This window comes from Grammomys surdaster, unplaced genomic scaffold (assembly GCF_004785775.1).
Source record: "Grammomys surdaster isolate TR1022 unplaced genomic scaffold, NIH_TR_1.0 125925, whole genome shotgun sequence".
In the NCBI taxonomy this organism is placed as follows: domain Eukaryota; kingdom Metazoa; phylum Chordata; class Mammalia; order Rodentia; family Muridae; genus Grammomys; species Grammomys surdaster.
Window position 1 is genome coordinate 32,259 of NW_021620749.1, and position 71,289 is coordinate 103,547.

At 42.3% G+C, this 71,289-nt stretch overlaps 1 protein-coding gene across 6 annotated transcripts; it reads left to right on the plus strand.

Annotated features, from left to right (window-relative positions):
* Nucleotides 1–33,312: 33,312 nt before the first annotated feature.
* On the plus strand, nucleotides 33,313–47,901 carry Zbtb21 (zinc finger and BTB domain containing 21). Of its 6 annotated transcripts, none has more exons than XM_028752515.1 (4): nucleotides 33,313–33,522; nucleotides 38,905–39,047; nucleotides 42,737–44,336; nucleotides 44,937–47,901. In XM_028752515.1, exons 2-4 carry the CDS (start codon nucleotides 38,979–38,981, stop codon nucleotides 45,923–45,925), a joined length of 2,658 nt encoding a protein of 885 aa, XP_028608348.1. In that variant the 5' UTR covers nucleotides 33,313–33,522; nucleotides 38,905–38,978; the 3' UTR covers nucleotides 45,926–47,901. The 6 variants fall into 6 exon arrangements, with proteins under 6 accessions (XP_028608348.1, XP_028608346.1, XP_028608344.1 ...); XM_028752516.1 differs by having other exon boundaries at nucleotides 33,391–33,522; nucleotides 42,737–42,902; XM_028752513.1 differs by having other exon boundaries at nucleotides 33,371–33,423; nucleotides 42,737–47,901.
* The last annotated feature ends 23,388 nt before the right edge of the window (nucleotides 47,902–71,289 follow it).

Sequence of the window (71,289 nt, forward strand, 5' to 3'; positions counted from 1 at the left end):
GCCCAGACTACTATACCCAGCAAAACTCTCAATTACCATAGATAGGAAAACCAAGATAAAACCAAATTTACACAATATTGTTCCATGAATCCAGCCCTACAAAGGATAAAAGATAGAAAACTCCAACACAAGGAGGAAAACTACACCTTAGAAAAAGCAAGAAAGTAATCTTTCAATAAACCCAAAAGAAGATAGCCACAAAAATAAATTCCACCTCTAACAACAAAAATTACGAAGGCAACAATCACTTTCCTTTAATATCTCTTAACATCAGAGAACTCAACTTCCCAATAAAACGATAGACTAACTGACTAGAGACATAAACAGGACCCAGCATTTTGTTGCATACAGGAAATGCACCTTAGTGACAAAGACAGACACTATCTCAGAGTAAAGGCCTGGAAAACAAATTTCCAAGCAAATGGTCCCAAGAAACAAGCTGGAGTAGCCATTCTTTTTTTTTTTTTTTTTTTTTGGTTTGGTTTTTCGAGACAGAGTTTTTCTGTGTAGTCCTGACTGTCCTGGAACTCACTCTGTAGACCAGGCTAGCCTCAAACTCTCAAACTCAGAAATCCGCCTGCCTCTGCCTCCCAAGTGCTGGGATTAAAGGCATGCACCACCACCACCGAGCTGGAATAGCCATTCTAATATCGAATAAAATCAACTTTCAACCAAAAGTTATCAAAAATGATAAGGAAGGACACTTCATACTCATCAAAGGAAAAAAATATACAAAGAAGAACTCTCAGTTCTGAACATCTCTACTCCAAATGCAAGGGAACCCACATTCATAAAAGAAACTTTACTAAAGCTCAAAGCACACATTGCACCTCACACAGTAATAGTGGGAAACTTCAACACCCCACTCTCATCAATGGACAGGTCATGGAAACAGAAACTAAACAGAGACACAGTGAAACTAACAGAAGTTATGGACCAAATGAATTTAACAGATATCTACAAAACATGTCATCATAAAACAAAATAATATACATTCTTCTCAGCACCTCATGGTAACTTCTGTGGTCTTTTAGGGTATGTTTAAGAAATGTTCTTAACCAAAGCAAAAACTGGGGGGTCTGAAAGTCATATTTTTTATATGTTAAAAATTAGATTTTCATTGCTATACATGAATCTCCAATTTATTTTTATTGCTATATAATTAAAAAATAAATATAGAGGGTAAACATATTTATACCAGAATTATAAAAGTTTGTTTATAGTTTTTGTTTCATTGTCTACTCCTAAAATCTGAACCTGAGATCTGAGTTGCCTGCTTTTCTTTATTTTTCTTCATTGGATATTTTATTTATTTACATTTCAGATGTCATCCTCTTCTCCTGTTTCCTTTCCCTAGAACCCCCTATCCCATCCCCCTCCTCCTTTTTGGTTTTGTACCATTTTAATTACATGCATGTATTAAGGTCAGTTCTAGGTTGAGGGTCTAGCAATATAATAGACTGACTATATAATCAGTCACAAAACAGGCCTCAACAGATACAAGAAGACCGAAATAATCTCATGCATCCTATCAGATCACTATGGACTAAGGCTAGTTTTCAATAACAACAAAAACAACAGAAAGCCCACATACACATGGAAGCTGAACAATGCTCTACTCAATGATGACTTGGTCAAGGAAGAAATAAAGGAAGAAATTAAAGACTTTTTAGAATTTAATGAAAATGAAGACACAACATACCCAAACTTATGGGACACAATGAAAGCAGTGCTAAGAGGAAAACTCATAGCTCTGAGTGCCTCTGAGAAGAAAATGAAGACACCATACACTAGCAGCTTAACAGAACACCTGAAAGCTGTAGAACAAAAAGAAGCAAATACGCCCAAGAGGAAATAAACGGTAGGAAATAATCAAACTCAGGGCTGAAATCAACCAACTAAAAACAAAAAGAACTATACAAAGAATCAACAAGACCAGGAGCTGGTTCTTTGAAAAAATCAACAAGATAGATAATCACTTAGTTAGACTAACCAGAGGGCACAGAGACAATATCCAAATTAACAAAATCAGAAATGAGAGCCAGGCAGTGGTGGCGCACGCCTTTAATCCCAGCACTTGGGAGGCAGAGGCAGGTGGATTTCTGAGTTCAAGGTCTACAGAGTAAGTTCCAGGACAGCCAGGGCTACACAGAGAAACCCTGTCTTGAAGAAACAAACAAACAAACAAACAACCCAGAAATGAAAAGACAGATATAATAACAGAAACTGAGGAAATTCAAAAAATCATCTGATCATACTACAAAAGCCTATACTCAACAAAACTGAAAAATCTGGATGAAATGAACAATTTTCTAGACAGATATCAGGTACCAACATTAAGTCAGGAGCAGATAAACCATCTTAACAGTCCCATAACCCCTAAATAAATAGAAGGAGCATTAAAAGTATCCCAACCAAAAAAAAAAAAAAAAAAAAAAGCCCAGGACCAGATGGGTTTAGTACAGAATTCTATCAGACCTTCAAGGAAGACCTAATACCAATTCTCTTCAAGCTATTCCACAAGACAGAAACAGAAGGAACACTACCCAATTCGTTCTATGAAGCCATAGTTTAGGCTGATACCAAAACCACAAAAAGACCCAATAAAAAAAGAGAACTTCAGACCAATTATCCTTATGAATATCGATGCAAAAATACTCAATAAAGTTATCTCAAACGGAATGCAAGAACACATCAAAACTATCATTCACCACGATTAAGTAGGCTTCATCCCAGGGATGCAGGGCTGGTTCAATATACGGAAAGCCATCAACATAATCTACTACATAAACAAACTCAAAGCAAATAACTACATGATTATTTCATTAGGTGCTGAAAAAGCATTTGACAAAATTCAACATCCATTCATCTTAAAAGTCTTCGAAAGAGCAAGAATTCAAGGCCCATATCTAAATATAATAAAAGCAATATACGGCAAACAGTAGCCAACATCAAATTGAATGGAAAGAAACCTGCAGCAATCTCACTAAAATCAGGGACTAGACAAGGCTGCCCACTCTCCCTATCTATTCAATATAGTACTTGAAGTTCTAGCTAGAGCAATTGGACAACAAAAAGAGGTCAAAGGGATACAAATTGGAAAGGAAGAAGTCAAAATATCACTATTTGCAGATGATATGATAGTATACTTAAGTGACGCCAAAAAATCAACCAGAGAACTCCTACAGCTTATAAACAACTTCAGCAAAGAGGCTGACTATAAAATTAACTCAAACAAATCAGTAGCCTTCCTATACTCACAAGATAAATGGGCTGAGAAAGAAATTAGGGAAACAAAACCCTCTCTATGATAGTCACAAATAATATAAAATATCTTGGTGTGACTCTAACCAACAAGTGAAAGATCTGTATGACAAGAACTTCATGTCTCTGAAGAAAGAAATCTAAGAAGACCTCAGAAGATGGAAAGATCCCCCATGCACATGGATTGGCAGGATTAATATGGTAAAAATGTCATTTTGCCAAAAACAATCTACAGATTTAATCCAATTCCCATAAAAATTCCAACTTGATTCTTCATAGAGTTAGAAAGAGCAATTCTCATTTCTTTTCTCTCTCTCTCTCTCTCTCTCTCTTTTATTTTTTTTTTTTTTTTTTTTTTTGAGACAGGGTTTCTCTGTATAGCCCTGGCTGTCCTGGAACTCACTCTGTAGACCAGGCTGGCCTTGAACTCAGAAATCCGCCTGCCTCTGCCTCCCAAGTGCTGGGATTAAAGGTGTGTGCCACCACTGCCTGGCTGAAAGAACAATTCTCAAATTCATTTGGAATAACAAAAAACCCAGGATAGCAAAAACTATTGTCATCAATAAAAGAGCTTTTGGGGGAATCACCATCCCTTACCTCAAGCTGTGTTACACAGCAATAGTGATAAAACAAAACAAAACAAAACAAAATAAAAGCCAACTGCATGGTATTGGTACAGAGATAGGCAGGAAGATCAATGGAATAGAACTGAAGACCCAGAAATGAACCCACACTCCTATGGCCACTTGATCTTTGACAAAGATCAGAGGAAAAAAAACACCATTTTCAACAAATGGTGCTGCTTCAACTAGCAGTCAACATATAAAAGAATGCAAATTCATCCATTCCTCTTTCTCTGTACAAAGCTCAAGTCCAAGTGGATCAAGAACTGCCACATAAAACCAGATATACTGAATCTAATAAAAGAAAAAGTGGGGAAAAGCACTGAACTCATAGGCACAGGGGTGGGGGGAATCTCTTGAATAGAACACCAATGGCTTGTGCTCCAAGATCAAGAATCGACAAATGGGACCTCATAATAGTGAAGATCTTCTGTAAGGCAAAGGATACTGTCAATAGGACAAAACGGCAACCGACAGACCAATCCCACATCTGATAGAGGGCTAATGTTCAATCTATATAAAGAACTCAAGAAGTTAGACTCCAGAGAACCAAGTAACCCTATTAAAAAAAATGAGGTACAGATCTAAACAGAGAATCCTCAGCTGAGGAAACCTGAATGGCTGAGAAGCACCTAAAGAAATGTTCAGCATCCTTAATCATCAGGAAAATGCAAATCAAAACGACCCTGAGATTCCACTTCACACCAGTCAGAATGGATAAGATAAAAAACTCAGGTGATGGCAGATGCTGGTGAGGATGTGAAGAGGAACATTCCTCCATTGTTGGTAGGATTGCAAGCTGGTACAACCACTCTGGAACTAATTCTGGCAGTTCCTCAAAAAATTGGACATAGTGCTACCTGAGGACCCAGCTATACCACTCCTAGGCATATACCCAGAAAATGCTCAAACAAAAGGACACATGCTCCACTATGTTCATAGCAGCCATATTTACAATTACCATAAGCTGGAAACAACCCAGATGTCTGTCCCTCAACAGAGGAATGTATACAAAAAATGTGGTTCATTTACACAATGGAGTACTACTCAGCTAGTATAAACAATGACTATAAAATTCGCAGGCAAATGGATGATCTAGAAAATATCTTGAGTGAGGTAACCCAGTCACAAAAGAACAAACATAGTATGTACTCACTGACAGGTGGATATTAGGCAAAGAGCATGGAATACCCACGATACAACTCATGGACCACATGAAGCTCAGGAGGAAGGATGACCAAAGAGTAGACGATTCAGTCCTACTTAAAAGGGGGGACAAAATAATCAAGGGAAGTAGAGGGTAGAAGGGACTTAGGAGGAAGGGAAGAGGGGTGGACGAGGGGAAGAATCAAGTATAGGAGGAGATGAACAGAGGGTCAGGAAATTGAACAGAGGTGAGGAGCAATAGCAGCTGGGGAGTTGGGGTTAGCAACCAGAAAGTTCCAGATGCTAGGAAAGCAAGAGCCTCCCAGGACCCCACAGGGATAACATTAGCTGAGAACCTGTCGAGACCATAGCCAAAGGTTAGGCATTGCCACCTGTTGAGGAATGGGGCCACCCACCCATCTCCAAAATTTTAACCCAGAATTGCTCCTGTCTAAAGGAAATACAGGGACAAAGGGTGGAGAAGACTAAAGGAAAGGCCATCCAGAGACTGCCCTACCTGGGGATCCATCCCACATGCAGACACCAAACCCAGGCACTATTGCAGATGCTAAGAAGTGCTTGCTGACAGGATCCTGATACAGTTGTCTCCTGAGAGGCTCTGCCAGATCCTGACCAACAGACATGCAGATGCCCCCCAGCCAACCACTGGACTGAGCACAGGGACCCCAATGGAGGAGTTAGGTGAAGTACGAAAGGAGCTGAAGGGGCCTCGTCTGGCATCAATGGAAGGGGAGACCCATGGTCCTGTGAAGATTTGATGCCCCAGTATAGAGAAATGCTAGGGCAATGAGGCAGGAGTGGGTGGGTGAATGGGGAAGCACCCTCATAGAAGCAGGGTAAGGGGGAATGGGATAGGGCTTCTGCAGAGGGAAAGCCAGGAAAGGAGATAACATTTGAAATGTAAATAAAGAAAACATCCTTTTTTTTTTTTTTTAAAAAAAAGAAGACAACATGAAAGTTTTTCAAAAAAAGACATCATTTGCTAAATGTATTCAGTAAGCTTTGCTTTGGAACTGCTTTATTTTTATAGAACACAGTCTGTCATTACCTTCCTGTACTTTCACAGAAATATTTCATAGAACACAGGAAAATTCGTTATAGCTGAAAGAAAATAATTTTTAAAAAGACATTACACAAAAGACAGTAAAACATGCATACCTGTGTGTTACTCTCTGTATTATCTGATAATTACCAGAGAGTATTTTCTTTAGTGTTCCCAGATACAGTTAGCTTTAAATAGGCATTAAATGTATGTTTTTAAAAAGACAACAGGAATGTTTCCCCAAAAAGATGTCATTTTTCTAAACACATTAAGTAAGCTCTGCTTTGAAATTGCTTTGTTTCTCTAGAACACAATACGACATTACCTTCCAGTATTTTCACAGAAACATTTCCCAGAACATAGGAAAATTTATTTTAGCTGAAAGAAAATAACTTTTAAAAAGACACTACAGAAAAGACAGTAAAACGTGAATGCCTGTGTGTTACTTTCTGTGATAATTACCAGAAGCGAGTTCTCTTTAGTAATCTCAGATACAGCTAGCTTATAATGGGCATTAAACATATGTTTTTAAGAAGAGAACAAAGTCCAAGCCCTAACACAAACCCTAAACCTAGCCCTAGTTTTAGCCATAGCCCTAGCCCTGAAACTACACTGAACCTATCCCTATACCTAGCCCTAGCTCTAACCTAAAACCTAACCCAAACCTATCCCTCTCTCCGACCATAACTTAAGCCCTAACCTAACACCATTTATAACCATAACCCCTGACACTGACTCTAGCCTTATCTGTAGCCCAGGACCTAACCTATCCCAAGCCATAGCCTTAACCCTAGCCAGTCCTAGTCCTATCCCTATTCCTAGGTCTAAACCTAACCTTAATCCAAAACCCTAAACCTAGGCCGAGCCATAGTCCTAGCCTTGGTTCTAGCCCTAACCCTAGCCCTAACCCTAATCTTAACCCTAAATCCCCTAACCCTAACCCTAGCCATAGACCTATGCCTAGCCATAGCACTACCCCAAAACCTAACCCTGGTGTTGTCCCTGGAAATAGCCCAAAGCCTAACCCTATCCCTACCCCTTTCCTTAGCCCTAGCCCTAACCTAAAACCCAACCCTAACTGTAACCCTAATCTTAACCCTAACAATAACCGGAAACCTAAACCAAACTCCTAACACTAGCCCAAGCCCAAGCCCTAGCCCTAACACTAGCCATAATCCTAATGTGGAACTGGAACCCAAATCCTTACCCCTCCCTTATTCCCTATCACAGCCCTATCCCTAGACCTAACCATAGCCTTAGCCAGTATAGTGTGAATGCTTGGGTATTATTCTCTGTGCAAATATCCAGAAGAGTGTTGTGTTTAGTGATCCCTTTAAACATGGTAGGCAGAAAATATGTGTGTTTAAGAAGACAACAAGAATGTTTCTCACAACAGACATCATTTTCAAAACACATTCAGCACACTCTGCTTTGGAATTGCTTTATTTAGGGAACGGGAATCCAGTATGTTTTACTTTCCTGTATTTTCAAAGAAACATTTCACAGAACACAATACATTAATTATAGCTGAAAGAATAGTACTTTAACACAGATGCTACACAAAAGACAGTGCAATGTGCATGCCTGTGTCTTAGTGTTCCCAAGTACAGTTAGCTTTAAACATGTTAGGCAGTAAGCACGTTTTTAAGAAAACAACGAGAAAGTGTCTCACAATAGAGGTCCTCCTCAAAATTCATTCAGTACTCTACTTTGGAATTGCTTCATTTTCTTATGAAAATACAGTACGGACTTTCCATTCCATCTCGATCATAAGACACAAACCATAACTACACCATCTTGTTGTGGTAAATATTATTTGGATGTTTCTTATCCGACTTAAATCATAGAGGTACCAAATAAGAGACACAGAGACTTTGTATTTATAATAAGCATTAATGCACCAGAATTGGACAAATATCAATCCTCTATGCTATTTTGTCTACTTCCCTTGTTAATAATTGTGAGATATCACTTGCCATGTTCTGACTTGGCTGCTCATACTCCCAGGACAGCCCTCCTGGCCACGAACTTACAATCCACCTACCCCATGGCACATTCTTCCTTCTTCCTCTTCTGTCTCCTTCATGGTCTCTTCCCCAAACACCAAGCCTGGGAACTGAAGCACCAACTACCTTTCTTCTCCTCAGCTTCAGGCTTTAGGCATCTTTATTAAGCAATCATGGAAGGCAGAAAAGAAATGGTATAAATGATGTAATTGTAATCCCCAAAATTACTGTTAAAAGGTAAACCAGGCTTTATGGCCATGTGTCCAGAGTCTAGGATCTTGTATTAGAGCACATCAAATATTACTTATACTTTTTCTCTCTGGATGAACATTTTGAACCTAGAAAATAATAGTCCTTTTAGACAGGGCCATATCATGATACCCAGATTTCCTATTTTGGTTGAACTAGTATAACTACAGCAATTTGGTTTGATATGAGTTCAGGATTTTATCCAGATTCTTGATTGCCTAGTGTGCAGACTCAAGAAATATCTAGTCAGGACTCTTATTGATCATCTAAAACTGATTACCTCACAACGCCTTGCTAATATCAATCATTGTCAAAGCAGAGACGCTTCCACCCTTTTTTCCATCCCTTTTTGTACTGAGAGTAATCCTGCTTCAATGGTGGTCATAGAACATGATTCTTGCATAGGCCCCTCTTCATTTTAAGACCCAAGAAAAGCCAGAGAGGTTGGAGGAAACTGATTCAGTGTTTTATTTGTGCATTCCACTGACCAGTCAACGACCAGTCTGGAAATTTTGTAAGGCACTCTTTCTAGCACTGAGCAGCAAAGAAAGGATTGGGTGCTCAAAGCAATTCTCAATTACATACAAAGAGGCAAGCCTCAGCTACAGGTGACATTCCTGTGAACTGAAATAATCAACAGGACTTGAAAAAAATGGAAAGAAATTCTTAATGACCTGGAATTGTAGGGGAATAAAAACCAACAAGAGATTAAAGCAGTGAAGCATTTGAAATCAATAATTGATTTTTTAAAAAATAAAGATAGAATGAATTAGGTAGTGTTCCTTCTGTCTCTATTTTGTGGAATAGTTCAAGTACTGCTACTAGCTCTTCTTTGAAAGTGTGGTAGAATTCTGCACTAAAATTACCAAGCCCTTGCCTTTTTTTGGTTGGGAGGTTTTTAATGACTGCTTTGATTCCTTAGGGGTGACAGGACAGTTTAGAAAATTCACCTGATTTTGATTTAACTTTAGTTTGTGGTATCTATCTAGACAATTATCCATTTCATCTAGACTTTCCAGTTTATAGAAAGATCTGATTTTGTAAATTTCCTCAGTTTCTGTTGTTGTGTCTCCCTTTTCATGGCTGATTTTTGTTAATTTGGGTACTGTCTCTGTGTCCTTTCGTTAGTTTTGCAGTTTATCTATCTTGTTGATTTTCTCAAAGAACCAGCTCCTGGTTTTGTTGATTCTCTGTATCATTCTCTGTTTCTAATTGGTTGACTTCTGCTCTGAGTTTGATTATTTCATGATGTCTACTTCTTTTAGGTGTGTTTGTTTCCTTTTGTTCTAAAGTTTTCATATATGCTGTTAAGTTGTTAAAGTGGAACCTCTCCAGTATCTTTATGAGGGCATTTAATGATATGAATTTTCGTCTTACCTCTGCTTTCATTGTGTCTCATAAGTTTGGGTATGCTGTGCCTTCATTTTCATTGAATTCTAGGAAGTTTTTCATTCCTTTACTTCTTCCCTGAACAAGTTATCATTGAGTAGAGAGTTGTCCAGTATGTGGCTTTCTGATGTTTTTGTTATGATTGAAGTCTAGCCATAGTCTGTAGTGATTTGATAGGATGCATGAAATGATTTCCATCTTCTTGTATCTGTTGATGCCTGTTTTGTGACAGATTATATGGTCATTTTTGGAGAAGATACCATGAGGTGCTAAGAAGATTATATATATTTATAATCTGTTCTCACAACAACAACAATAACAACAAAAAAACAGGGGTAGGGTTAGGGGTTAGGTTTAGGATTAGGGGTTAAGTTTAGGGGTTAAGGGTTAGGTTTAGGATTAAGAGATTAGGCGTTAGGATTAGGGTGAGGCCAGAGAGGGTTAGGTTTTCAGTGTTTTCAGATGTGTGTGTGAGATGTCGAGGGCCATTCATCCAAGGCCTTTTATGGTAGAAACCAAGACTGGCCAGGGGTTCATCTATTTTTGCAAAAAAAAAAAAAAATGCCAGCTTTTGGTTTTGTTGATTTTGGCTCTGAGTTTGACTTTTTCCTACCATCTAGTCCTTTTAGGTGTATTAGCTTCTATTAGCTTCTTTTGGTTCTAAGACTTTCAAGTGTCAAGTTGCTAGTGTAGAGCATGGATTTTCCTCTTAGCACACTGTGTCCCATAAGTTTGGGTATGCTGTGTCATCATTTTCATTGAATTCCAGGAAGTCTTTAATTTCTTTATTTCTTCCATTACCAAGTTATCATAGAGAGTTGTTCAGTTTCCATGGGTATGTGAGTTTTCTTTTTGTTTTTTTGTTGATATCAAAGTCTAGCCTTAGTCCATCTTGACCTGATAGGATGCATGGGATTATTTCAATCTTCTTGTATCTGTTGAGGCTTGTTTTGTGACTGGTTATGCGGTCAATTTTGCAGAAGGTACCATGAAGTGCTGAAAAGAAGGTTTATTCTTTTGTTTTAGGGTGAAATGTTCTGTAGGCATCTGTTAAATGCATTAGTCTCATAAGTTCTGTTAGTTTCACTGTGTCTCTGTTTAGTTTCTGTTTCCATGATCTATACATTGGTGAGAGTAAAGTGTTGAAGTCTCTATTATTTTTTGAGATTCAATATGTGCTCTGAACGTTAATAAAGTTTCTTCTGTGAATGAGGGTGCCATTGCATTTGTGGCATAGATGTTCAGAATTAAGACTTTCTCTTGGTGGATTTTTCCTTTGATGAATATGAAGTATCCTTTCCCACCTTGCTTGATAACTTTGGATGAAAGTTTATTTTATTGGATATTAGAACACAATTCCCATTTATTTCTTGGAACCATTTGCTAGGAAGCCTTTTTCCAGCCTTTCACTCTGAGGTAGTGGTTATGTTTCTCATTGAGGTGTGTTTCTTGTATGCAGCAAAATGCTGGATCCTGCTTGAGTATCCAGTCTGTTAGCTGATGTCTTTTTACTGAGGGATTAAGTCCGTTGATGTTGAGAGATATTAAAGAGAGATGATTGTTGGTTCCTCTTATGTTCTATGCTATAGGTGACATTATTTGTATGTGATTGTCTCCTTTCGATTTTGTTGTGAGATGATTAATTTTTTGTTTTCTTTTTGGTGTGGATACCCTCCTTACATTGGAGCATTCCTTCTAGAATCTTCTGTAGTGCTGGATTTGTAGATAGATACCGTTTAAATTTGGTTTTGCCATGAATATTTTGATTTCTCCAAAATATTCTATAATTGAGAGTTTTATAAGGTATAGTAGCCTGAGCTGGCATTTGTGTTCTCTTAGGGTCTGCATGACATCTGCCCTGGCACTTCTGGCATTTAGGGTCTCTACTGAGACATTAGTGTAATTCTGATAGGTCTTCCTTTATATGTTACTTGGCCCTTTTCCCTTACAGCTTTCAATATTCTTTGTTCAAATGCATTTAGCATTTTGATTATTTTTGACAAGAGATTTTTTTTTGGTTGAATCTATTTGGGGATCTATAGGTTTCTTTTATATTTATGGCTATCACTTTTCTTAGGTTGGGGAAGTTTTCTTCTATGATTTTGTTGAAGATATTTTCTGGTCCTTTGAGCTAGGGGTTGGAGGATTGAGGCATACTGGTGGAGATAGGGGGAGGAGGATTTGAATGAGGAATTCTGGGAGGGTGAACCGGGAAGGGGGGGTGGTAACAACTGGACTGTAAAGAAATAAAAGTAATAAAGTCTCAAGTCTGTGTGGTAAAAAGATAAACCTCAACACAAAACCAGATACATTGAACCTGATAGAATTAAAAGTGGAGAACAACCTTCAACTTACTGGCACAGGAGACCACTTTCTGAACAGAACACCAAGAGTGCAGGCACTAAGAACACAAGTAAGTTAGTCTTCCTATTCCGGTCTAAAGGCAGAAGCCATGCTCCACATGCAAATCCTTCTCTTATGACCAAAATGGAAAGTTGGCTATGTGACTCAATAGGCAAATGAGTGCTGATACAGTTATCTAACAAGAATTTAGTTTCATTAATAGGACAGCAAGGTCATTGACCTAGGAAGCAAAATTCTGGGATCAAGGCCACCTGAGCCAGCCAAACATAGGACAGTTTGTGTCAGATTCATTTTTCTAAAAGGCTGAAGGTACAGCTGCTCTAGAATTAATATCCCTTCCCAAGTAGAAATCACTCCATACACTTAAGCAGCTAATTAAAAAAAAATCACTTTAATGATAGCATGCATTCAGCTCTGGCTAACAGTCAAAGAAGACCCAGCCTAGAAGAGAATTTGCTCTCCACATATGCTGTCAATTAAGTCTCTTTTAGGTTCAGCCCCTATGATAAACATTAGACAATTTGAATAGGGACAGGAGATTGCAAGTCTACCCACTAAGGCAGATAGAGATTTACAAAGGAAACTTAACTTCTAGATCAGAATGCATGATCTAAAATGTAGATTGAAAACATATATCAACGCCCCAGGGGGTGGGAATTTTGAGGGTGGGGAGGTGGGAGTGGGGGGGTAGATAGAGGTTACATCCACAGAGAAGAAGGAGGAGGGGTGAGGGGATAGGGGGTTCCTGGGTGGGTGGGGGATGGGGTAAAGGGACAACATATGAATGTAAATAAAACATCCAATAAAAAAAAAAGAAAAAAGAGAAAAGAAAAGAAAAAAAAGAAAACATATATCAAAGCACAGTTCTCACACATATGAAGACAGAGATACAGAAGACACAAATACAGAAAACATCAAGGAAAAGTGATCTAAACAGCACTGTGATTGGAGATCTCAGATGAACAGCTATGCTTTGCTATTCTATCCTCCTTTTGCCTCTGAGGAGGCTGGCTACAAGGAAGGCCAGAGCTGTGCCTAAACCCAGACCAGAAGGAGTTCATTTTAACTAGCCATGACTGTTCTGTGTCTCAGGGCTAAGTTAGCACTATAGAGAATTCCTTTTTACATTCATTTTTATTTTATGTGCATAGATGTGTTGCTTGCATATATCTGTGTGCAGTACCTATAAGGCCAGAAGGAGCAACAAATCCCTTGGGAATGAAATTACAGGATCAAGTGGTTTCTGGGAATGAAACTTTTCTTCTCTCTAACAAACCCCAGTCCTATTGACTAGTATTCTGCCTCTCTTGCTATATTTTTACTGAAAATTGTTTGACCTTTTAATTAAAGTATATTTTGTTAATTCTTGTCCTCTCTCAATGCCTTCCCTACTTCCTTCCTTCTAAGTCATTCATTTTCAGTATGTTTTAGAAAGTATGTACAAATACATGAATAAAAGATGCTGAGTGCATTTCTTTTGGTTGTGTGTATATGGTAGAGGGATGAACACTCTGCATTGAATAAGCAATGGGAAAGCTCTCTCAGTCTCAGCACTGAGCGATTCTCCCACTTGCAAGACACTTGCTGTGTTTCCACTTTCATGGTGACCATATTCCTCTGGAACCAAAACCAAAGTAACCCTTTCAGAAGTTGCCTTAGACATTGTATTTTATCATAACAACATAAAAGGCACTAATACACAGCAATAGAGTTTTACACCTGCAAAATCTGTTTCATGTAACTTAAGAGAAGTGTGAAATCTAAAAAAGCTTCCCTTACTGTTGATTTCATGTGGCTTTTGTCCATGTGAGTTTGTAAGTGCAAACAAAATACAGGGACAATGTAAAATTTGAATTGATTGTTGACCCATGTCACTTTTTTTTTTTTACAAAAATAATCTTGAGTAACACAATGTAAGTGTGTTGATTAAGACCTTACCAAATTCTTTGCAGTCACAGATTACTTTTGGTATTCTTGAAGGTCTTTAAGGACTACTGTGATATGTAAAGGCTTTCATAAATTGAATACATACTAAAAGAGTTTACTCATGCTTAAAGATACCACAGTGTGTAAAACATTAACACATCATCTATGTTTATGGGGTTTCTCTGCATTATAACATATTTTCATGACTTTTCCAAAGTTTTTTTTCTAAGATTACTGTTACATGCAAAGGCTTTGCCACATTGTTTATTCATAGCATTTCTTTCCAGGATGTGTTGTTCTTTTATGTATTCAAAGATAACTGTGTTGTGAAAAGGTTTTATCACACTGATTACATTTGTAAGATTTCTCTTCAATATCTGTTTTGCTATGTATTTGAAGATGACTATGATATACAAATGTTGGAAACAATCAAAAGAAACTTGCCCTAAGAACTGCCTTTTTGTTACCAACCTCCATTTAATCATAAGATGAAACTAAGTTTAAGTCCCAGTCATAGGGTACCTGTGTACAACAATATCTGGCCAGCTTTCATTAATCAAGTTTTGTTCCCCAAAACATAAGATCTGTTCCTAACCATAATTTCTGTTACTCATGGTTTTTTTTCTTTTTTCTTTTTTCGAGACAGGGTTTCTCTGTGTAGCCCTGGCTGTCCTGGAACTCACTCTGTAGACCAGGCTGGCCTCGAACTCAGAAATCCACCTGCCTCTGCCTCCCAAGTGCTGGGATTAAAGGCGTGCGCCACCACTGCCCAGCTCGTTACTCATGTTTTATTCCTCAAAATATAATGCCTATTCCTAATCACAAAAGAACAAATGGCTATGATAGGCTAGGCCATAAAACCTACATTCTGTATCAGTTGACATAGAGTAACAACAGAAAAAAAAATCATGATTTGGGGGAAAATGTAGCTGTAACTTGGCACAGGACTTTGTGATTTTGACTTTTGGAAGCTATATAACTTCCAGGCTCAGGGTGGGGGAGGGGTTTGGTATTGCAGCTAAGCTTCTGAGTTTATTTTTGTGGCCCTGATTGATGATTAGTAACTTGATTACAATAAAGTATTATCATTTGAGTTGTCCTGGTGTTTCACCTGTGTTGGACCTCAGTGGATCCCATATAAAGGCTTTACCCCAATGTTAACATTCATAGAATTTCTCTCCAGTATGAATATTTTTATAATGATGGAGATAATAGAGGTGTGCAAAGGCTTCATTATACTAAACACATTCATAAGGTTTCTCTCTACAACATTTTCTTTCATGATAATGAAGACTACAGAATTGCACAAAGCCTTGACCATATTAAATACACTCACAGAGTTTCTGTCTTAGCGTTTCCGTTGCTATGAAGAGACTTCATGAACAAGGCAACTCAAAAATAAAAGCAACCATTTAATTGGGGCTGGCTTACAGTTTCATAGGTTTAGTCCATTTTCATCACAGCAGGAAGCATGGCAGGAATGCAGGAAGACATGATGCTAGAGAAGAAGCTGACAGTTCTGCATCCTGATCCAAAGGTAGCCAGGAAGAGACTGTCTTCCAGGGAGCTAGTAGCAGGGCCCATTCTGCACTGGGTGGAACTTCAAAGCCCACCCCCACAGTGATGCACTTCCTCCAACAAGGCCACACCTCCTAATGGTGCCACTCCCTGAGCCAAGCATATTTAAACTACAACATTCCACTGCCTGGCCCCCTTATGCTTGTTCAAACACATGAGTGTATGAGGATCACACTTAAACATGGTATAATGTAAAATACATGAGGTTCAAATTAAAAAGTCCCCATCATCTATATCAGTCTCAAAATGTTAAAAGTCCAAAGTTCAAAGTCTCTTCTGAGATTCCTCCAATCATGTAACTGTAACCCCCTATATTTTCAAAAACAAATAGCACATCATATACAGTCAAATTCATAGGATATACTTTACCATTCCTAAATGCCACTGTGAGGCAATACTGGGCCAAAAGAAGACCAATAGCCAGCAGGGCAATCTCCAAACTCTGCATCTCCATGTCTGATGTCAAAGTATTCTTCAGACCTCAAACTACTCTCTGCTTTGTTCACTGCAGCAGAATTCTTCCTCTTTGGCTGGTTTTATTCCCTGAAAGCAGTTTTCCTCAACAGATACCCCATAGCTCTAACAGATACCCCATAGCTCTGGCATCTCTAAATCTTAGGATCTCCAAGGTAACATCAATATTACAGCTAATTGTTCCAGTATATGAGATCCACACATGATCTTCTGTACTCTTCAAAAAAGATTGGGTCACTTCTCCAGCTCTTCCCTATATAGCACTCTAGGTCCTGGTTTACTCTACTCTACTGCTGCTGCTGTTCTTTCAGTTCATCCCATGGAACTTACATTTACAATATGCTGTGTTCTCCTGCTACAACTAGGCTTCACTACTTTCCACTCATAAACTCCCTTCACAGTGCCAACCCTTAGCTGCTCTCCATGACACATTCATGCCTTAAAACCAGTGCCACACGGGTGATATTTACACAGGACAAAGTCCAGCTGTACCACAAGGTACAACCTTGGCTTTCTCTGGAACATAGCTTTTTGTCCTCTCAAAAAAAACACTCTCCAGAAGTTTTCACCTCAGTGATAGTAGTTTCTTCATCATCACCGTTAATTTTTTAACTACAGCTAACTAGTATCAATTGTGTCAGTATTCTATTCTTGTCTCTAAAGCCTGAGCCACATGGACAAAGTTGCTGAGTTCTGCTGCTTGCTGGGGATGGAACATGGCCCCTTCTATTAGATTATCACCAGCTTTCTATTTTTCAACAACTTCATTGCCTAAGCTTGGCTGTCCTGAAACTTACTCAGTAGTTTAACCTCGAACTCAGAGATCTGCATGGCTCTATCGCCTGAATGCTGGAATAAAAGGTGTGTAATACTTTGTCTGTACATAAGCTTTTCTTTACCTAAAACTTGTTCTGTACCAGGATGACTTGAACCAGAAATCTACTTGACTCTCGTTTCCTGTGATTTAAGGAATGTACTACCATGCTTGGCTAAGCATTTCCTTTTAGATCTTAAATTGAAAATCAGAATACTAAAGACAATCCATTGCTTGTCAATCCAACACATACTTGTATCTCCTTATGTCCATGTGAAAACAGCAGCAAGGAAATAATAATGCCTAACATGATACAATTCCCCTTCATACAACTGCAAATCCATAAGTTTAGCCGGATGGATCCTATCCATCTTAAATCTTGCCCTAACGTCACCATTCCTTTAATTCCATTTAATAGCCTTGATCACAGGATTTAGCTTCATTCAACTTCCTGGTGAGCCTTTTCTCTTTGAACCTTGCATTTTATATTTTTCCTTTCTAAGATTATTATGCTTGATCAAAACAATTATCATGAGAGTAAAAACAAGTCAAAGGCTATTCTGGCTTTTTTGAGATTTCCTTTGTCAATGCAATTAATATATACCTCTTTACTTAGCCTCAAGGACACACTTTAGACAATGGCAAAAAGCAGTAACATTCTTCAGGAAAACATAAAAACTATATACAGAGTTTAAACCACCCTCATATGTAGGTGTTCCATATTTCTTCTAGGATAGCCCATTAAGTTCCACTTGATTGATGCATGTCCAAATCCAAAGTCTAAAATTCCACATTGCTCCAAACAAAAACATGGTCAGGCCTATCATAGCAATGACTTCTATCTTAGAATTTCCATTCCTAAGAAGAGACACTATGACCAGGCAACTCCAATAATGGTAATTATTTAATTGGTCCAGGCTTACAGTTTCAAACATTAAGTCCGTTACCATCTTAGCAGGCAGGCATAATGCTGGAGAAGGAGCTGAGAGTTCTGCGTCTTCATGAGAAGGCAGCCAGGAAGAGACTGTCTTTCGGCCAAGGAGTAGGAGGGGCTGTTTTGTACTGGCCAGAACTCCAAAGACCACCACCACAGTAATTCACTTTCTTTAAAACAGTAACATCTACGCCAACAAAGGCAAACATCCTAATATTGTCATTTCTTAGGGCCAAGCATCACCACAGTTTATTTCTATTATGAATTGTTTCATGAATTTAAATATGATTAGGACATGCAGAGGCTTTAACACATTGATTACTTTCAGGTTTCTCTCTAGTATGAATTCATTTAAGTATTAAAAGACTACTGTGGCATGTAAAGAATTTTCCAACTTGAGTACATTCACAAGATTTTTGTCCAGTTTGTGTGCTTTTATGTCTTTGAAGACTATAGTGATATGCACAGGCTTTTCCACATTCATTACAGTCATGAGGGTTCTCTAAAGTGTGTGTTCCTTTAAGTAGTTGTAGAGTACAGTGGCATGCAAAGGCTTTACCACATTCATTACAATCATAGGGCTTCTCTCCACTATGTGCTCATATTTGTATTTGGAGATGACCATGATACGCAAAGGCTTTATCACATTGGTTACATTCATAACCTGCATTAATTCATAATGCAGGTTTCTGTCCTGCATGTTTTCTTTTGTGGATTTGAAGATGACTGTCCTTGAAAGGGTTTACCTCATTCATGACATTCATGCAGTTTCTCTACAGTATGTGTTCTTTTATGTATGTGGAGATCATTGTGAAATGCCAGGGCTTAATACACTGATTACATTCATAGGGTTACTCTCTTGAATGTGTTCTATTATGTAGTTGCAGATGACAGTAAATTGCAAAGGTTTTACCACAGTGATTACATTAATAGGGGTTTGTCCTGGTCAGCAGGGTATTAAACAGGGGTCTGGGGAGGTCACCTGAAAGAGAGTGGGGGTGTGGGACAGGCAGACAGAATGACGATTTATCTCTAGTCTGATCAAATTATAATTTTTACTTTTTTTCCACACAGGGGTTATATACACAAAAAGGCAGGATGTGGGGAAGGGGATGATGCTGGAGCGTAGGTGTTCAGGGGGAGAACAGATATCTTCCAGAACAGAGTGTCAGCTGGGTAAAGGTTCAGGGGACACATCACTATGACTCCACCTATGATTCACTTGTCCTTATCTAAGTTGGTACCATCCACCAAGGCTACCTATCTACAAGGTCTATGACTACTCAGGGTGGCAATTTTCCACTAAAGCTGCTTGTTTACAATAGCTTATAGCCATCTGTTTCAGTGTTTTTCCACAGAGACCCAAGACTTTGTTTTAGCAGGCATATATGTCAGGTCTATGGCTAATTTTAGGCCTTCAGTGTATAAGCAGGGCTGACCCTGACAGGGGTTCTCTCCATTGTGATTTTTTTTGTGTATCTGTAAAGAACTATGACATGCGAAGGCTTTACCACATTGATAACATTCATGCGGCTTCTCTCTTGTATGTGATCTCTTATGTCCTTTCACAGAACTGTGACTTCCAAATGCGTTACAACATTGATTACATTCATAAGGGTTCTCTCAAGTATGTGTTTTTTATATCTTAGGAGATGAATGGATATTGCAAAGGATATACCACATAGATTACATTCATAAAGTTTCTCTCCAGTATGTGATCTTTTATGTCATTGCAGATGACTGTGACTTGCAAATGTTTTACTACACTGAATCCATTCATAAGGTTTCTCTACTTTTATAATAATGAAGACTATAAAGTTGTGAAAAGTCTGTACCACACTAACTACATTCATGAGGTTTCTTTCCAGTATGGGATCTTTTAAGTTTTGGAGACTAGTGGACATGCAAAGGGTTTAGCACATTGATTACATTCATAAGGTTTCTCTCCAGTATGTATTCTTTAGTGTGTTTGGAGATTACTGGGTCTTGAAATAGCTTTATCACATTGATTACATTCATAGGGTTTCTCTCCACTATGACTTCTTACATACCTGCAATGATAATTGGCACATGTAATAGCTTCACCACATTCATTACCCTGATGAATTGTTTTATCAATATGAATTAATTTTACAGTTCAATCTAAAATAAAGAAGAATCACATCTTAAGCTCTTATCACTTTGTATGTTCATGGTGTTCTCCCTCACTAGGAGTTGTTTTACATCTTTGAAAATACCTGCCATGGTAATAGCACTTATTACATGGCTTATATTTATAACATCCTTTTTCAATATGAGATTTCTATATGATATACTTCACTAATCTGAAGAAAAATGGAACAATTCAGATCTTTAAAACACTGATTGCATTCATAAGTTTTCCTGTAGTGTGAATCATACTACATTAGCACCGTGAACCAGGAAAAACAGAAGAATTTCCAAACTTCTAGTACCTATAGGGATTTTCTGAAGTGTGACTTTTGGGATGTTCCCAGTAAAGTCAGAAAACCAGTTAATTGGGCTGGAGAGATGGCTCAGCAGTTAAGAGCACTGACTGCTCTGCCAGAGGTTCTGAGTTCAAGTCCCAGCAACCACATGGTGGCTCACAACCATTTATAATGGGATCTGATGCACTGTTCTAATGTGTTTCTGAAGAAAGCTGCAGTGTACTCAGATAAATAAAAAAGAAAGAAAGAAAGAAAGAAAGGAAGGAAGGAAGGAAGGAAAGAAAGAAAGAAAGAAAGAAAGAAAGAAAGAAAGAAAGAAAGAAAGAAAACCAATGAATTGCAACCTTCTATCATATTCAAAAAGTCTACCATGGGCAGAATACTAGATATCTTCTAATTGTTCTGGAATAGAAAGAGATACATTGCTCCTTTCTGTATCCCTATACTCACATGGTTTAATCCATTCTGACACTTGATATACCCATTAAAAGAAGAAAAAATAAAAGGTTTCCACATTGCACTCATACCATTTGACTTTTTTTTTCCTTGTAGACATTCTGTATATGCATTAAGGTTTCTCCATGACAACATTCTCATCTCTCTTAAACTGACCTCTCAATAAATTTTACAATAGCACTAAAAGAATATGAGTATCACCAACTTAACCCTGGACTATTTGCTTATTAGAAGGTTTTAGATACATATTTATTACTACTCAATGTGCAACATCTAAATATTACAAGACTATAAAGATGGGTAGTTCAACAGCATAGCTCTAATGGAGCTACAAATCAAATAAAGGTATCTGTTAAGGTATTGTTTCGTTGTCGTATTTCTTAGAGTAATGACTTGCAAACATAACTCAAATAACAGACACTGAGGTACACGGTTTTGTGAGAATATTATCATCATAGCTACACTTAAAGGACTGATATTTTATACTGTTGCTTTTATTTAGAGCTTCCAGAACATATTAAAATTTCCTCAGAGCCATATTTGTATCAGCTTGCACATGAAAATTACCTTTCATGACTTCTAGAGAGTGTTGACATTGTTCTTCAATGTGCTGCTGGTCATCCCAACTGTAGCCTAAAACACAGTATCAGAAAATGAATGATATAGTATTGGATATTAGGCAAAATTCAAGTTACTGTGAATTTTGACAGCACTGAACCTGATTTCTTCAGCTCAATCTTCCTTGTTCTCAACTGAAATAACAGATGATCATCAATAACCAAGAAGCATTTGTCCCCTTATTTTGAAAAGCAGAAGAAAATACACAGTCTTACCTATAGCAGTGAGGTTCCAGTAGATCTCCAGCATCACATTTTTGTAGAGATTCTTCTGGGAAGGATCCAGCAAATTCCACTCTTCTGCAGTGAAGTCCACATGCACATCATCATAAGTCACTGCATCCTAAAATATCCCATCCATGTGTACAACACAAAGCATGATCCTGACATCACTCTAAAGTAAATGTATGCTTCCTAGACAATATAATCATATAATTCTGGTGTTTCCTCCACTTATTTCCCGACACAGAAGTTATAATTTAATCATCCTGTCATTTTAGAAAGAAATTGAATTATAAAGTTCACCTGTGTTGACTCTGAACCTTTTGAATAGGATATAGTCTTGCAACAGAAAAGCCAATTGAGAGGGAGAAGCAGGAGAAACAGATCAACAGTACTGAGCACACATTTGAAAAATTGTACGAACAATTACTAACTAAAAAAAATGATGAGCCAGCTGGGTGTATTTGCTCCTGTCTTTAATCACAGTGGTACAGGCAGTTATATTTCATTGAGCTGGATGACAGCATGGTCTATGTAATGTGTTCCAGGACAATGAAAGCTATATTTTAAGACTCTCACTCTGCTGCAAAAATAAACAAGGAAAAAAATGATAGAGAATTCACAATTCTTTACTAAAGTTCCTACAAAGAATTATACATTCACTGCAGTTCTGTATTCATCTTGCAGAAACATGAAGTGAACCAGTTTAAAAAGTAACATTAATAAAATTTTACTAAAAGGGAATGCATGTTTAAAGTTACAAATGGACAGATGAAAATACTAGTAATTTATATATATTGATCATAAATAAGTAACATAGGGCAGGAGAGATAGCTCAGCAGTGGAAAGATCATGCTGGTCTTCCACACATGGTGGTCAATTTCTAGCATGCACATGGGGACCCACAACTACCCATTACTTCATGATCGAGAGTTCTGAGGCTATCTTCTGACAACAGTAAAGATGAGGCACACATGATATTCATATTCATGCACACAGGCAAAATATTCCTATTTATTCAAAAATTTTAGGACAAACACAAGAGTTAGGGAGAAGATCATACACCTGGAATCCAATAACTCTCAAGCCTCAGATAGTATTGCTATCACGAACATATGCCATCCTGAAAAATAGAATATAACCTACATATTTGGCCAAATTTCAAAATTAAAGATGTGGCTAAAGAGCTGCACAAAAGAATATGCTTATTGTATAAAAATGTCAGGTGGCTTGTGTAGTTTCTATACCTACTATCAGCACAGGAAGGGCTTCACAGAAAAATTTTGTCTTGAAAAACAAAAAGAATAAAGTTAAAATTATAAAACCACCAGGCTTGCAAAATAGCTTAGCATTGAATAGCAAATATTTATACTGTATCTTATGTGATTTAGGGACAGAGACCAAATGGTGAACGTATGGGAGCATGAGAAGAAAGCTGAAAGATCAGTTTCAACCACAACACAGTAGACACACAGAACAAAATTTATCCTGTCTAAAAGAAATGGAGGTGTAAACATGGAGCAGAGACCAAGGGAATTGCCAATGAAAACCCGACCAACTCAAGAACCATCTCATGGGCAACCACCAATCCATAACATTATTAGGGATACTCTGTTATGCTCCCACACAGAGTATAATTGTCCATTGAGAAACTCAACCCAGCAGCTGACTGAAACAGATGCAGAGAACCACAGTCAAACATTGAATGTTCCTTGGAGATTCTAATGAAGAGTTGTGGGAAGAACTGAAGGCCCTGAAGAGGATAGGAAGTCCTTCACAGGAAGACCAACAGACTCAACTAACCTGGACCCTTGGGGACACACAGAAACTGAGCCACCAACCAAATAGCATACAAAGGCTAGTCTAAGCCTCCTGGCACGTAAGGAGCAGATGTGCAGCTCAGTTTTCATGAGGGTCCTCCAATAACTGCAGCAGGGGCTGTCCTTAAAGTTGCTGCCTATCTTTGGAATCTGTTCCCTTAACTGGGCTGCCATGTCTGGCCTCAGTGAGAGAGGGTGTACTTAACCTAGCCGAGACTTGATGCACCATGGTGTGGGAATACCTAGGGGGCTCATACACTCTCAAAGGATAAACAGAAGAGATTGGGAGGAGGGACTCTGTGAGGGCAGGGGACCTAGAGTAGGGACAGTGATCAAGGTGATAATGAATATATAAATAATTAGAGAATCAAAAAGAAAGAAAGAAAGAAAGGAAGGAAAGAAGGAAGGAAGGAAGGAAGGAAGGAAGGAAGGAAGGAAGGAAGGAAAGAAGGAAGAAAATTTATTGAGTCTATATATACTATCATCTCTCCCAAAAGGAATCTGGAAAGGCTCCTCCTACAAGAGCTTCCGCAAGCTACACAAAGAAAGCCAGACAGGACAGACAAGTGTTCAAAGACATCATCCTATGTAGAAGCTTTTTGTTTCAATCAACTGCATTCTGACCCTGGGCTCTACAAGCTCATGTTCATTCTGTGAAAATGCATTTAGTCTAACTTCAGTGATCCTAATAGTCTGTAGAAGCTCCCACGCTGTTCAAATGTCTAAAGTCTCTTCTGACACTCAAGGCAATATCTTGAAAGCCACATCTTGTAAAACCAGAAAGCAAGTTATATCTTTTTAATATACAGTGGCACAGAATATCCCTTCCCATTCCAATAGATAGGAATGTGCACATAAGGAAAGAATGTTGGACCAAGGCAAAAAACACAGCAGGGGAAACACCAAATATAGCTTTGTCTCAGACACATTGGATTTCACTTTCTAAAGGCCTAGAAGGCCCTATTCCTGTAACTTCTCATATATCTCTCAATTTGGGTACTTCCTCTCCCTGTATGCATATCTCCATGGCAAGTTTCTCAATGCCGTAGGTATCTCAACAAGTTATAGCTGCAAAATACAACTCAAGCATCATTCTCAAAACTTCAATGCAAAGAACTTTCATAGAATCTTCACTGGAGTTTGACTCTGCCAAAAGATGGCTGGAATGGTGCTAAACTGAAACCATAGAGGAAAAATCCATGACCATTAATTTTTCATCTTTCAATTTCGAGAAGCAGCACAATATAGATGATCCTGTCAAGTTTGGCTTCTAAGTTGATGGACCTTGCCTCGCTTGGACCACAGTTGAGGCAGGTTTTATTTAAAGTTCCTTCCTGGGACTAGGAAATACTTTGTCTTCTCCTTCCATTAATTTAAGACTCAGCAGGAGGAAATGTTATACTTAGAGTACCTTCTTAGGCATATACTCACAAGGGCATGTGCTCCACTAAGTTCATAGCTGTTTTATTTATAACAGCTTGAAACTGGAAAGAATCCAGATGTCCCTGAACTGAAATACGGATACAGAAAATGTGGTTCATTTACAAAATGGTATACTATTCAACTATTAAAAACAAGGACATCATGAATTATGCAAGCAAATGGATACAACTAGAAACTATCATCCTGAGTAAGGCAACCCAGACCCAAAAGGACATACATGTATGTCCTTTACTTACAAGTGAATAGTACAGGATATTCACACTACACTCCACAGGCACAAAGAAGCTAAACAAGAAGGAAGGCCCAAATGAGCATGAGTGAATCTCACTTAGAAGGGGGAATAAAACAGTCATAGAAGGCAGACAGAAGAGAGAGAACTGGATGGGACAGTGGATGAGTAAGGGGAAGGGGGAGTGGTCAGGTTCAGGTTCAGGTGTGGTGAGAGACAAGGGAAGGGCAGGGGACCAGGAAAATGAATCCAAATCTGCAGCTGGCAGGGGTGGAAGGGTGGGGGCATCTTAAAATGTGCCCAGGGACCACGAATGGGAGGGCACCAAGGAAGTTGTGGGGGTAATCTTAGCAGAGATGCACAACAGTGAAATATGGAACCTCAACAGGCCACATCCTGCAGTCAGGCAGGACCCGCAGTGTAAAGTACATCAACCAAACCAAAAACCTTTCTACCCCAAATTTGTCCCGTCTACAAGAAATGCAAGCACAAAGATGGAGCAGAGACTGAGGGAATGACCAAACTATACCCTGCCCATCTTCAGACTCACCCCATGGGCAAGCTTCAAACCCTGACATTACTGAGGATACTTTGTTATACTTGCAGACAGTAGCTCTGCATAAGTGTCCTCTGAGAGTCTCCATCCAGCACCTGACTGAAACAGATACAGAGACCCACAGCCTAACATTGGACAGGGCTCAGGGAGTCTTTTGGAAAAGTTGCAGATAGGAATGAGGGCCCTGGCGGGACAGGAAGTCCACAAGAAAGCCATCAGAGTCAACTAACCTGGATTCAAGGAGACTCTCAGAGACTGAGCCACCAACCAAATAGCATACACAGGATGGACCAAGGACCCCACCATATATGTAGTATATGTTCTACTTAGTCTTCTCGTGGGTTCCCCAACAACTAGAGCAGGAGATATCCCTCAAGGTGTTGCCTGTCTGTGCAAACTGTTCCCCTAACTTGGCTACCTTGCCTGACCTCAGTAGTAGAGCATGTGCCTAACCCTGTAGATGCTTTTAATATTCTCCCTACTCAATATCTCAAGACATAAGTAGAGTAAGAAAGATTTTTTTGGCCAAAATAGCATACAAATGATCTCCAGGTAAATTTTTCATAGAGTCTATATTCCACAGAAATAACTATAATCTTGACTTTCTCTGTCTACATTACTGTCAACACTCCAATCTTCCAGGTCCTATGGGAGAAGCAAATTGCCCCACAGACCTGGTAATGCCTGCCCCCAAAGGACAAGTCTACTGATCCAAGGAAGATATACTAACTGTTGGAATGGATGAAATTTCCATGTACACCTTTCTCTGACTTTTGTCATCTCAATTTCTGATATTTTCCACATTCCTCCAAAAGAGATCATCCTCAGGTTCCGTCCAGTAGCAAAATCACTTTTTGAGTACAACTTTTTTGTTCTAACTTACCACTCTACTGCTGTCATTGAATCTTCTGAGCAAAAGCATCTTAGGAAATAAATGGTGGTTTTCCATCTGTCATATGACAGTCAATTATTTTGGAAACTTACGATAGAAAGTGAAACTAGAAAATAAAGGCAAAGAGGATGGGCAGAAACTGTTTTCTTGCTTGCTCTCTTCCTTGGTCACTGTCCCATGCTCTGCTAGCTCTCTCATCCAGCCCAGGTCCACTTGCTTAGTGATATTGCCACACTCATCACTATCTCTCACAGACATAGCACCCAGCCATTCTGATGAGGGTACACCCTCAACTGAGACTCTTTCAGATGATTGTAGCTCTGAAATCTTGAGAACTGAAGACAATTATGACACTGAGACAATAATAAATGAGTAAAGTTGTAAAAACACAAAACCAATGATCCAGTCATAACAAATACAGGAGCCCCTGTCACCACATGAGGGAGATTGAATGGTGACTGAGCCAGGACAAACTGGGGAGGGCACCTGTCTCAGAACAGGGAAGGATACACTGGAATGGGGAGCTCAGAGGCTGTGCTGGCCTCGGGTGAGATATCTTTAACCCTGGGTTTCTGTGCCAGTGTGACCAAAGTGGTGGCTAAAACATCAGGAAGGTAGACAGAGAAGCACATTGCCCCATAGACCTGGAAATGACCGCTCCAAAGGCCAAGACTGCTGGTCCAAGGTAAATATGCTTAATTTGTTGGGATGGATGAAGCACAACCTTCTATCTTATGGCAGCTCCAAGTTCAAAACTACAGTTACATATGGACTGGGAAGAGGGTGGGTCAGGAGAGGGAAAATGAGGTCTTTGTCTTTTGCACCCTATAAAACAGGGTAGGGAGAGTCTGAGGGTTTAGCAGCAGCCTGATTTTGACATGAATGCTGTCTCAAAGAGCTCTCTGGTATGAGCAATATAGTGTTTCTAGGTACTCTTGGTAAGAAGGATTAAACCCAAGGTGAGGGGTAAGTAATGAAATCAATTGGGGTGGAAAGTCTCATTTCCTCTCTCAGTCACAGAATAATAAAGTGCCACACACAAAATAGACAGCCACAAGGGGATGGTAAAGGTTACTCAGCAGATCCCTCCACTTAGATATAGGAGAAAATGAAGACAGGATGGCAGGTGTGAGCCATGTATTAGGGTTTCAAGTCTGCTCTAACCTTCCCAGAAATTAAGACCAGAGGCACACTGGACCCTATACCAGGTGCTGGAACATCTTCCAAGCCCATTGTGGGTATGACTCTCCAGCATATCCAATGTACCAGGATTCCAAGTTCTCTTTAGTCATCTCCCTCCATGAATAATCAAGAAAAATAAAAAACAAGGCACAAGACACAATTCTGACAGACAAGCCACTGACACAAAGAACAGCATTGACACATCTTAATAGCTGGCCTTTCAACCCTTCAGTTGTGGCTGTAGCTGGTGGTCCATGTATATAAAGCACACCTGGCAACAGCAGCAGGTGATGAAGGCAGGGAATGACTTAAGCAGTTGCTAAGACCCTAACAGTAGACCATTGAAATTGCCTGTACACTGACAACTACAGAGGCAAGCAAGGTCCACCCACAGAACAGGAAGGGAAGAAAGAATCTCAGATATTAAAGATGAATAGAAAAAAATGGATACATCGGTCAAAAAAAAAAGTGGATTCTAAGAGTCTCGTGGCACTAAACAACTAGGAATTCTACAACAAATGAAAAGGCAAAAACTACAAATGATTGGGACAGAAGAAGAAGAGTATTAGCTCAAAGGTCTAGAAAATATTTTCAATGAAATCATAAATGAAACTTTTCCTAAACTAAAGAAGAAGATGCTTGTTAAGGTACAAGAAGCATCCAAAATACCAAATGGATTGGAAAAAAGTCCCTTTGCCACATAATAATCAAATCACTAAACATATAAAGTAAAAAATATATATATATACAAAAACTGCAACAGGAGTCTGGGGCACTCAGGATCCATAATCCACCAAACCCGCCCTCCCAAATACCACTCCTCTTTCACCCCTCACTTGGTCATTTTTGCTGGGGCAGACTCCTGGCTGGTCTGCTCCCAGGAGGACACCATATCCTGATGCATCCTAGGGGAACCACTGCACTCAGAGCAGCGGAGGAAGCTGGACTCCCAGTGGCTCTAACACACCCAAGAAGCAGCCTGAGTTCCAGGAGCTCTTTCACCCAGGATCTCAGGATCACACAATCACATAGACAGCTGGATTCTGAGTTCTGACACAACCAAGATAACAAGAGAGACAGGCTCCAGTCAGAGACAGTGAGTGCAGGTAGCACTAGAGATAACCAGATGGCAAAAGGCAAGCACAAGAACATAAGCAACAGAAACCAAGGTTACCTGGCATCATCAGAACCCAGTTCTCCCACCATACCAAGTCCTGGATACCCCATGACACTGGAAAAACAAGATTCAGATTTTAAATCACTTTATCACAGGAATAGACTTTATCCCAGGAATGTAGGGATGGTTCAATATATGGAAATCTATCAATGTAATCCACTATATAAACAAACTCAAAGCATTTGACAAAATTCAACACCACTTCATGGTAAAAGTCTTGGAAAGAACAGGAATCCAAGGCCCATACCTAAACATAGTAAAAGCAATATACAGCAAGCTAGTAGTCAATATCAAACTAAATGGAGAGAAACTTGAAGCAATCTCACTAAAATCAGGGACTAGACAAGGCTGTGCACTCTCTCCCTATCTATTCAATATTATACTGGAAGTCCTAGCCAGAGCTATTAGGCAACAGAAGGAAATCAAAGGGATACAAATAGGAAAGGAAGAAGTCAAAATATCACTGTTTTCAGATGATATGATAGTATACTTAAGTACCCAACAAAACTTCCACCAGAGAACTCCTAAACCTGATAAACAACTTCAGCAAAGTGGCTGGATATAAAATTAATTCAAATAAATCAGTAGCCTTCCTCTATTCAAAAGATAAACAGGCTGAGAAAGAAATTAGCGAAATGACAGCCTTCACAATAGTCACAAATAATATAAAATACCTTGATGTAAATCTAACCAAGCAAGTGACAGATCTGTATGACAAGAATTTCAAGTCCCTGAATAAAGAAATCAAAGATGATCTCAGGCCGGGCAGTGGTGGTGCACGCCTTTAATCCCAGCACTTGGGAGGCAAAGGCAGGCGGATTTCTGAGTTCGAGGCCAGCCTGGTCTACAGAGTGAGTTTCAGGACAGCCCGGGCTATAAAGAGAAACCCTGTCTCAAAAAACAAAACAAAACAAAAAGATGATCTCAGAAGATGGAAAGACCTCCCATGCTCATGAATTGGCAAGATTAATATAGTAAAAATGGTCATCTTGCCAAAAGCAATCTACAGATTCAATGCAATCTCCATCAAAATTCCAAATCAATTCTTTATAGAGATATTAAAAGCAATCCTCAAATTCATTTGGAGTAACAAAAAACCCAGGATAGTAAAAACTGTTCTCAACAATAAAGAACATCTGGGGGAATCACCATTATGTTCATAGCACCCTTATTTATAATAGCCAGAAGCTGGAAAGAACCCAGATGTCCTTCAACAGAAGAATGGATACATAAAATGTGGTACATTTACATAATGGAGTATTACTCGGCTATTAAAAATAATGAATTTGAGAAATTCTTTGGCAAATGGATGGAACTAGAAAATATCCTGAGTGAGGTAACCCAATCACAAAAGAACACACATGGTTTGCACTCACTGATAAGTGGATATTAGCTCAAAAGCTCGCAGTACCCAAGATACAACTCACAGACCACATGAAGCTCATGAAGAACAAAGACCAAAATGTAGGTGCTTCAGTCCTTCTTAGAAGGAGTAACAAAATACTCAAGGGAGCAAATATGGAGACAAAGTGTGGGACAGAAACTAAAGGGGGGCGTCCAGAGACTGCTCCACCTGGGTATCCATCCCATGTGCAGTCACCAAAGGCAGACCAAAGGCATTCCTGTGGATGCAAGGAAGTGCATGCTGATAGGAGCCTGATATAGCTGTCTCCTTAGAGGCTCTGCCAAAGCCTGACCTATACAGAGGCAGATGCTCACAGCTAACCATTGAACTGATCAGGGAGTTCCCAATGGAGGAGTTAGAGAGAAGACTGAAGGAGCAGAAGGGGTTTGCAGCCCCATGAGGAGAGCAACAATACCAACCAACCAGAGACCCCCAGGGTCTAAATCACCAGCCTGGGAGCACACAGGCAGGGACCCATGGCTCCAGCTGTATATGTAAGGGAGGATGGCCCTGTCGGGCATAATTGGTCCTGTGAAGGCTAGATGCCCTAGTGTGGGGGAATTTGAGGGCGGGAGGTGGGAGTGGGTGGGTGGGGACACACCCTCATAGAAGCTGGAGGAGGAGAGATGGGGTTGGGGGTTTAGGGGGGAATGAGAAAAGGGGATAGCATTTGAAATGTAAATAAATAAAATATTCAATAAAATGAAAACTGCAACAGAAAAAAATTAACAACAACAACAAAAAAACAAGTAACATATGAAACCTGGCCTATCATATTTATACCTGTCTTCTCAATGTATAGTATAAAAGACAAAAGGGGTTGGATACATGTGCTCCAGACTCAAAGAAACCACTCATGTTTCTACAAGAAAGCAACTGGTCCAAATGTTTTGGGCAGATTCAGAATCAGCCATCATACTGAAGTTACTCAGAGGTCACTGCCTGATCTAGCATGTGAGGAGCAACACAAAGAACCTTACAGGTGGTCACATCTGGCTGATGTTTTCCTATCCAGGCCCAGAGAGGACCCACCACCCCAGCTCCCACTGCTCAGCCACCTCCCCCTACCCATTGTGGGCAGTGATCCTGTGCTCACCATGTCTCAATTTCAGAGCTTCTCTGAGGTCCCCTCACAACATTCAACAGCTTAGCTTGGAGCAGGAGAACCATTCAAGCCTGTATAGACTTTGGAAACTTGCAACAAGGCACCCGTAAGATCCCACCTCTTAGTTTGACTGGCAGGTCCGCCTGGAGGCCTTGATTGACTAGTGAGTATTCCTCAAGGTTAAAGTGTGCTTCTGGTACAGTGCCAGGCCTTTTCCAGATCTTGGGAGTGATTTGCACTCCATTAGCATTTGTGTCTGTCTTCCAAGAGGAATCTCATGTTAAAAAGAGGTGCAATGGTGCATGTTCACTCAGGTGGCCTTCTGAAAGCCCTCTTTACAAGACTACTTCTTGCTTTAACTGCCATACAGTTCAAAATACAAAGACATTAAAAAAAAAAAAAACTCTTGAATAATTGCAGAAGAGAACTTTCAGTGTTAAATTCTGAAGGGCATAGTTTTGAAATGAAAGAAACTAAATATTCCATTATTCATTTGGAGTTTCCCCCCTCCCCAATTTGGATCTACCTAATGCAAGATTCCTTCTCCCACATACCCCTCACACACTTCATAAAGCTGTTTAACCTTGGTTCATGTAGCTAAAACCCACTTTCAGAAGCAGATTTGAAAAATCATACACTTCTTTTTTTTTTTTTTTATTGGATGATTTATTTACATTTCCTATGTTGTCCCCTTACCCCATCCCCCACCACCCCCTCGGAACCCCCAATCCCCTCGCCCCTCCTCCTTCTTCTCTGTGGATGTAACCTCTATCTACACCCCCCCACTCCCACCTCCCCACCCTCAAAATTCCCACCCCCTGGGGCATCCAGCCTTCATGAGGTCAAGGTTCTCTTCTTCCACCTATGCCCAGCAGGGCCCTCCACTTTTACATATTCAGCTGAAGCCCTGGATCCCCCCCTAAGTGCTCCCAGGCTGGTGGTTTAGACCCTGGGAGCTGTGGTTGGTTGGTATTGTTGCTCTCCTCATGGTGCCACAAACCCTTTCAGCTCCTTCAGTCTTCACTCTAACTCCTCTATTGAGAACCCCATGATCAGTTCAATGGCTAGTTGTGAGCATCTGCCTCTGAATATGTCAGACTCTTGAAGGCCTCTGAGGAGATATCCATATCAGGCTCTTATTAGCAAAATCATACACTTCTTGAAACACAGAACACCTATTGAAACACAGAACACTTAATTAAAGATCTAGGCCTTTTTAAAGTCTGTTATAGAAGTTTCACTTGTTGAGACTGTCTGCTGCTATGTTCCAGGCTCTAGAAAAGATCCGTGGCCCAGAGACTCTTTCTTCACAGCTGGGATTTGTAGTTTGGCATTTGTTAACCAGCTTTCTGGTTTTGGCATATAGTCATCTGACAAATGGAACTGTAATTTCCATTCAAAGAGGCTAAAAGAGAAATGGTGTTGCAGGAAAAAGGTTGCCTGTTCTTGGTCTTTTGTTTTAAATGAGCCAGGGCCTCACTCTGTAGTTCAGAATAGTTAATAGATATTCTGCCTCAGTGTCCTGGGTGCTGGGGATTACATGCATGCACCACCCTTCCCAGCTTCAACATCATTTTTAAAGGGTAAAGTTTGGATATGTGTTTGAAAAAAAAAAGCCACAGAGCGAATAAGGGGAACTTGGGAGCCCAGTTTGTTCATTGCGGCTTTCTTCAGGAGGAAGAAATGCAGATGAACTATTTTCCGATAGCTCCGCATTCAGGGGCTTCCCATGACCACATATCTACCCTCGGGGCGTCCCTGCGCTCCCCTGATCTGGCCCGCGCCTCACTGGAGCTGCACCCACACCCGGGACCCAACGCGGCCGCGCTCCCGCATGCCCGCCCCCGGCCCGCCCCCAGCCACCCGGCACCCAATCCCAGCGCCACGCACGTGACGAGCGCTGCCTGCGATGACCTCATCCCTGGTGTGGGATGACGTCAAATTCAAGATGGATGGAATCACAGCGGCAGTGGAGGCTGCGGGTTGCGCGAGCCGAGTGTGAGCGGAAAGGGGCTTGGCGCCTGCCCTGGGGCTGAAGAGCGGTGAGTAACCGTCACGCTCCGCGCCCTAGGAGGACGTCGGGCCCTGTCGGAGACTACGGCCACTCCGCAAAACGCGGCCTTTCCTGACGTAACTCTGAGGTGATTTCTCTCCTTTTTTTCCTCCACCAGTGGGTTGCGGGCGTCGGCCCTTTTACGCGTGCGCGGGGCCTCGGTCCTCACCGAGCATGCCCAGACTCCCACGTAGCCGCTTGTGTCCTTGCACTGCGCATGCTTTGTGCCCGCATTTGGCCTCGCCCTCACTCCTACGCATGCTCAGCCTCCAGGCCGCTGAACTGCTCATCCTGGTCCGGGCGGCCGGAGTAGCCGCGGTGTGGGTCCGGGACGCTGGCCCCAACAGAGCCGTTGAGACGCGGCTGCGGGCTAGAGCTCGCTCTCTGGGTCGGGCGGCGCGCGCTTGCGCGGGGCCGGGAAGCTGGCGGGCGGTGGCAGCACCCACACCTGCCGCGGCTGGAGCGTGACAGCCTGGCAGCCAGCACCTCCGCGGCCATCTCCTTAGCCCATGCAAACCCTGTCGTACCCCTCACTCCCACCCTCGGGCCCGAGACTTTTCTTAAGAGAAAGACCCTCCTCCGGGGACATAGCACGGAAGACCTCCCTGCAGCTCACATCTTGGCCGGGTCTCCCCATCTCCCAGGCTTGGTTATTTAGAGCACCTTTGAGTGCCCCTCTGCAGAGACTGCACCTTGTAGTCAAAGAACCATGCACATGTGTGTCCCTGAGGCTCTGGGTTCTAGAGAACCGCACACTGCAGGACGTGTACAGAGAGCCTTAAACAGGTATTCCCTAAGGTTGCCCGACACAGGGCCGGTGTTGGGGGACACTGAGTAACCCTTTGAAGCTTGGAATTTTTGTGTGATGCATGAACTCCAATCGCTTCTACATCTTTGGACATCTGTGTTACAGCATAGTCTGGTGATTGTTCATCAGCATGACCCTGAGTCATAAGTTCCTGGGTTTGTTTCATGGTCCTCCCACCTTGTTTCAGAGGGTGAAAGTAGGTTAATCCGTGTTAGTGTTTCCACTGAAAACCCTCCTCCACTTCTGGTGATTAATCATTACCCTTAACCTTACCCCTAAATATTGACGTTAAAGTAGAAAATTGGCTTACTCAAAATGACTCTTTATTTTGGCTTTGCACTTAACAGCATAGTGTTTTTATTTAGTATGTATTGAAAGTATAGGGAGTGTCATTCTTAGGAAATAGAAATTGTCAATAAAAACTCTCCCTTGAGGGATTGAAAGTATTATGTAGTGGAGAATATTAGGTATGAGAGCAGTAAAAGCAACAAAAGAGCATAGAGGTCTCTAGACAAGGTGGTAACTGAGAAGCCGTTTTAGTTGTCCTAGTACTAGAACTGATTAAGGGCTGGATTTACAGGTATCAGAGATTGACCAAAGGGCAAAGGAAAGAATCATTTTCTGCCAGAGGAGATAGAGCTGGCATCATCCAACCTAAGAAGGTGATGATTGAAGACAAGCAGGTGTGAGAGTGTGAATCACAAGTACCATGTAGGACAAGTGAGTTCACTGAGATGGATCTGTTCAGAAGGAAGGGGCTGGAGCTTGAAGTCTGAGCAAAGATGCAGATGGGGTCAGTTCAATTGTTAATGCAGTCACAAAAGCTCAGGAAAGGCGAGAAAACGCCCTATGCTGGGCTCTACAGACTAGGGGGAGATAAAGGTGAACAAATTCAATCCTCAAGTCTAGTGCGCTTTCTTTACACGGTAGACACCTGCCAAGTCCTATGCTAGGAATTCACAAGTGAAAACAAGGGCTTTTGGGGGAGCATATGGGGTGTTCTGAGGGATCCACATATAAAAGCTGATGCATTGAAATCACCATGGGCTTATTGCAGAGGGATGAAGGGTTGCTGTTGGTGAGTTACAAAGGCTTTATAGTTCCATCTGAGTTCTGTACAAAGTGGCCAAGTAAAGGAGAGAGAAAAGATACTTTGGGCTTTCAGAAACTGGAAGTGCAGATTGTGGGTAAGATGGTAAGGAGTGCCCCTGTCTTAGTGTGGGTTTTACTGCTGTAAAGAAATACCATGACCAAGGCAACTGTTATAAAGGAAAACATTTATTTGGGGCTGGCTTTTGGTTTCAGAAGTTTAGTTATTATAGTCATTATAATCATGGTGGGAAGCATGGAAGCATTCAGGCAGACATGGTGATGGAGAGGGGCTGAGAATTCTGCATCTTGATCTGAAGTCAGCAGAAGGGGACTGTGTCCACACTGGGCATAGCTAGAGCATAGGAGACCTCACTGCCTCCACAGTGACACACTTCTTCCAAGAAGGCCACACCTACTCTAACAAGGCCATATCTCCTAATAGTGTCACTCCCTAGGAGTCAGGCATTCACACACGTGAATCTATTGGGCCATAATTATTCACATCACCACAGCCGTTCAGGTTTGGTACAGAGATGAGTTGCTATCAGTCAGAGAAGTCTTATATGCTAGTCTATAGTTTGGATGTTTCTAGGAAATAATAATTTGGGGGGGGGGCTATAGTCTAAAACAGGTCAGTAGAATGGCCAGCTTTATTTAGAGTAAGCAACCAAAGGGCTTCATTTCTACTTCTTTATTTAAATTGGCATAGAGAGTAAAAAAAATATCACATATGTATTGTGTAGGATCCCAGTTTGGACATCATGAGGAGTGCAAAAAGTAATGTATTGGACTTTAAAGAGCTTGCAGTCCTGGTGGGACACACAGCTAACTAGCATGTGTCAGAGAGTAAACATAATGTGATGATGTACCTACTCTGTGTGACAACTTTTGCATCTACTGTTGCATTTGTTGGCATTTGCTTTTTGCCTTTTTTACAAGGGACTGCAACCTATGTTGGCCTTGAACTCATAATCCTCCTGCCTCTGTTTCCCAAGAGACTGGCACTGTAGACATGTGCTACATGATGTATTTTGCTTACTCATTCTAAGCTTAAGTAAGTTTAGGACTGTGTTTGTTTAGTTGGCCTGCTTTAATTTAGTATACAGACCCAGTGACCTACACATAGAAATGTATTTTCTCAAAGTTATAGAAGCTGGAAATAGGAGATAAAAGTGGTGTTGGTAGGCTAGGACTCTTCCTGTGCTTCTTCCCTTGGCTTGTAGATAGCTTCCTCGTGTGTCCTCATAGAATCTTCCCTTCAAGTTTGTCTCTGATCTAATTCTTTGTTCAGAGACATCACTTTCTTTTTTTTTAATTAAGGCACATTCTAACTTAATTAGCTGTGTCTTAAAGACCTCAGCTCCAAATAGGATTCCTTTTTAAGGTACAGAAGTTAGGACTTCAACAAACAAGCTAGGATGTTGGCTGGGAGTGTTTAGCCCTAAAGGATTAGAATTTGAGCTGTGCTGCAAAAGGGGTTTTGGCAAAATCTGGATGGTTCAGGTTGAGTAGTGGAGGAGGTCCGATGGGCGGGTTGTGTCTCAGGAACAGAAAAGGAAAAAGCCACAATAGGGAACTAAAGAATTTTAAGAGTAGTTTGAATACAAGAGTCTAAGAGGCTTAAAGCTTTTTTTTTTTAAAATAGGTTTTGTATTTAGCCTGTTCTGTGTTAACTAAGATAGTCAGGACTATAACTTTAATCAGTATTACATCAAGGTGGTTCCTGAGTTCCCTTTGCACTGCTGGGAACTACACCAGCTATTACACCTCTGTCTCCATGAAGACATTTAACACATTGAAATTGACTTTTGGGGTTTCCTTATCTCTAGACAACAGGGCTTTGTCTGTTCTGAGTATCCCTGTGTAAAGAATGTAATTAACACCCCTCAGATGTATGTAACCATGCCGTGCACTTGTAGAGGGCCAGTGAGCAAGCTGCATCTATGGAAGAGAGTATGTGCTGGGACACTAATGGAAGCCTTCCTCGGGGAATCCAGCATATAAAAGAGAAACATGAAAGGCAGGACAAGAGCAAGCAGCATGCAGAAATAAGCCAGAACAGAAACTGACTGGTTCAAAAGGAGATTCATTATAAAAAATGAAAATTAAAAAATGCATGATCACTCTTGAGGTTTGAGGAAAAGCTTAAACAAAAACAAAACAAAAAAACCTTGAGCTAGGAATGACAACCAAACCATGAACGAGTCAGGCACTAGAGCATTGAGCTCTCAGACCACACTGAGATCAGTCACTTGGCTCCACTCAACTATTGCCTTTGTCTTCTTATGAACCATAGTCTAGGGAAAAAGTTTCTAGTTGGTCTGGGTTTATGGTACAACTATCAGGTTGTACTTGCTAGGCAAGAATATTCTTCCAGACCAATGCAGACAGTCTCTGCAGAAGAAGCAATGCCTGCTGAGTGGCCAGAACAGACCAACGGAGGCTGCTTGTATGTAGCATAGCTAAGAGTCTCAACTATGTTACAGTGGAGTCATTCTCCTGGCTGAGGCTGACAATCTGCCCTTGAACCAAATTTGAACTAGAGAGAGGGAGGCTGAAATGTGTTGAAATGGAGTCCAGTAACCTGACACCATGAAGTATTCCCCTAAGCCTGTCTGGCTTTGAAACCAGAGGCACTGTAGATAATTTCAGGATGTCTGCAATGTTACCAGGTGAGTGATGATAACACTGAAGCTCAGCCAACTTCCTGTCATCATGTAGTAAAATCAAGTGGAGTGAGAGCCTGGGATGGATCTCTGTGTGTGTGTGTGTGTGTGTGTGTGTGTGTGTGTGTGTGTGTGTAGTTAAATGTTGGATGGTCGCACACATCCCTCTAGTTCCAGGGTCGGGTTAGGCTTATGTAAGTATTCTTTAACATTGCAAAGGGGCAGTATTCCCAGAGCTAAGCCTTAGGGTAGTAAAAGGACATTTCCCACAGAGCTATTAGTGTGCATTTTTGGACTAGTCCCAGAGCCCAGCTCTTTTGTAATGATCTTTTGCAATGCCACCAGTTTCTTAATTTGAAATAGGGGAGATCATTTTGAATCCTTTCATCTCCATCTCACCTTCCCTTCATAGTACACTGTTGAGTTTCTGACTATGTGCTTCCCTCTCTTATGCATCTGTCTCCAGAATACTCTATTCCAAAATTGCCCACCTTCCTTAAACTCCAAAGTCCTCATTCCAAGTAGCATAAGGATGGAAATGCTTGGGTTGAATTCATTTATATTAAGATACAGTTGTCTCACCTCAGCATCTAGTGTATCAGAGGCATTTGTGTGATGGCATGAAGTAATTTCATTGAGTCCAGCTGTGAGGAGCTTCAGGGTCCTTATAGGGAGTTGACTTGAGGCCAGGGCAAACTTCAAAAGTATTTAAGTCTGAGCCATATAAAATTTCTGAAAGTTCTGAGTCATTGGCTTTAACATCAGTATCAAGTGAATCCCAAGCCTTTCCTGATTCCCACCGGTCACTCATCCACCCTACCACCTCCTGACCACATTGATAGCCTCCTGACATCATTGTTCTTCCACATTCTGTGCCTTCTTTATCACATTGTTGTCTGCCCAGTCACAGGAATGTGAGGTGCAGGAAAACAGGAAGCCAGCCAACGAGTTCACCTCCCATCATCAGCACCTCTTTTGATGCAAAGTGTACAGCGGGCTCACAAACACTCGGGAGAGGAAGAGAGAAGAAACATGTGTGCTTGCCAGGTGGGATTTGCTCTGAAGACTGGGATTTTCACAAGTTGCCTTGTTTATGCCTCATGTGATTTACACGTGGTATAGGTAGGGCTAACACTGATCAGGCAAGGACACTACTACTCTTCAGAAAGGATGAGCAGTCCTGATAAGATTACATTCCTGATAGGTGGCAGTAGACTGAAGACTTCCCCATGGATAGCTGTCTGCCATGAGCTTTCACCATCACAATTCTCTCCATTCTCCCACTTTTGAATCTTCAGAAAACATTAAGTAGAACCATCTTGGGAAGAGTTTTGGAAGGTATTTGTAGGGAGATCCACATAATAATCTTTTTTCAGGGGAGTTTGTCTCAGCTGCTCCTTCCAGGTTTTTCTGTCATGGTTGATTGATGGGATTTCTGCATAATGAGTCAGGTGTCTATGAGCAAGCCAGGGACAGTGATAGATTCATGGTCTGTACATGAGATTTGTTGCTGCTGTTGAGTTATAGTTAATTCATGCAGGAAAAAGTCTGCTATTTAACACTCATTGAGAAAGTACGCCCAGCAGCACAACTGCTGTTGTGAGGGCTGAGCAGCTGAGGTGTCAGAGGGTCAGGTCTGGAGGATTCATCTGCACTTCCACAGCCACAGTGTGCTAGATTGCCAGGCAACACTCGCAGCTCTGCCTTTTCTCTTTATTTGATCTCTCAAGCAGTTTCTATACTTTAGTTGCTAAACTCAGTAAGCAGTTACACTTGCTGTAGTCAAAATGCAAGAATTCAAATAGTCCTTGTTTGCAGGTAGACCAGGACTGGAGCCATTGTTTTCAAATCCTCATAATTGACTTAAAGTGTAAAAGCCACCCATAAGTGAAGGTGAATCCATACCTCTTGGCCTTCTCTTCAGTCTCTCTAGAGACTGTAGAAGCAGGTGTCACTTCCCTGCTTAGGATCTCCAGTGTCTTCATTTTGATTACCAGAGCCCTTTCGTCTATCTCAGGGTCATCATGACAGTTCCTACGATGACTCTTGTTCTCTCTTGTTTGTGGTACTGCATATACTGTCCCTGTCCCTTGCGGGTCCTCTCACCTTTTCTACCTGACCCTACCCCATGCTTTGGTTTCTCGTCTGGCTGCCTTTCACCTGGTGCTAGTGGCTATCACTTGTACTGCATCACGTATGATATCCATAGACATTTCTCTGTATCTATATAATGTACATTGTCAACAGATTGCTGTGTGCTATTCCTATCCAAGACTAAACTCCAGAAACTAATCTCTGCTTATCTTTTTTACATCCTCTGTGGTTAGTAGAATTTTAGTACATTCTAGGTGGATCTTAGCTTACCTATGTATTTTTGGGTTGTCTTGGAATCTTGGTTTCTCTCTCAAAAGTAGAGCCTGATACAGTGGTCTAGATAAAGATGTTTGGGCAGAGATTCTAGGGAGCTCAGAAAAGGAAATAGAAAGATGTGCACAAAGGTAAGATTGATAAGTTGTCACTCACCTGTAGAATGTCAGAACTGAGTACCTTAGAAAAAAAGAGTCAGGGAAGCAGTCTAATTTCTCTGTCAAATCCATCTCAAAGGCCATCCTTTTGCCTGTCTTGGCAGGATCTTTGGAGGCATCCTTGACTCTTCCCATTGCTCTGTAGTTACTTCATTAGAAAACTTAATGGCTCTGCCTTTACAATCTATGTCAACCCCATGCTACTGCTATCATGACAGTAGACTTCTCCTATGTCCTTTGCTTTGTCATCTGCAAAGAAGCCAGAACTGTTATAATTAAGACATAACTCAGGTTTATTGCCCATGATCCTCCAGTGGCTCCCTATTTCCTACAGAGTAAAAGCCCCTCACGGCTATGCAGCCTTACAGTCTGACTCCTGAGGTGGTCTTGGCCATGACCCCTCCTCTCTTGGCTCCAGTTTAGTATCCCATCAGTCTGTGTTGTCTTTTCTTTGTAATCCTGAGGCTCATGTCCTACTTTGTTGAGTCTTCCCAAATGTACTTCAGTGACTGGATGAATGGATGGTAGGTAGGTACTGTTTGTAGGAGCTGAGTCAGTGATGGAATAAACATCCCATTTGCCCCTCAGTAGCATCGTTTGGAAGTTGTTACTGTCTCTGTTTGCTGTGTAGGGAAAAGACTGAGGCTCAGAATGACTGACTAACCAAGAACACATGTGACTCTTACCTCCCAGAAAAACTGCTTTTACAGCTCAACTGAGTGCATGCTTGCACACAGGGATATGTTTGTCTGTAACTGAAACAGGTTTCCCAAGCTCTTGCCACGTTTAGTATTTTCTGACATTTTCTCTTCTTGTGCTTTATTTGTTTTTTAATTGCTGGTTTCAAACCATTAAGTTGAGTTTAAAAAACAAAAAACAAAAACTACTTGACAAATGTCTGCCCAATCTTTACTTCTGGTCTGCTGTTTCCCCTGTGTCAACATCTTCAGAAATTCTCAGTGCTACAGACTACCAGTGAGTGCATGGCTGAATCAGCCTTGTGACAGTCTAAGCTCAGTGCTTTTCTGCTGACCCTGTAAAAGATGAGATGTGTCGTTAACAGATATGTGGTTCTTATAGTGAACTGGGAGTGAATGAGAAATAGAAATGGCTAGAAGAAAAAAAAGGATCTTATCCAAACCCTTGTTAAAAGTTAAAGAGCTGCGTAAAGGAAGGCAGGCAGGAATGAAGGAAAATCTGGTGGGTGCTAGCTTCATCTCTTGTGGCAGAGCCACACCCTTGTCTGCATCTTGCACTCTGTTCTCTCTAAATGCCAAAGAACATAGTCTCTAAGTGGCTAGTAAAGGCTGACCATGGAGAGCTGGGAGCTCTGGACTTGTTGACTTGTGTCTGGTACTGAGTATGGTTCTCAGTAGCAGTCCTTCTCTAGAATTATCTGTCAAAGATGTATCTAGTCACTGTGGATACATTCTAATAGAAAAAAAAAATCAGTGTCTGATTCTTTCTGTCAGTGCCCCGTCCACCCATACACACACACAAATACATACACACACTATGGTGCTGGTAATGAATCTTACATGTGCGAAGCAGGAGCTCTACTACCAAGCTCATCCCCAGTTCCATGACAATACTGTAAGTAGACACAGTGATGTAAAACTAGATCACAGAAAGGAGATGCACATATAGCAGAGCCCACATATCATTTCACATGAAAAGCCTGCTTTTGCTTAGAGTACCAGAGATGGGGTGGTGATCTGGGCCTTCTCCTTTGTTACTAAGTTAAACCTATTCTTGTAGTCCTGAAAGTGAGTAGCACATTTGTTGAGTGTTCACAGTAGATACTTGTTCATCTGATCTTTGCCACACCCTTTTAAGAAGTTAAAGTTGTTACTTCACACACAGACCTATGTACAGAAGGCATCAGCTCACAGTGTGAAGCCGGCACCACAGCCTAGCGTCTAGCCCCAAAGCTCACACTCACCCACCAAGCTGCTTTCTCTCATCTTTAGGTTTGAACAAAATTTCAGTGATCTTTCAGTTCAAACCCCTTAATCAGCTTTACAGCTAGGCTAAACACTTTGACAATTCATACTTATTTCCTGAATAAAGTAAGTGTAACTAAGCATCAGATGGATTAGGACCCTAAATGCTCAACTTAATTTTCAAGTGTCATCTCTGTATATAACTATTAATTTTGATCAGGCCTTTGATGGAATACAAATGGTGATGGCCTCACCTTCTGTCTTTCAGATAAACTGCAGGATGGAGGAACTACTGCATTACATCAATCCAGCACATGCCATCTCCCTACTCAGTGCCCTCAATGAGGAGCGCCTCAAGGGACAACTGTGTGACGTGCTCCTGATTGTTGGAGACCAGAAGTTCCGAGCTCATAAGAACGTCTTGGCTGCCAGCAGTGAGTACTTCCAGAGTTTATTCACGAATAAGGAGAACGAGGCACAGACTGTCTTTCAGCTGGACTTCTGTGAGCCTGATGCTTTTGACAACGTTCTGAACTACATTTACTCTTCTTCCCTTTTTGTGGAGAAGGGCAGCCTTGCTGCTGTGCAGGAGCTGGGGTATAGCCTTGGTATCTCCTTCCTGACCAACATCGTTGCCAAAGCCCCTCAGGCTCCTTTTCCAGCCTGTCCCAACAGGAAAAGAGTGCCAGTGGAAGATGATGAAACCAGCTCTCAAAAGCGAAGTGTCATTGTGTGTCAGGGCAGAAGCGAAGTGCCAGGGAAAGCCAGTGGTCCAGCCATGCAGGACCTCAGCCATGCTGCCCGGGCCTCCCCTAGTGGTTCAGTCAAGACCAGCACCAGTAAGCCACATGTGGCAAAGCCGCCAGAGCAGCTTCATAGTCTGTCCTTAACTGAAAAGAGCTGGACAAAGGATAGTGCTGCAGTATATGCAAAGTCTCTGGAACAGCCTGGGGCTTTGGATGATCCTAATAGGGGCAGTTTGGTAAAGAGAAATACAGTCCTGCCTCCAAAGCCTTCACAGGACAGGGAGGCCACAGATGATAAACCAGGGGTGAGCAGCCAGCTTCCCAAGGGGAAAGCTATAGAGCTGGCTCTGAAGAGACCACGGCCCCCTGTTCTGTCTCTTCATAGCTCATCAGAGACTCCATATCTCTTAAAAGAAACTAGCAAAGGAGGCGGTCAGGGGGAGGACAGGAACTTGCTCTACTACTCTAAGCTAGGACTGGTGGTCCCATCTGGTGGACCTGCTTCTGCAAACCAGAGCATTGACAGAAGTGGCCCACTAGTGAAGAGCCTCCTGAGGCGGTCACTATCTATGGACAGCCAGGTTCCTGTTTACTCCCCCTCCATAGATTTGAAGTCATCCCAGGGACCATCCACAGCGGCAAGTGAGGCACCGGGCAGTGTGTTCTGTGCGATGTCTCAACAGTCATCTTTAAAAGATTGCAGTGAAAAAAAAGCCCTGGATGACAGGCCTCAAATGCTCCAGCCTCATCGCCTCAGGTCCTTTAGTGCTTCTCAGTCGACAGACAGGGAGGAGGCCTCCCCTGTGACTGAGGTACGTATTAAGACTGAGCCCAGCAGCCCACTGTCAGACCCCTCAGACATCATTCGGGTCACTGTGGGAGGAGACGCAGCAGCAGCAGCAGCTGTAAGAGACCTGCCCCTCAAAACAGAGGAAGACCAGAGAGATATGAGCAGACTCCCAGCAAAGAGAAGGTTCCAGACGGACAGAAGGTCACCCTTGAAGAAGGCAAAGGCAAATGAACACGGGCCTGCTGTCTCAGAAGAAAACTGTGAAGAGGGCAGGAGCCCTCCTTCCCTTGACAGCAACTTCCCAGATTCTGACTTAAACAGAGAGGAGTTTGGTGAGTTGGAGGGGACGAGACCAAACAAAAAATTTAAATGCAAACATTGCCTTAAGATTTTTAGATCAACCGCGGGTCTTCACCGCCATGTTAACATGTACCATAACCCAGAGAAGCCTTATGCTTGTGACATCTGTCACAAGAGGTTTCATACCAACTTCAAAGTGTGGACACACTGTCAGACCCAACACGGCATAGTGAAGAACCCATCGCCAGCCTCTAGTTCCCATGCAGTTTTGGATGAGAAATTCCAAAGAAAGCTGATTGACATAGTGAGAGAGAGGGAGATTAAGAAGGCCCTGATCATTAAGCTGAGGCGCAGCAAGCCTGGCTTCCAGGGACAGAGTAGCTCCCCAGCACAGCAAGTCATCAAGAGGAACTTGCGCTCCCGAGCCAAAGGGGCCTACATTTGTGCCTACTGTGGCAAAGCATACCGTTTTCTCTCTCAGTTTAAGCAGCACATAAAGATGCACCCGGGAGAGAGGCCCCTCGGAGTAAGCAGAGCTGCTAAGCCAAAAGAGCGGGCTCTGGCAAGCGCGGTAGAGAGCAAGGAGGTTTACCCGTGCCGCCTCTGTAATGCTAAGCTCTCTTCTCTTCTAGAGCAAGGCAACCACGAGCGCTTGTGCCGGAACGCCACCGTTTGCCCTTACTGCAGCCTCAGGTTCTTCTCCCCCGCGCTGAAGCAGGAGCATGAGGACAGGTGTGAGTTCAAAAAGCTGACGTGCCTGGAGTGCATGCGCACCTTCAAGTCCTCCTTCAGCATCTGGCGGCACCAGGTAGAAGTGCATAACCAGAACAACATGGCTTTAGCAGAAAACTTCGCCCTGGCCACCCTGGACCACAACGGTGAAGTGGCAGCTGCTTGCAGGCCTCAGACTGAGCCCAGCAAGGTAAACCATGTGGCCACTCCAAAGGAGGATACAGCATTTAGCGACTCTTCAGAGCAAGTGAACTTCGATTCTGAGGATTCCTCCTGCCTCCCTGAAGACTTGAGTCTTTCAAAGCAACTGAAAGTCCAAGTCAAAGAGGAGCCTGTGGAGGAGGCTGAGGAGGAGGCTCCTGAGGCTAGTGCAGCTCCCAGGGAGTCTGGCCCCAGCAAGGAGGCCGGCCTATGGCCCTGTGAGAAATGCGGAAAGATGTTCACGGCACACAAGCAGCTGGAGCGGCACCAGGAGCTGCTGTGTTCCGTGAAGCCCTTCATCTGCCACGTATGCCACAAAGCCTTCCGTACCAACTTCCGGCTCTGGAGTCACTTCCAGTCCCACATGTCTCAGGCTACAGAGGAGCCTGTGCAGAAAGAGTCAGAGGTGTGTCCTGTGCCCACAAACTCCCCCTCCCCACCACCTCTCCCACCTCCACCACCCTTGCCCAAGATTCAGCCCCTGGAGCCCGACAGCCCCACGGGCCTGCCTGAGAACCCAGCCCCAGCTACAGAGAAGCTGTTTGCACCCCAGGAGTCAGATACCCTCTTCTACCACGCCCCACCCCTTTCAGCAATCACATTTAAAAGACAGTTCATGTGTAAGCTCTGCCATAGGACATTCAAGACTGCCTTCAGTCTCTGGAGTCATGAGCAGACACACAATTAAAGGACCTACCCCTCTCACCTGTCACAAAGCAGCAGGCCCTTGGCTTGTGAACTGTATCCTAAGACAGAATATTTGAAAAAAATAATAATAATAAAGGTTGGAAATTGTTATGTTTGAATTTTAAGTTTGGGATGAATTAATATTGGCTAGCAATGACCTCACAGCTTTCTGGACCTCAGCAGCAGGGGTTTGACTCTATTACTGTTGAAGTTGGGGTAATGTTGGTGATTGAGGCTTTTGGTTTCTGGGTAGTGGGATGCTCAGGAAGTTGTTTGTTTGTTTGTTTTTTGATTATTGCAGACACCTAAGTTTAGCCATGTTTCTAAGGCCAAAAACATACAAGGAAGAAGGGGAGTCATTTGCAGTATTGAGTCAGATTTTAGAATACTTTAGCAATAAGAAAAGACAAGCCCCAAGTTCAGTAAATTATCCTGATACTTGATAAGAAAAATATTTGGTATTTTGTAGTCCTATGAAACTTTCTTTTTGTATGAAAATTGTGAGAATTTGAATCAGCAATAGTTACACTTAGATTTTTTTAATAAAAGAACGATCTGTCAATCACTTCATACAATCAGTGATGGTCACATGCCAAGGGAGGCAGAGTAATAGAAGCATATTTGTAGGGTGCTCTGCAGTCGGCTGCAACAGGTTAGTTGTGAAAGCTGCTGAACTCTGGTATGTTTTCTGATACGTTTTGCATAGTAGCATGGCTTCTGATTGGCGCTTTAGAACTAACAGTGTTTGTTCTCTGTCAGCTTGAAACTCAGGTGTCATTAAGATAAGCAGTGCTATCATGAGGTTAGCAAAGCATAGCCTTACCACATCCTAAACCACCATTCTCTCTCGAGGCTTCAGAGATTGGAGGAGATGCCATGTTGCAGCTTCCATGTGCTTTCCAAGAACTGAACACACAACATACACATTTTCTGCCTGTCTTTTGTGGGGACTTCTGTGGGAGTATTGGAGTGGATAGCAGTGAAAATGTCACTACATGATATGCAGATGTGTACTAAAGCACTAGCAAGGGTCCAAAATTAGTTTTTGCTACTTGATTTGGTATTTAGGGTTTGGGCTCCTCTTCTGTTTTTTCTTGTTTTGTTGTTTTTGTTTTTTGTTTTGTTTTGTTCCATGTAGGTTGTAATTAAACCTCTCCATAGGCAGAATCCCAAGTTCAGTGAAATATTTCAAAAGACAAAGGGAAGATCACACCTGGAAAGGAAATTAGGGGGACACAAACTCCCTATTCACTTTTGCTGCAAGCTATTTCTTCACATTTTCAAGGTGTGCTCTAACAGAGACACTGACTCACCAGCATTCTACACCTGTGATAGCAAAGGCAACCTTTATATTGAAACTTTTTTTAATAAAATACTAATTGACTTTGTACGTCATAGAAGCTATATGTGGAATTCTGCCTTTTATCTTTTCACTTGAAAAAGCTATCAGAAATTCCTAAATATGTCTGCATTTCCTATTTTGTTTCTTAAATTTAGCGAAGAAGGGAAATAAAATTAGGTTGCAGTTACTAATTCCTGCCGTCTGCTTTCTTGAACTATGCATTTTAGAGATAAACTAAAAGTGTCCATCATTTAATGAATGAAGTTAGTGCCAGGCTAGGTAGCTGTCCACTGAACTTATTTCCTGTGGTGAGTGAATAGTCTCTCCTCAGAGTGTTATTCTTTTAAGACCATCTCTCTGCATGGTCATATCCTGTGTAGCTACAGAGTGATAACCTCCAAACCTGGCATTGCCAGCTCAGTGCCCCAAGACTTGAACCTATGCTACATTTTTGAAGATTTATAAAATAACATTGTTGCAAAAAAAAAAAAAAGAGAGAGAGAAAAGAAAAAAGTATGTTTGATTTAAATACAGGTTCTGCATATCTGTTAGGTTTTACAAATTACCAGTGTTTGTCACCTTTTTTGTCTAGGAAGAAAACATAAGATTTCAAATAAAATTTTGAACCAAAAACATTTATAATGCAGTTGTGGTTTTTCTATTGCTTTTTTATACTGTATCTTAAAAAAACCTCAGGCTGCAAGAATTTATTTTGATCTCAAACACTATCCTTCCATTCATGTAACTATTTCAAGTGCTAAGAAACAAAGTAATAAAAAACATTAATCACTTTATTCAATAAACAGTTTTTTAGAGAATGTTTATCTCAGCTAGCAGGCAGATGTTTAGTGTGAATTAAATAGGTCTTTCACCATTGTAAATCTTTAGATAGTAAAGATATTCTTGTAAATGTTTTTCTGATTGTATTAATTTTTACAAGTATAGAAAGCTCATTGTTTCTTGTAATTAATATGCCTGCTTTTTTAATGCAGTTGTGGAAAGAATGTAAACTTTTAATATATTCTTTGTTAACTTGTGAACTTGTTATTGTTTTCTTTATGTGGAAAGGATTGAGTACCTAAAATATGTTTTTCCCACTCAAAGTAAGCAATAGAGCTAGCATTTCCAGGTTGCTAGCAAAATCTCCCTTTAAAACTAGTTCATATACATTTGTGGTTCTGCCAAGGCTGTATGTATTCTGCTTTTCTGTTTTAGAATGTGTCCTTGTTCTCTTTGAAAAGATTGCCTGGTACTCAGTCGCTTACCACCTGAACCTGCATGTAGCCCCTTACTGGCGCTAATGGTGACTGAGATGACGAGTCCTTTCTTTGGGACAGAGCCTGAACACTACTTCCCCAGGCCTAGTGGGCCTGAAATTGGTCTCTGTTCCCTATAGTTGGGCTGTCGTGTGTGTGTGTGTGTGTGTGTGTGTGTGTGTGTGTGTGAGAGAGAGAGAGAGAGAGAGAGAGAGAGAGAGAAGAGAAGAGAAATTGGTGCGTTTCCTTATTATAAAAATGAGTAGCTTTCATTTCTTCAGATTTCTTCATAAATCCCACCCATTAATTAGAACATTCAAAGTCAGTTTGTTAATTTCTGATATCTGACTGGTGTTTGGGGAATAGTTGTGAAATGCATTATTGACTCAAATACTACCAGTGCACATCCTTACTAAGTGTTCTTTAAAAGCAGACTTAGTCCAGATGTGGTGGCATGTACCTACTGTCACTATATTCTGTTTGGGAAGCTAAGCTGGAGGATCACTTGAGCCCAGGAGTAGCATAGTGATACTGTCTTCAAAAAAAAAAAAAAAAAGTAAAAGTATTCAAGTAGATTTTCCTTGCTTGTGGCTTTAGCACTTTAAGACATTTGATACATTTTTTGTGATTTTTAGCATGCTCTTCAGTGAGGACTCTTAACTGGGAAGATCGAGCTTTTCTCCAGGGCAGGGAGCTAAATTGGGGTTCAGAGTCTAGCGAAGAGAGAGAAGTTAGTACCTGGTGTTTAAAAAATTCCTTTTAGAGACAGGCTTTGGGGAATCAGAAGTATCTTCCTATAAATCTTTTAAATAGTTGAATTCCACATTCTTGGGTCATTTGTGCACACAATTTGAATCTCCATAGTTATTGGCTAATATTGATTCTCAGAAGGTGGCCACTTGCAGCTGGCTTTAATCCAAACTGTCCTGAGAACAATTTTTCATCAAATTCTGTTTAACTGAAAGCAAATGGGCTTTATAATTGTGTGCACGTGTTGTTGTTACATGCCTTTGCAGAATAGACTGCTCAGCTTTTTTTTTTTTTTTTTGTAGAAATAACCTTTGGGGACTTCAAATACATAGTATGATAGGGGTATATGGTATGTAACGATGCTCAGTTCTTACTCCATCCAGTTCTGTCCTGTGTTTAATGGTGACCAGCAATGGATGGGTCAATAAACCTTTGCTCTTCTCTGAGTTGTGGTGGCACTGGTGTCTGTGCTTTGAAAATCCCCAGTGGTGCTGGTGACAGTGAAGGGGATCCTCCTGTCAGGATGATGGGGGGGGGACATTGCTGGTGAGCTTAAGGACACTTGATTTCCTCACCTCCACCCTTATTCCAAGTTGCCTGTGGAATTAAGTTGCTGGAGCCCTCAGTTATGTGGGGTACCACAGATATGTAAACATTAAGATTAGATGCATGGACATTTATACCTGTCTGCTTTGTGTCATTCCTTGTGGGGAAAATTTAAAAAAGGCCCGCCACAGCGGCGCAAGCTTGCGCCACCATGGCAGGTCCCACATCTGGGAAGAAGATCCTACGGTTCCAGCGGCCTGAGGGCCTTGGCGGCGGCAGGCCCCAGTAACACGAGGAAGTCCTTGGTTTCAAAAAGGTTTATTGACATGACGGATAATAGATGGATCTAGGCGTACCCCCAAAACTCAGGGCCGTCCCGAGTTATATAGGGAGGGAGAAAGGGGGAGGATTAGGGGAGGATCTGGGGGAGGAATGTTTAATTTGCTCTGCCCTCTGGCCTTCATTAGTATGTAAATCTCTAAGGCCTGAGGCCTATCGCCTGGGTGACTCTATGGAGATCTGTGACTGTTTTTCAGGATCTTAGGTGATGGGAGGGACCAAACTCCTGCCGGTTCTCATGAGGAATTCCACAGAGAATCTCGGGGTTCTAAGTACCTGCTCAACCATGACCCAGGATACCCTTATGCAGTCCCACAATTCCTGCTCAGATCCATTTGAAGACACTATTTTCTAGTCTCATTTCCTAATTGTAACATTTTTCACTGTAATGAGACTCCTCCAGTTCCTCCATCGCAGGGAAATCGTCCCTCTTTATTTTTGCAAATACTTGGCTGTGGGTATGTCACCAAGGTAAGAGAAAGGGCACAAAGAGAATGGGCAAACTCCTACACCGGTGGATAGAGCTAGCTGCTTGCATCACTTCCAGACAGAAAATATAGCCAGATTTAGACTGGCAAGCCCCTCATATTTAAGTACCACTAGGTGCTACCTACAGTCACAGATGTGTGACATGCTAGGTTCAAGTCACTGGTGCTTCTCAGAGTGCAACTCAAATGAGGTCATGACTATCCCTAAGAAGAAACATAACAGCTGACACCAAGTTCTTACAAGATGCCAGAGCTAGGCTTGCTTTCACTTTATTCCATTTCCAATTTTAGGCAGCCTACTCATAGCTGGTCCTCTTCCATATGGATATTCCTTAACCTATGGTTCTTATAGTCTTGGTCATTTGAAAAAACCTGTGAGCTGGTCCTTTGATAGAGTGTCCCTTGATTGAACCTATCCTCCCCATGCATGTGGTTGGTGCCAGAAAATCTCAGAAACTGTTTTCTTCACATCCCATCATGGGGACACAAACATATATACAACTGTAGCGCAGTTGCCCTGTTTCTGGTATGTGCCTTTCTGTCTTGTGCCTGAGGCAGACCCTGCCCAGCTTCTCTGCAGCCAGAACATAATTTATGGGAGATGTTTTGAGACCAAAATCCCATTCCTTTTCTCAACCTTACCCTGTAGTTTTGCCTATTGCCTATTGCCTAAGTTCTTTTTATTTTGTAGTCACTGCCAAGTGGGGATTGCCTCATCTCAGCCTTGCTTTATTTATTTATGGATTTTCATTCTTGCCAAAACAAACAAAAACCCTCACATATCCCAACCATCTTGTCCTAACTTACCTGTCTACTCTGGTGTGCTGTGGAGCCACTGATTCTGATCTAACTGGCTTGAGCCTGTTGCCTTTGTCTTTATTTAATGTTTAAATTAGTCCACATGTCCCTTCAGGTATTTTGCTTTGGAGCATAAGATATTATGTTGCCGTATGGGATTCTTTTCCTCCTAGATTTCTGAACCCAGCCATTTCTTCAGTTTCTTTAGTTGGGAGTTAGAAAGGAGAAGCATGGATGTTCAATGGCACTCAAATGTGGTATGCTAGGTTGTTCAAGCAATTAGACTTGAAAGGGAACACGTGTGCACACATGCGTATACACACACACACACACACACACACACACCATACAGCTGGAAAGATAATTACCTTGCAAGGAGCTGAGTTTTATCCCCAGTACGTTAAAAAGAAAGAAAAAAGCTTCATATTGCCAGGCATGGTGGCACTTATTTTTAATCCCAGCACTTGGAGGTCAGAAGCAGGCAAATGGATATCTGAGTTTGAGGCCAGCCTGGTCTACATAGTTCCAGGCCAGGCAGGGGTACATAGTGAAAGCCTATGTCAAAATAAATTAGTAATATAAATAATATGTACCTAAAAGCTGAGGGTGGAAAAAGGCTTACAATGAATATTTCAACATCAGGGAGGCAGACAGGTAGATGGTACTTGCCAGCCAGCCAGCTTAGTCTACTTGTTGAGTTCCAGTACAGCAAGAGACTTTAAAAAAAAAAAAAAAAGATTTATTTCTTTTTATGTGCATTAGTTTTTTGCCTGCATGTCTGTGTAAGGGTGCCAGATCCTCTGGAACTGGAACTACAGACAGTTGTGGACTGTGTGTTGGTGCTGGGAATTGAACCCAAGTCCTCTGAGCCATCTCTCCAACCCCCTGCAAGGGACTTTTTTTTTTTTTTTTTTTTTGGTTTTTCGAGACAGGGTTTCTCTTGTAGTCCTGGCTGTCCTGGAACTCACTCTGTAGACCAGGCTGGCCTCAAACTCAGAAATCCACCTGCCTCTGCCTCCCAAGTGCTGGGATTAAAGGCGTGCGCCACCACTGCCCGGCCCTGCAAGGGACTCTTATCTCAACAAACAAAATGGATGGTATCTGAGGAATAACACCTGAGGTTGTCCTCTGCACGCATACACATACAAGGAGGAGGGATGAAACACAGCTTGGGCTGGAAAGATAGCTCAGTGGCTAAGAGCACTGACTGCTCTTCCCGAAATCCTGAGTTCAATTCCTAGCAACCACATGGTTCCTCACAACCATCTGTAATGGGATCTGATGCCCTCTTCTGATATGTCTGAAGACAGTGTACTCATATACATAAAATCAATAAATCTTAAAAAAAAAAAAAGGAGTGCATACTGCTTGTTCTAGCTGGTTTTGTGTCGACACAAGCTAGAGTCATCAGAGAGGGAGGAGTCTCAGCTGAGAAAATGCCTCCATGAGATCCAGCTGTAAGGCATTTTCTCAACTAGTGATCAGTGGGTGAGAGCCCAGCCTGTGGTGTGTGGTACCATCCCTGGGCTGGTGGTCGTGGGTTCTGTAAGAAAGCAGAGTGAGCAAGCCATGTAAAGCAAGTCAGTAAGCAACACTCCTCCATGCGAGGCCTCTGCATCAGCTCCTGCCTCTAGCTAGGTTCCTGCCCTTTTTGAATTCTTGTCCTGACTTCCTTCAGTGATAGACTAAGATGTGGAAGTGCAAGCCAAATAAACCCTTTCCTCCTCAGCTTGCTTTTTGATCATGGTGTTTCATTGCAGCAATAGAAACCCTAAGACACTGCTACTTCACAGGACCTGAGTTTGGTTCCCAGAACCCACACCGAGCAGCTCACAACTGCCAGTACCTCCAGCTCCAGGGAATGTGATACCCTTTTTCTGGCCTCCAAGGGTACCTGTACTCAGGGCACATACTCACACATGAACACACAAGCATATGTATAATTAAAATAAATCATTGGAACAGAGGAATAGGAGAGCTAATTAGGGTGGAGAGAGAATGGAATAGAAAATGGTGTTTCTCTAGTGCTTGGTATGTGTGCAGTCACAGTTTTATAGAACTTGCTTGGAAGTGGCTCACGCATATATGAGCTTGACGTTTACATTGTCTTCACAGTAAACCCAAATAACCCTGTTTTTTCACTTCCAGTGAGCCCCAAAGCCACAGCCTGGCACTTGAATTTGATAGCCTGAGAATGGGTGCCACCCTGCCTTTAGGCAGCCTTTACTGTGCCCAACTCCTCAGGTGCCCTGGGGGCCAGGCTACACCCTAGAGGAGGAGGCTGGAGTGGCATCTGGCTTGCTCACCTGGGGAAAAAGTCCATGTGGATTCTCCTCATCAATAGTAACTAAGGCGATTTGTTGTTAAAACAGCAAGCACATTTTGACTTGCTTTTTTGTCTGATATACTGGGGACGTCAGGAAGTCAGGATAGGTAGGTAGCCTTTGTCTGTGCCACTAGGAAAAGGACATTTGGCATGTAAAGAGGCAGAGGTTTTATTCTTTGAGATTCCATGATCATTGAGGTAGGTCTGCAAGTTAACTCTATAGAGTTCATCAAAGGACTCAGTTGAGAGAGTGCTTGCCTAGTATGCGGAAGCCTTTGTTTTTCTGGTTAGCACTACATACGTTGGGCCTAATAACACACACCTGTTGTGGTGGTTTGGCTGATTGCCTATGGGAAGTGACACTATTAGGAGATGTGGCCTTGATGGAGGAAGTATGTCACAGTTCAGGCTGGCTTTGAGGTCTCCTAGTACTCAAGCTCTGTCCAGTGTTTAAAAGAGCCTCCTCCTGGATGCGTGTGGAAGATAATCTTCTCCTGGCTACCTTCATATTAAGATGTAGAACTCTTAGCTCCTCCAGCACCAAATCTGCCTGCATGATGCCATGCTTCCAACCATGATGATAAGGACTGAAACTCTGGAACTAAGACCCAATTAAATGTTGTCTTTATAAGAGTTGCCTTGGTCATGGTGTCTCTTCACAGCATGGTGTCTGACTAAGACACCTGTAGTTCAAGCACTCAGGGAAATGGAGGCAAGAAGATCCAAATAAAGTTTAAGGTCTTCCTCTGCTACATATCTAGTTAAGGTCAGCCTAGGCTACATGAAACTAGTCGTTAAAAAAAAAAAAGGTAGATAAAAGGCAACAATCCTGTCAACCTGAGTCCACTCTCCAAGGCTCAGGTAGTATAGGGAGACAGTTAACTCCTGAAAGTTGTGATCTGACCTCCACATGTATGTAATGGAATGTGTGCCTATACTCATAGACACATACACAAACATGTAGTGATTTTTTTCAAAAAAGAAAAAAGTTGTCAAAAGGTCAAAGGGAGATTATTAAACTGTGTAAAGTAGGATGTTATTTCTGTTTTAATTTTTGGTAAGGTCAAAAATCATCTAGTGTGAAACACCCTGCCAGCTCTTCCATTAAACACAAAATCACTTGCTGTAGGACTGTTCTGTCTCTGAGAAGAACTAGGAGCTCTTCTACAGCCCCACCCCACCACCATCACCATGCACACTGCTGTAGAACTGTCTGGTAGGGGTGACAATTTGGGCATAGTGGTGCTTGCCACCAGGGGGAGGTTTGTAGTGCAGGTCAGCTAGAAGGGGTACTTTCTCTGGACATACTTAGATTGGTCATAATGATGGTGGAAAGAGGTAACAGAGTTCTACTGAGCCTCACAATGTACATAATTTAGAAACCCTATTCTTGGAGGATAACGTTTTATCCAGAACACAGATAACAGAGAAGACGAACATTCTGTGCCCCTCTAAGTGTCAGGTCAGCCTTGATTAGAAAGGAAAAATGAAGCAAGCAGGATCAAAGGAGAAGGTTGCACAGGGCAACCAGGAAAACTAGATTCCAAGATACAGAAATGGGGAATTGTTCTGTTGCTAACAGCCTCCTGAGGGTCAGCCATGAGGACTGGAGCCTATGAGGACATAATTTCTTATATCTATTTATTGTGTGTCTGGGCATGCATATGTCACAGTACAAATGGGGAGGTCAGAAGACAACATTTTAGGAACTGATTCTCTCCCTCCTTGCTTGAAGATCGGTTTCTAGTTTCTGCATCTGCGTTCCATACTCTAGTGGCTCTCTGGCCCTAGAGTTTCCAGCAAGTTCTCCAGTCTCCACTTCCCATCTTGTCAAAGGAGTTCAATTTTTAGCACAGCCTGAGCCAGCATGGTAACCCATGGCTGTCATCTTAGTGTTTGGGAGGTAGAGGCAGGAAGATCAGTGTAAGGTCATCTTTGTCTACATAATGAATTCAAGGTAAGCATGGAATTGAATACATAAGACCTGGTCAGAAAGAGTAAAAGGAAGAGAGGCAGGAAAGAAGAAAGTGTACAATAAGCAGGACAGGTAACAGGACATCATTGGGGCTCAGCAGGTGGATTTGAGGAGAAACAAACAGCAGTTTTAAGGAAAAAATAAAATTTGAAAAATCAAGAAATGAGTTGACAGACACACTTGTGTAGGACTACAAAGAGTAAATGAACAAGCAAGCACATTAGGGAAAATCTCCAGAGATTGAGCACTAAGAATTAGAGACTGGGCAGGGCAGGTGACACAACTTTAGTCCCCAAGTTGAGGAAACAGAGGCAGGAGGATCTCTGTAAGTTCCAGGTCAGCTGGGGCTATATAATGAGACTTTTGTCTCCAACAACCACAAAAGTGTGAGAGAGATGAAAAACATCAAAAGGACATTCAGGCTAAGAGAAAGCAAACAAGGCTCAGTTGTGGAAGCTCTCGACTTTCAAACAATGTAAGCTCAATTCCTTAACCCACATTAAGACGTTCTGGTGTGGTGGTGCTGGGGAGGACACAGGGTCCATGGAGCTCACTGCTCAGCCACCTTACCCTATTCAGTGAGCACCAGGTCCCAGTGAATGACTATTCCTCAAAAAAGGTGGATGGATCCTGAGACACAGCACCTAAGATTGATCTCCACATGCAACCACATACATGTACATGCAACACACACACAAAACACAAAACACACACATGAAAAGCCTTAAGAAGTCAGATGAGTTACTATGAATGGAATTGCTTTCCTGCTTAGAATAAAAAAATAAAATAGATGAGCCAACACCTCTTAAGACATGGACCCAGGCAGCAAAAAGGTAATATTGTCCACAGAGGCCAGGAGAGGAAGTTGGTTCCCTGAAACTGGAGTTACAAATGGTTGTCAGCTGCCACATATGTGCTGGTCCTCTGGAAGAGCAACTAGTACTCTGTAACTGTGGATCCATTTCTCTAGGACCAAAGATGAGACAGTTCTTACATAATGCTGTTAATAAGGCCTCTAATACATAACGGTGTATGACATTAATACTTGATAATAACACTTATCATTAATGAGAATCTCTATGTGTAATAGCTTCTCTTGATTGTGAACATTTTATTTAAAGTTATTGATTCTCTTTTACATTTATTTTTAATTATATGTCTGTCTGTGGGTGGGTATGGACATGTGGGTGCAATTCCTGCAGACACCAGAAGAGGGCATTAGATCCCCTAGAGTTATTGGTATGGGTGATTATAGGCTGCCCAGTGTGGGTGCAGAAAACAAAACTCCAGTATTCTGGAAGAGCTGAACCATTTCTCCAGCTCCAGTTATTCACATTTTGATTTTGAGTGTTACTAATACTAAAAAGAATATTTAATAAAAATCTAAAATTCTTTATTTTAAAGATTTTATTAGTTTTAATTATGCAAGCATCTATGTGTGGGTATGTGCCCATGAGTGCCCAAGGAGGCCAGAGGTATTGGATCCTGAGATAGAGTTACAGGCCATTGTGAAATGTCTGATGTGAATGCTGAGGACCAAACTCACATCCTCTGCAAAAGTAATTCATACTCTTAACCACGGAGTCATTTGTTTGTTTGTTTGTTTGTTTGTTCATTTATGTGTGTGAGTTTGGAGAGAATGGGCACGCACATGTCATAACTTGCATGTGGAGGTCCAAGACAACTTGCAGAACTCAGTTCTGTCTTTCTGCCATAGGGGTTCTGTGACTTAAACTCTGGTAATCAGATCTGGCAGCAGGTTTCCCCACAGAACCATTTCACTGTCCCTAAAATATTTTTGATCATCACTTAGTGAACAGCAATGATCAGACATGGAAGTGATCTGAACTGAAAGGCAGGAAAGAATCAGCTGCTGAAAATACTTCCGCTTACAGATTTTGATGTTTCGAGGTTTTTGTCCTTATTGTTGTTTGAGGAGGGAGTTGAGACATGTTTTAATATAGCCTAGGGTAGACTTTAACCCACTATGTAGCCAAGGCTGGCCTTGAACTCCTGATTCTTCTGTCTCCACCTCCCAGGTTACAGGTATGTGGCACCAGACTTAGCTTGTTGATGTGTTTGTTTTATAAAAGCTGACAAAGTCAGTCAATGGTGTAGCTGAGGCAGAATGATGCCAGGGTCCATTTGGGCACAGGTTGTACCAAAGTGAGGCTGAGACAAACAGGAGGTCAGGAGGTCACCATCAGTCATGCAACCCTAGGCAGATTACAGCCCTTCTTAGGTGTGACCCAGAACATGGACTGCACACCTGGTATTAGATAGGCTATTGTCTCTAGGATGCTGAGTGAAGAATGAACAGGAATAAGTAGCCTTATTTTCTTTGTAAATTCAGTGACCTGTTTAGTATCCAAGAAAGAAACCACAGCTGAGCACACTTGTGGGCAGGATGAAGCTGTGTACACCATCCTTGGGGAACCAACCTCCCCGAATGCAGGCCCACAGCCAGTCTCCATCGACTTTTCTTCCATGTCTTTAACACCTCCTCGACTACCAACATCCATCCAGATGATGAAGACTTTGAAGTCACACTGATGCCTATCATCTTTGCAGATAAAAATCAAAGGTTGAGGAATGGTAAAACCTTCACTGAAGAGAACATAAACAAAGAACAGTAGATAGGAAAGACTCAAGAACTCACCCTGGGTGGGAAATGTGGAGATTAGCAGGGACTCAGGATCCTGCTGTGACCCCCAGCCAGGTCATAATGCTCTCTCCAAAGGTTAGTGAGAAGCAGCCTTGGGGGACAGCAGAGGAAGACTGGCCTGAAATCATGTAGGACAGGGGTAAGGACAAAACAGGGATGCTTGTGGGTGTGTGGTAACAAACTTGGAGTATAAAAACAGAAAGGAGCAAACATAAACTCTATAACAAGAGATGGAAAGAAGAACATAAGAAGTGACAGCGTGAACATTGAAAGCTGAGTTCACAAACATTCTGCTTTACAGAGACATCTTGTTTTGTTTGGTCGTGATGTCCCCTTACAGCACCAGGGACTCCTTCCTCTCCTGGGGTGACAAGTGGAGGCTCAGCACACAATGTCCAGCCTCCACCATAGGCGTGTGATCCCCGAGGACCCAAGACAGGTGAGTAAGAACCAGAGAGCCCTGACACATGTCTGCCTTGAGTACTTAACGAGATCTCGATTGTCAACTTGATGGACTTTAGAGTACTCATGGAAACAAACTGCTAGCTATCCCTGCCAGGGGGGTTTGAGATTAGGTTAATAAGCACAGTGCCATCTGGTAGGCTTAGGTCCAGACTAAATAAAAAGGAGAGCTGAGCACCAGCATTCAACACTCCCTGCTTCCCTCAAAGCTTCAAGTCTGGCCACCTTGGCTTCCCCACCATGATGGGCTCTGGGCCCTGGAACTGTGAGTCAGAATAAACCCTGCCTTCCTCACGTTGCTTTTGTCAAATAGTCACAGGAACAATAAAGAACTAATATACTTAAGGGTTTTTGTTTGTTTGTTTGTTTGTTTTTTGAGACAAGGTCTTAGACATAGCGGCTAGCCTTAAACTCATGGTGATCCTCCTATCTCAGCCTCTCAACCACTGTCATTACCCAGCTCTGGATTTTTTTTTTTCGTACAAATCCTCATGCTTTAACTCACAGGTTTCCTTTTTCATTTGTGTTCCTAGTGTGATTCACTTCACATAAGGGTTCATGATAACCAGAATACAGATCAGAACAATTTACATCAAAGTCAAGGGCAGAGCACCCAGAGCTGTTAGGGAACACGTGCTCAGCTCATAGGCATCTCTGAGGTAGTCAAGCACAGTGACATCTTAGTTGGGCTGACGTAGAAGGCATTCAATAGACATCTTCAACTCAGATACCTCAAATTATCATGTTGGAAACAACTCTTCCCCCATCCCCCCCTTTGTTTTTGTTTTTGTTTTGAGACAGAGTTTCTTTGTGTAATAGCCTTGGATTTCCTGGACTCACTTTGTACACCAGACCTGTCTCAAACTCATAGAGATCTGCCTGCCTCTGCCTCCCAAATCCTGGGACTTGCCTGGCCTTGGAAACAACTCTTAATGCAACAGTATTGGCAGTGGGCCTTAAGAGAGCTGAGGCAATGAGGCCCAGGGAGTATCTAGCTGTCCTGAGAGAGGTGAATCTGCAGCTACCTCGGGTGTCCTGAGAGATAGGTCATGCCTTGCTAGCTCTCCCACTCTGTTCCTCGAATCATAGTGCAGAATGGGGCCCTCTCAGATTCTGGAGCTATGGTCTTGGAATTCTCAGCATCCAGAACCCTAAGCCCCACCTCATTCCTCACTTAATGTGGCAATATGTCAGAGAAAGACAAATCAGAGACATTATTCAAAGCTAAGATACGGCTGGAGAGACAGTGCAACTGGAACCAGCTGTGGACCTAAATTTGATCCAAAAATCATGAAAAGCCAGGCAGAGTGGCAGGTGCTTGTAATCCCAGCCCTGTGGAGGCAGAAATTAGTGGATTCCTTGGGGTTCACTAACCAGAAAACCTTGCCGACTTCATGAACTGAAGAGCAGTGAGAGACCCTGTCTCAAAACAAGGTAGAGGATGCATGAGAAACAACACCTGAGGCTGGGACACACACACACACACAGATACACACACACACACACACACACACACACACACACACGGGGAGGGGGGAGAAAAGGAGGGAGGGAAGCAGGCAGGAGTAGGATTCTTCCTGTGTGGATGGGTATAGCTATTTTGTGTTTTCTCTTCTTTCTCCTCTAAATCCAACTTTAACAGAGTCTTCTGGAACCGTCTCTGTGGCCTCTGTCACTCAGGGTCTCATAGCAGTCTTATAGAACTCAGTGTGGGCCACATCTTGTGTAGTATTTCTCACCAATGTGTAAATGAGGTTAGTTTAAGGCTTTGATTCCAGCTCTTTCAGAAGCCCACTTCATCTCTAGGACTTTTGATCTGCTAGGGAGCCATCAGCTCCCGTGTGTCACCAGCAGAAGACAAGGAAGGCTCAGGACCGCCATAGGTGCCCACAGGCTTGGCAGATGCCTGAAAGCTGGCCCTGTCACCGAAACAGCCATGGTCCTAGGGTGAATGCCAGTGAGCTGGGGGAACCAAGGACATTTCCTCCTAGGAAATGTTCCTCACCATAGTGCTTTGGGCTACAGAAGGCAGGGGACTTCCCAGGACAGAGGATCCCCATAACATCAGTGTTAGGTCCTGGCACTCCTGGGCCAAGTCTGCTCTCACCAGCCATGTATATCTTCTTTGTTCTTTTGACATCCACCTATGGAGCCTGTCTAGGTTTTCTCTCCATCCACCCAGGATGGAGCAGAGAGCAGCTCCCCTGAGTTTCTCTCAATACAAAATGGGACTGCGCCGGGCAGTGGTGGCGCATGCCTTTAATCCCAGCACTTGGGAGGCAGAGGCAGGCAGATTTCTGAGTTCGAGAGTTCGAGGCTAGCCTGGTCTACAGCGTGAGTTCCAGGACAGCCAGGGTTACACACAAAAACCCCTTCTCGAAAAAACAAAACAAACCAAACCAAAAAAAAAAAAAAAAAAAAAAAAAAAAAAAAGGGACTTGCACCTCTCCTGGCACTCGCCCTTGAGGACATTTCCATGCTTTGTTGCAGAGAAGTTTGATTGATATGAGTGGACATGGTTGTAGAAGAGCGCAGGGTCACCCCTCCTCTACAGCGATTGAGGGGGTGACTGACTCCCAAAAGCGTAGCAGGTGAAACCAAGGTCCTAAAAGAACACTCACTGTGGGGTTTGTTTGTTTGTTTGTTTGTTTTTGTCACTTTGGCACAAGCTAGAATCATCTGGGAAAAGAGAACGTCAACTAAAAAGATGACTTCATCAGACTGGCCGTGGGCCATTTTTGTGATTCATAATTGATCTGGGTTGGCTCAGCTCACTGTGGGTGGTGCCACCCCTGGGCAGGTGGTCCTGGGTACTATAAGGTAAGCAAGCCATGAGGAGTAAGCCAATAATCAGCACTCCGAGACCTCTGCATTAGCTCCAGATTCCTGTCCTGTTTCCATTCTTGCCCTGACTTCCTTTAGTAAATGAAGTGTGGTGTGGAACTGTAAGAAAAATAAGCCCTTTCCTCCCCTAGTCACTTTTCTCCATGGTGTTTTATCACAGCGATAGGAACCCTAAGACACTGTCCTCAGAACAGTGGCTTAGTCACTGCAGCTGCTCTTTCAGAGGTGAATTTTCAGCTGGTGAAGGGCTGTTTGTAGGAAGCCAGAACCTGGATACACCTGGTGCAACCTCAACTAGCTGTTGAGAACCCTTGCTTCAAGCCAGACTTCATGTTCCTTCCTTCCTTACAAATGGAAGCTGTAACATCTGTTTTTTTTCCACACCACACTGTTTCTAAGAGCTAAACTCAGAGCTCGTAACATCTGGTTCCTTCAGTGTTTCTAATTCCTTTTAAAGCATTTTTGGTAAGTTTACTTATGAGCTAGTCCAAAATTTATTGTTGACTAAGATCCTGGGAGTTTTAATACTGGCCTTTGCTGTTCCTGCTGGCTTTTCCAGGAATTCTATATCTTTGAACTTGGTTCTATGGGGGCAATCTCCTTAGCTAAGGAGTGTCTGTGGTACCGACAAAACTGACTTCCAGAAGGACTTCTGACAGAGGTGCCAAGGACACTCAGTCTGACAACTCTGTGTTCCTCTCTTCCCAAACCAAATCTATTTATTGTAATCCCAACTTTACCAGGTGATCGTGTACAGTTTTAATCCCAGCATTTGAGAAACAGAGGCAGGCACATCTCTGAGTTTGAGGCCAGCCTGGCCTATAAAGTGAGTTTCAGGACAGCCAGGGCTACACAGAGAAACCGTCTCAAAAAAAAAAAACCCAAAAGAGAAGAGGAAGAAGAGGAGGAAGAAGAGAAGGAGGAGGAAGAAGAGGAGGAGGAAGAGGAGGAGAAGGAAGAGGAGGAGGGGGAGGAGGAGGAGGGAGAGGAGGAGGAGGAGGAGGGGGAGGAAGAAGAAGAAGAAGAAGAAGAAGAAGAAGAAGAAGAAGAAGAAGAAGAAGAAGAAGAAGAAGAAGGAGGAGGAGAAATAATCCTACCTCTATGTGATAGGGTGAGGAGATGGGACCTTTGGAAGTTAATGAGGAGGTGGCAGGGCTGGTGATTAGTGCCTTTATAAAAAGCTCCCCACCCTCAAAGAACTGGGGATATATAACTCAGAGGTAGAGTATGCCTAGCGTGCTCTAGGCCCCAAATTATATCCCCAGTACCACAAAAATATAAGCAAACAAATGATTAAATAAATAAATAAGGGGTCTGGAGAGCTCTCCCACCCTCTTTACCACATGAAGACATCTGAGAAGATGACCATTTACAACTAGAAGATGTCCTTCACAGGAACTACATCATACTACATTCCACCCTTGGGCCTCAGCCTCCAAACTGCCTCCAGATATTGACTTATCAGCCAATTGGGTCTCTGTTATGATACCCCAGTCTAAGGCATTTCCTTTCACGAGACTCTCTGACAGATTCCTAAGGTTATGAGTTGGTGTGGGTGTAACCCCAGAGTAGTATCCTTGACTGTGACCTAAGTCCCCTCTCCCATAGCATCTTTTCTCTTGCTACTCTGGAAGGGTCTGTTGGGGGTTGAGTCTCAGTTCTATCTGCTCCTATGTGGCCTTACACACTTTCTCCTCAGTGACAAGTGACCACTATGCTTGCTTCAAATAAATGAGGGCACAAGCACCCACCTGCCTGCCTGTTTCCTGTTCCTTAGATGGAAGCTCTAGGACTCGGCCAGATGATGCTGGCTGGATACCCAGCAGCTTCCCAGGTGGGTGTGACTATAGATCACCTGAGGCCATTTTGTCTCTTCCTTCTGGATACACAAATCTAGAGTATAAACAATAGAGGGAAGACTTAATTCTGCTTAGAAGTAGACTTTCTATGGACAGGACAGAGGAGAACTTCCTCCTCTCCCTCTGGGACCCTCAGTTACTTCTAACCTAATGCCTTGTGTTTCTTCAGCCTAGAGGAAGAGCCTGGAGACAGACTAGACCACTTTCACCCTGACCCTGTCCTCCTGGCTCTTAGAGAGCCCAGTAGACTTGATAAGCAGACAAACTTGGGGTGGCATTAAAACCTAAGGAGCTAGATGTAGTGATTGCTCTGAGAGTTCTCCCTGACTCTGGGCACATTCCAGAGGGCACATGTCTCTGTGCAGAATGATGCTGCAAAAGGTGACCTTTGATTCAAGCACTCACATATGTGGCCATGCATCACTCTGGAAACTCCATCAACATCCAGGAAGATGAGGTATTATGGGCCATCTGTGTGTCTGTGCCTCAGGAACTGCTGCCTCTGCTTCCCAGGGAGACGCACAGCCTGGTTTCAAGCATGACCTTTCTCCAGACTCTTGTTTGGGTTAAGTGGTCTACCTAGGCTTCATGCTTCTGACTGGGGAGAGGGTGACTGCAATTGGCATCAAACAGGTACTTAGTATTTTCTAGGCCAGTGACTGTTTTGTCTAATTGTTCTATTTGGGGATCATCATTATATAATACAACAGATAAGTTTGCAATTAGTGTGCACTTTTAATAATTCCTTCAGTCATTTATTTATTTAGACCAGATCTTGCTATAGCTCGAGCTAGCCATAGGTTCAAGATTCTCCTGTATCAGCCTCCTAAGTGCTGGAATTGCAAGTGCATACCACCATAGTTCTTTCTGCTGTTGTTCTTGTTTGTTGAGATTTGATAGTTTTACTAAAGAGCTCTAGCTGGTCTTGAACTGGCAATAGTTCTGCTTATGGGGCTCTAGTGCCAGATGAAAGATATTAACCACTACACCTGGTCTCCTTTAATTCTTAAAGATAATACTTTCTCTCTGGATTGTTTCTATACACAAATAGAAGTTTTAAAATTGCAGAAGGGGAGACTAGGAGGAGGTGAGAGCTGTGATCAGAATGTAAAGTTAAATAAAATAAATAAATAAATAAATAAATAAATAAATGGAAAAATTGCAAAAGGAGCCAGGCTCTGGTGGTGTGCCTTTAATCCCAGCACTTGGGAGGTAGAAGCAGACGGATCTCTGAGTTGGAGGCCAGCGGGTGAGTTTCAAAACAGTTAGGGCTGCACAGAGAAATCCTGTCTTTAAACAAAACAAAACAAAACAAAACAAAACAAAACAAAACAAAACACACAAAAGAAAACCTTAGGCCAGAAATCAGGACAAACATCAATATAAGGAATGCACACTGTTCCCTGGCAAAAGATGCTATACTATGCCCCAAGTCGGGTAGCCAAGCTCGCAAGGCCTGTCCAGGCTTTGGGGATTGCCTTATAAATCCAGCCAAGGTTTTATTCCAAAGTTAGCTGCTGAGATTAGGCTGTACCCTATTGTAAATGAGTCCAGACTGTATAAAACAATGTTTTTTTAGGCTGTATCTTGACCTGGGAGACTCCATTTTGAGGGAGGATGATGACTGTAGTCCCTGGATGGACGACCTACAAACTGCAGCACCTCCAGGCACCACTCATGCATCCTGGACTGATAAATTATTTATTCCTGGGAATAGAAAAGGGTGTATCGGGGTGAGATAAGACTGTCGAGGCATGTGGGGTGTATAAAATCATATCAAGAAAATCAGAACTTATTAGACATGCCATAGAGAAAAAAAAGAGTGTAACTCCCTCGACTGGACCCCATACAAAGATGGACATATAACACTAGGATGGCACAACCTCACCAACCTTACACCCAGCATGTGTCAGGGATAGACAGACAGGAAACTCCTGACTCTCCTTGGAGCTTCACCTCAGATCTGACCTCAGCTGTGGCACACCTGACTGCCTGCCCACTCATTTGTTCACTCATTTGGATCTGAATCTTCTGGTCTATTCTACCCCACTCTGAGCTTTGTTCTCAAACCTAACTCTCTAAAGATCTCTCTAAACTAATAGCTTCCTTACAGTTGGTATGAGTTCATGCTCACTGTCTATCTATAACAGATTTTGTTAACATTTCTATTTCTACTTCTGGGACCTTTTGAACTCTGCTGCAGCCTCTTTTAACCTGTATCCATTATGTAAACCACATATATAGAGAATGAATGTATGTTTACTTTGGGTTATATAAGAATGAATATTAGTAATTAAGATTGGTTAAAAGGACCTGCATCTGCCTGGTCCAGAATACCAAGGTAGATGGGATTATCGGACAAATTACTTCTATAAAACCACTGAACTTTGTGACCTCATTATTATTGAATAAAGTCTGATATTATGGAGAGGTTCAACTACGTTCATCTACAGTCCTAGCATAGTACAACCAGAGCATCAACCCTGGGAACAGCCTTAGTAACAGGGCTGCAGAGGCAGAGCTAGCAGGCTCTGATAAACTGGCCCCCAAAACCTTTCCCAGCAAGCAAGGAACCTGGACTACCTCTAATGGAGACTTTGCATGTAGTCCATCACAGTGCATGAAAGGGGGAGCATCTGTCGGTTGTGTGTTCATATCTGCCTTCCTCAGTTTACCCTCTGACCATGGTTCTCACTTGCTCTAGTTTGTAGTTAAGTCCCTACAAACTACTTTGAATGGTAAGCCAAGCTCAGTGTCAGTTCCCAGGTCGGCTTCTGCCATGAGACTTCAGATGAACACGCACAGGAGGACCAGCATTCCTTGGAGTTGGAAAAACGCACAGCAAACAGAAAGTTTTGGAGAATTATCTCCACATGTTGGATTCCTGCTTTTTGCTCCAGACAGTGAACCCACCCAATCACACAAGCAATTGCTCCTGGGAACTCCTGTGGGAAGCTCACGCAAGCTACCTGCTAGAAGCCGACTGTCACCCAAGCACATTCCTCTGAATGTTCATCTTGGGCAGAATCATGGGTGATTCCTCAGTCTGCCTAGAGCAGGTGGCCCTTCTCAGATGCTGACACCACCTGCTCAGTGTTTCTGTGACTCAGGCTCATCAACAGATGTCACCTGGGTGGGGTCTGAAGGCACATCCTGTTGATTGATGGGCATCTGCATTAGGATGTCGACCATTCCAGATGGTCATCTGATTGCCTGGGCATCTCCACAGAGGTGCTAGGACTGGATTAATCTCAGTAGTTCCCAGAATGGGCTTGAGACCTACTCTATACTGTTCCTTGAGTGGGTTCCTCAGTGACTAATCTCTCAGGTTTAAGAGCCTACATGCTTCCTTTAGGCAAGTTTCTGCCTGTGTTTAGGATAAAGGCGACTCTAACTTCCAGCTTTTGAAACTTTAAGTATAAAATTTGCTTGCCTCTGTGGGGTATATAAAAATCATATCAAGATTATCTATATCGTATCCAAGGAGGATAGGAAGTTGAGTTTGGTCACAAAGAACCTGAAGGGGTTGAACATTGGTTCTGTCATTTTCTTGTAACTTTAATTTATCCTCCTCTCTAAACTAAGCTTCATTTTTAAAGTGAGATAATGGTTTCCTTCCAGTGTTGCCATGAGCAGGAAGTGAATCCATAAAGCCCAGTGTCTTGGGCAGGATCTGATGGCAGCTGAGGCTCAGTATACACAGCTCTGACCTTCATGAGTGCTACCAGGTGTCTCAGCTAGCTGGAGTATCTTTGGGAGTTGGAGTGTTAGCCCTGTTAGAAGGGGCCCTGCTTCACAATACTGCTGTTTCTGTTGACTACACTCAAGGGAGCTGACTGGTTGCTCTCTACCCATAGAAGCTGCACTTTCTTTTATTAAACGTGCTGGCAACTGTTGCTATGACCAAGCAAAACCACAGGAAAAAGGACCCAGCTACAAGCCCAGAAAGTGACATGATGAAAGGAAGGGAGATTTTTCTTGAGGCTAGTTCTGATAGGAGGGTGAATAAATGTGTGTGCGTGTGTGTGCGTGTGTGTGTACCTTTCCTGGTTCATCGGCTCCTTGCTTGGGCTCTACAGGCATGACAGGAAATTGATCTGAAATGGATAGAGCCAGGATACTGCGTCAAATGTCTCCCCACACTCTGCTCACTCTCCCACTCTTCCAACATAGCCCTGAGTCTTATACCACAAAGTTAGCTGAAAGGCAGCCAAGTATGGATCCTACTGGTTTAACTGGCCTGGGAGGTAACCATCATAGTCCCCCCGCCCACCTCCACAAACTGCTATCTGCGATGGTACTGGGCACAGCAGCCATTTCCAAGAGAAAAGACAAACTGGAGAGTTTCTGGAACACCCTTTCCCCTTTGTTCAGATATTTAAGATAATTATATTGGAAATTTAACAAAAGTCTCAATTCTTTGGAAGTATGTTTATAAACCTTTCAGTGAGCTGGAGATGTAGCACAGTCGGTAGAGTGCTTTCCTAAAATGTTTAAGACTAAGGTTCCATGCCTAATATCACATAAAGTTGGGCACAGTGGAATACATCTAAAACCCCAGCACTTGGGACATAGAAGCGAGAGAATCAGGAGTTTAAAATTATCTTTGACCATATGCCTAGTTAAAGACCAGCATGGGTTATACAAGACTGTCTAAGAACCCCGCCCCCAAAGTATCTGTTCAACAGTAATGAATAATTTCTCACATGAATGAGAACAACTGTGTAAGACACAAAACTTATAACACTAGATATGTTTATTAATATAGCATTCTTAAATGTCTGAAAATATAGCATTCTTATATCTTTTGGGCTTGGTTGGTAAGATGGTAAAATATATCCAATCTTGATGTACAGATGAGAGAATTGCCCTAAAACAGGGTGAGCCAGCATAGAACATCCAATATGCAACACTTGACTGGAGGACAAGTACCTCAGAAATGTCTAAGATGAAAATAGGAACAGTGAGTGGGGTCTTTTGCTTCAGGCTCTGGGGCTGGAGGGGAATTCAGAACATGGGTTCTGTGCTTTTCTCCACTCTGCCATGATATCCAGCCCACTAATGCAGGAGGATCTTGTCCAAGTTTAGAGTGATGCCTTTCGAAGGCTTCTGTGCATTGATGTAAAATGTTTGAGGCACAGGCTAAGCAGCTAGGAGATGTTTCATCACCCACTAATTCCACACCTAGGCTCCTCCTCCATGCATAGATCACTATCCTACCTACTCACAGGAACTCAGAGTCACAAAGGTTTGCACTGGAGAGCGGTTAAACCTGGACTAGGGAGATGGATCAGTACATAAGAGCACTTGCTGTGTAGGACCTGAGTTTAAACCTCTTTGAATCCATGTAAAAAGCCAGATGTAGCTGCATGCCTGCCATACCAGTGTTGGTGGGGAGTGGGCAGAGATAGAAGAGTGCTGGGACTTGCTGGTTGTCAGCCTAGCTCCAGGATGAGTAAAGAGATTCTGTCTCTCTAGACCATGCTGGCCCTGGACTCAGATGCACCTGTCTCTGCCTCTCAGGTGCTGGGATTAAAGGTGTGCGCCGACAGCACTTGGCTGTTAAGTAAAAGATAATCCTGTTACAACCCACAGACCCAGGCAGGCTGATAACAAGGAGGGCTCGAGGGCCTGGAGCGGAGATGACAAACACATCCTTCTCCCTGGGAAGGGAAGTATATAGTTTGTAGAGAGACTAGGAGCAGGTAAGGACCAGAACAGGAGAGATCAAGCTGGGATGGGAGGGAAGGAGGAAGAGAGTAGTGGAAGAGACAACTGGAATTGGGGGGCGCATTTAAGGGGCGATGTACTGCAGTGGAAACTCTCTGTAATCTATAAGAGTGACCTAATGGGGAGTACAGAGCCTGGACTGGCCATCTTCCATAGCCAGGCAAGGATTGCAGCAGTGAGACTGAGAAATCTACCCAGCCACAAAACCTTTGACCTACAGCCTGTCCTGCCTACAAGATGTGCTGGGGTAATGGTGTCACAGAACTTGTGGGACTGGGAAGAGTGGAGGGAGGGGAAACTGCTGACAGGATGTAATATATGAGAGAATAGAAGCAAAAAAAATTTTGAAAAAAAAAAAAAAGAGAAATCCTGTCTCAAGGGAGTAAGGCTGAAAGTGGAGTAGGATACCTTATGTCCTCCTCTAGCCTTTGCTGCCTGTACATGGGTGCATGCACTTGAAACATACATGGACATGTGTATACACACACACACACACACACACACACACAAACACACGCACACATGAGAGAGAGAGAGAGAGAGAGAGAGAGAGAGAGAGAGAGATTAAACCCAACAAATAGTCACAGCCGAATGTGAGAGAGAATTAGACCCATAAAACCCACTGAAGTGAGAGTAGGCACCCCTCACAGGATCCCCAGGTCAAAGATGGGTGTGGGGAAAGAAACAGGAGCTGGTGGGAAGCAAGGAATATCACAATGGGGAAAGATGTTTGCTGCTTTGCCAGCAAACTGACTAACCCAGAGCCAATGGGTCTTCCACTGGAAGCAGAAACTAGAGGGGCCTGATCTCTTCGTGGACTTACGAGGTGTTTCTGCTATGGTTGCAAGCATGTTTTAACCATCTGCATTGTCCCATAAGCCAGGGTCATTATTTCTCCATAGTTTGCTTCTAGAAGCAAATATTGACATTCTCCATGTCTACATGTCAACAATCTCTTTGTAGACACATATAGAAATATGACACATTCCAGATGAGGGATGGTGGTTAATTTGCAGTTTGTTACAAGCCAGTTGGGTAAGCAGCCCCTGAGATATGTCAGTGGAATGAGACTGGTTGTACCAGTCACACAGGATGGATGGGCTCCTTGTCACCACCCACACTGTAGCAGCCAGCATACACATATGAGCACAGGTGGATTTGGACACAGGTAGACATGGTCTTTCAGGTGTCTCGTAAGACCTACATCATCCAACTGGATAGATCTAGCTATAGGTTAGAAAATAAACAGCCTTTTCTTTAAATGAGAACAGATTTTCTTTGTTTCTGCTAAAATACCAGATATGAAGAGGGAGAGGGGAGTTAAGCCTGAGCCTCTAGCCAGTGGACTATGCCTGCTAGGGTTCATCGGCCTACGATAACTTGAAGGACATGGCTAGGGTTGTTTTGTTGTTTGCTTATTTGTTTGTTTTTTGTTTTTGTTTGTTTTTGGTTTTTCAAGACATGGTTAGGGAGTTTTAACCCCATATCCTAACTAGGAAAGGTTCAAACTCAATCCTAGCAGCCCTGAACTGATTCCATTTTGTCCCCACAGAGTCCCTCTGTCTAACTGCCACCCAACATTTGTCCTCAAAGAGGTGGTAGGGACACTGATTCTAGGCCCATATCTCCCCTGATGTAGTCAGTCATTGGCTCCAACATTGTAAGAGAAGGCTGAACATTAGGTCCACCTAGCCCAACTTGAAGTCCAGTTCCATTGACGAAGCTGCAGAAAACACAGCTGAACCACGTTAAGAGTTACTCTGTGTCAGGTCTTGGAGAATCTGACTACTGTTTCTGAAACTCTCCTTCCCAAGCTGAGCATGCAGAAGGCTGTCACAAACGCACCAAACATGGATACAGGGCACACACACATCTCACCACCACATACATCATACCAAATTCACCTCCAGCCATACCACACATGCCCTCCCTCCCTCCCTCCCTCCCTCCCTCAGCCGCCCAGGGGCGCGCGCGCGGTCGGGCGC

Coding starts and splice junctions, on each gene's coding strand:
- Zbtb21 (XM_028752513.1), top strand. CDS start 38,979: ATGCAAAGTGTACAGCGGGCTCACAAACACTCGGGAGAGGAAGAGAGA. Junction 39,048..42,736: donor GAAACATGTGTGCTTGCCAG/GTGGGATTTGCT, acceptor TCTGTCTTTCAG/ATAAACTGCAGGATGGAGGA.